Raw genomic sequence first — 72,089 nt, 5'->3', positions numbered from 1 at the left:
TGCCCTTACATAGGCAATAACCTAAACTCGCGTCAATCTGAATCCAGGTCTATATTCATCAGATCATTAAGATGTTGCTGTAGCATCATCCTAGTACTTAGTAACTCTCTCTGGACAGGTCTCCTCGAACACGAGGTAGCAAAAAGGCCATATATAGCAGGAGCACACTGTACACAAAGACAGAACAGGAAAAGGATAGCTAATATCATCCCAATGACCATCAGAATCTTCCATCCCCAGGTGGATAACAATCCCCAGAACCATCCCATTAACGACCAATCTCCTTCGTCCACATGTACAGACTCGGAAATCTTATGTAGCTTGGAAATGGCTTGGAAAACTGTCGGAGCGTTGTCTGGAATGAAAACACAGCAGCTCGATTGAATCAATTTACATACCCCTCCTCTATCTGCAAGTATGACATCTAACGCCACTCTGTTCTGAAGAGTCATAAGGCGATCCGACTGGAGCTCAGCAGTCAAGTTACCAAGGGCACCGGCAGTTTCGACTATGGTGGACTCAACCACTCTCGTCAATTGCCGTATGTTCCTGCTGTTAACCATAGGTCCCCAAAACGGCAGAAAACCCTTCAAGAAATCTCCCAATTCTTGTCCTGCGGTATCTTCCTTACTGAAGACACCTCTAACAACTCTCATCTTGTGGTAATCTGCCGCAGCTGTAAATGTAGAAGGCAACAGGAACAAGACAAAACATGTGCCCGAGAAATCAGGGGGCAACCATGTAGACGCTCTGTCATGGCAAATGAAGTAGGTACCCTTAGCTGCTAGAAACGATGGGGAAGTCTGGGACGCAAAAACATACGTCTCAGTGCAAACACTCTCTAACTGAGCTCTCGGATTCTTGCCATTACCTTGCAGACAGTAATGACCCTGATGGGGTACTATCCAAATCGGAGAGGATCTTTTCGCTCGCTGGTTCCCACTCAGACTAACTACATATCCAGTAACGTTCCATCCAATATACGCTAGCGTCTCATCTCTCGGGATAGTCTCATAAGAACCTATTCCTCTAATCATGTCGACTATTCCCTTGACCAGAGCACTATTCTTCGGATTATCCTTCAAAGAACGTAGGGGGTTAACTTCACGGGCATAAATGAACATTGTTCTGTATGCCCACACAGAACCATTGTAGCTAAATGGCAGGACCAGGTAAGGAATACCTTTATCGGTAGTATGGGGCATAAGGCCACACACCCAACAATTAGTTGTGTTCACTACTAGCTGGTGTTGGTGCAGAAGCTGAACAAAGGAATTATTAGCGAATTCCATTCTCCTAATGGACTCATGTTCGGGCAGAGGGTGAAAAGAATGCGAAGAAACAGTAGGAGGAGGCATAGGTTGCGTGGTGGGCATGAATGTCACTTGAAAAGAGAATGTCACATATCCAATTAAAAACATCATTAAACTAAACAGCATAAACAGACATACTATTAAAAACGTTTTCTACTCATTACTATACACATTTTGCTCTTGGAGCTCATTCTTTTAGCAGGTCTCTCCATCCCGAAAAACTCCATCCTCTAATCGTGCTGCTCGCGGCGGATGGGTGTTCCGTGCTAAGGAATGCACCTGTCGGTCCAGGGAACGCCCTTAGACCAACCAGAACCGTCGACCTAACGTCTTCGGCTTGCACTCCAAGGACTTGGCACCGCGACCCTACAGCTGAACCCGGATGGCGGTTCGAAAAACAAAAATCAAAATAGTTTCTCGGAGGAGAGCTAACCTTAAAAATAGCAAAGAAAGAACTTAATTTTTAATTTGCCCCGCGACTCTCGGTCGCAAATTATAACGCTCTTTGCCAGGCAATGTCTGTTCTCGGAAAAATAGCTGAGGTTCAACATTGTTCAAACGGTTCAATGGAGGCACAGCTTCTTGAAGAAGATCGTCACTTTCTTGCTCAGTGTTTGTTCCAATCAAACGGGCATCGCTGAAAGGCAGAAAACGAGGCACGGTCTCAGTCTCAGAATCAGGAAGTCCTTTTTGGACCCACCGGTCGTACGGCAGAGGCAAAGGGGCCCTCTTACAATGTACGCCGTGAATCCAGTTCTTTTTACCGTGCACTCGTACTGCAGAACGGGTAGATAACAACACCAGGTAAGGTCCTGTCCAGCGGGGCTGCTCGTTCTTGGTTCGCTGAAAATTCTTCACGAGCACCCACGCGCCAGGTTCAATGGCATGCCCTGGATCTTCAGAAGCCTGTGGCAAGGTATCATGAACCTGTTGATGCAGAACGCGCAATTTAGCCGTCAATTCGTGCAGGTAGTCAAGCAATACAGGGTGCTCTATCTCACTAAATTTTGTCGGCCGCGGCACTCCCCAAATATTTGCCGGGCGACCAAACACAACCTCATAAGGACTCAGACCCATTCGCGAATGCACAGTCATTCTTGTGGACAGAAGGGCTAACGGCAAAGCATCAGGCCATTGTAGACCAGAGCTCGCTTGAATTTTGGCCAATTTCAATTTTAACGTGCCATTGTAGCACTCAACTAGACCAGCTGACTGGGGATGATTTGCAGCGTGGAACCTCTGCCGGATTCCTAACCCATCACACACTCTCTTCATCACTTGACCCACAAATTCACTCCCATTGTCACTCCAGACCATTCTCGGCAAACCATACCTAGGGAAAAATTCCTTAATAAGGGCTTTAGCTGTAGACAAGGCAGTATTGTCCTTCAAAGGGTAGGCTTCCACCCATCTAGAAAAAGAGCAAACAACCACTAAGACATATTTCAGGTTGTTGCACCTCTCCATGTGGATGAAATCTAGCTGCAAAGCCTCAAACGGATACGTTGGAGGAGCAAAATGACCAGCTGGAGTTGGAGTTCCCTTACCAGGATTGTACATTAAACAAACCATACAGTTCTTGACCAAATTCTCTGCACACTTAGGAATTCCAGCATTTTGCCATACTGGAGCCAACAACTTACAAATCCCTTTCACACTGATATGAGCCATTCCATGTGCCATCGTAACCACTGGAAGTACATACGCATCAGGCAACAACCATTGCTGATGCTCTGACAACTCAACCCAACAACCATTCGAGTCCAATTTACCCTTGCTTTCTCTCCATTCATTCAACTCTTTCTCTGTAGCTTCAGCTTGGATGGATTTCACACTCTCAATCGTATCTTCACACATACTTCTATCTGGAACCCATCTCGCTGGACCCACAACATACATTCGACTCATCACATCTCTCGCAGTCTCTTTCGCGACTTCATCTGCAAACGCATTACCACGACCAACATCCTCCGTGACTTTCTTATGCGCACTGCATTTCACGTTTGCAACTTGCAACGGCAAAGTAAGAAATTCAAGAAGTTCATTCACCAATTGACCATGTTGGATCTTGGTCCCATGCGAAGTCAGAAACCCAAGTTCTCTCCACAGTCGTCCAAAGCTATGAGCAACACTGAACGCATACTGGCTGTCAGTGTACACAGTCACTCTTTTCCCCTTCGACAACACACACGCTCTTGTCAATGCAATCAACTCTGCCGCTTGCGCTGAGTTATGTGGGATACGTGCAGCTTCAACAACCGTATGCAAAGTCGTAACAGCATATGCCGCAGTCGTATCACCATTCGGAAGCTTGAAACAAGAACCATCAACCCATAAAGTACCATCACAGTCTGCAACAGGAGTGTCCCTAAGGTCTATCCTCCCTTTCGTTTCTTCCTCAGTCCTAAGGAAACAATCATGCTGTTCGGTATCATCTGTCTCAGTTGAAATCGGCAACAACGTGGCTGGATTCAACGTGTTGCATCTCTTTATATGCACATGACTTGCTAACAAGGTCAATTCGTAACCTGACAACCGAGCACTAGTTAAGTGCTGTGTCTTGGTACGGTTCAACAAGGTATCCACTGCATGTGGAACCATCACAGTCAGTTTATTGTCCATCACCAAACCAGCAGACTGTCGGATTGAAACAGCCGCTGCCACTGTAGCTCTCAAACAACTCGGCAACGCTCTAGCTACCGGATCCAAAGTCGACGAAAAATAAGCACATGGACGTTGCTTATCGCCAAACTGTTGAGTCAAAACTGACAATGCACATCCCTCTCTCTCGTGGACATACAATGTGAAAGGCTTACTGTAATCGGGAGTACCCAACACAGGAGCCGAACACAGCGCATCACGCAATTCTGAAAAACTCTTCTGACATTCGTCAGTCCAAGGAATAGGATTCGGAGTATCCTTAACAGTAAGAGCTATCAAAGGCTTCGCAAGCAACGAAAAATTAGGAATTCACTGTCTACAGTATGATGTAATACCCAGAAATGCACGCACTTCTCTCTGTGTCGTAGGCACACTCATTTTCGCAATCGCATGAATTCTTTCTGGGGTCAATCTTCTTCCCTCCTTCGATAAGAGGTGACCTAAGTAGATAACTTCTTGTCGACAATACTGCAACTTCGAAAGAGAAACCTTATGATGGAAATCAGACAAGTGACGTAACAACGACAGAGTAGCCTCTCTACAAATCTCTTCATTGTCAGCAGCAACTAACAGATCGTCAACATACTGAATAAGAGCAGCACCATCAGGTAAAACCAACAAATCAAGTTGCGTCTTCAAAGCTTGACTATAGATCGATGGACTCTCACAATAGCCTTGAGGAGCGCGTTTAAACCGGAAACTTCGGCCTCCTAAAGAGAAGCCAAAGATATCTCTACTCTCCACGGCAATCGGGATGCTGAAGAAAGCATTCTTCAAATCAATCACCGAAAACCACGTGGCTGTAGCCGGAATCAAAGTCAGTAAAGCGGTGATATCAGGCACAACAGGAAATTGCAGAACGACGATCTTATTCACCTCGCGAAGATCGATCACAAACCTATATACAGGAGGCTGTGAAGAATCGGTTCTTTTCAGAACAGGCAAAACCGGACTATTGCACACATTACCTCTTGTTTCCTCAATCACACCTTTCTCAATCAGATCACAGATGATCGCCAAAAGTGCTCTTTCACCATCACTTGAGATACGATACTGTGGAATGCGTGGCAATCTAGCATTCGCCTTCAACGTCACAACATATGGCGGAATCTCCAAAAGACCCACATCATTAGGACCAGTAGCCCAAAGAGAATCAGGGAGAGAAGACAATTCAGCTGGAAGTCGATCTTTAGACAAATACATCTGAGAGATCACTCTCTTTCCCAATGCAAGCTGTACTCCGGAAGGAGAACAATAAAGCGTCGCATACAATCTCTTCAACAAGTCCAATCCCAACAAGTTCTCACCACAACCTGTCGTCAAAATGAGGGGTGCTTTGAATTCACAAGGTCCAACAGAAAGAGACAAAGGACTAGAAATCGGATTACTAACCGGGGCGCCAGAAAAACCTACTGAAACATTCGTTAAGCCATACAAAGGTGCGCCAGGGAGTTTAGAGTGCATGATAGAACTCTTCGCAGCACCAGTATCCAACAGAAAAGGCTCTGACACACCTGATGCAATCACTTCAACATAAGGTCCACTCTGATCTACTGGAACTGAAACAACTCCCTCTCTTTGTCTGTGGCTGTCCTAGCAATCATTACCTTCCATATTCTCACCTTCAACGTAATAATCGTCCGCATAATACTGAGCCGTCCTACCAGACGCACCATTCTGCTGATCAAAACAATTCATCAAATTCTGTGGAGGCAAGGAACGCGCAATCTGGGACATACCACGTCCTCTACCTCGCGGAGCTTGTTGAACACCTCGACCTCTCACACCAGAAGCACCATTCGTGCGCTGTAACAAAATCGGACAACTATTCTTGAAGTGACCCTCTTCTTTGCAATACGCACACTGATTAGGGCCTACAGGAAAACGTTGTTGAGAAGACTCGAACCTTTTCGGGTTTCTCTGATATTGTTGGGGTTGCTGATAATCACGCTGGGTATTGCGAGGCGGATATGCTTGCTGCAAAAGAACCTTAGTCTTCAATTCTTTAGTCTTTTTATCCGCTTTCTCCATCTCATCCTTATTTCTATTCTCATAGTACTGGGCAGTACCAATATCTGTGCTGACGAAGAAACAGCCCAAGCACTCTCAGAATCCTTCAACCTATTGCACAACTCGGGAAGCAAATTATGCACAAACTTGTCAACGAACAACCGTTGACCACCTTCTGTACTCATGTCTTGGCCACTGTGGTCTACAAATGTCTCTTCAAATCTAGTGAAAAAGTCGGACACAGTTTCGTCTTTCTTCTGCTTGCATGCAGACAACTTGTCCCAATTGACACGCATAGCAGGCATCAAGGTCTTCATATAATCAATAATTCTACCAGGGAGGTCAGCAATCACATCCTCGGGTTTAGCACCACCTACTTGTCTTTCATCTGCAGTTCTAAGATTATTCCATGTATCACCTAATTCCTGCGCATGATCCGTATGACGAATCTTACCCCATATAGGCTGTGGAACAACATTCCCAAGCAACATATCTATATCAGCCAAATTCATAATACATGAACCCGCAGTTTGAGATAGCTCCTTATAAAACCCTGCAGGATTTTTACGTAGATCAGGCAGAGTCTGCTTTAGAGCTAGGACTTCGGCACGCTTCCATGGAACATGTACCCAAACGCGCTGGAAATGTGGCAGAACAGGTGGATTAGCATGACCAGGTCTCCAAACGGGAAGAACCTCACGCATCGGATATTGACGCGCCTTTCTCCTAACTGAAGAATCAGGCTCAAAAAATGACCTAGAAGGAGACTCACTCCTAAACGACAACAATGTCGCGACTGCTCTTTCAACATCAAAACCCACTATAGTTCCTTTCGCAAACTCGGACTGCACACGGAACAACTCAGGCGGAGTCCGTCCTACCACACTATCTTCCCATTGTGCACGAAGGAAAGAACACATCATATCAAATACATATCTTTGTTTCGGTGCTTCCCATTGATGGAAAACATCCATAACACCCTCAAGATCATAGTGCGAAGGATAGGTAACCCATTTACGCGCCAAGTGATCCAGCACTGTCTGTTCATCAGGACCAGGCAATTGACTACGCAATTGCTTACGCTCTACAACAGGAGACATACCCAATGAACCCATCAAAGGAGAAAAGAGACTAACAACCGCATCAATCATTCTCCGTCGAGCAGAAGGAGAAGGTGACAAAAGAACAGGAGACAAAGCAGAATGAGAAGGAACGGAAGTCGGAACAGCAACAGAAGGAACAGACAACACAGGTATAGGAGTAGCAGACAAAGGAGGTAGCAAAGACGGAGGCCCTTGAGAAGGCTGCGCCAAAGCAGTAGTAGCCAGTCGAAGAAGAGCTGGCTGTTGAGGAACCACTGGAGGCAAAGCAACCGGAGGTTGCGCAATTACAAGTGGCGAAGGTGCGGTAGCACTCTGAACATAAGGGGGTGGCGAACTTAATAGATGCGACATTAAAGGATCTTTCACAAGATCTTTCTTTTCTTCTTGCTGTTGAGGCGGCAAAGCTGGATAACATTTGTCTACCGCTAATTTACGTTGCCTAAGCATCTGTTCGCTTTCTTGTTCTTCCTCATTATCCCTAAACTGTATAGCAGCTTGCACCATTGACATACCTCGTTCACGCTTATTTCGTTTCGCTAACTTAATTTCCTTCTGTTTGGCTTCCTTTCGCCAAAGGCGGAAAGAGTCAAACATTGCCGGCCGGGCTTTCTTTTTGAAGAGTCTAACTTCTAAATTATCTAAAATCTCCGTGTCATAACTACCATATTGGGGCCATTTTAGGACACCCTCCTTCCTAGTATACCTAATCCATACATCATTATACGTAATGGGGCCCACGCCATGTTTTAAATAGAGCTCATAGGTCGGAGTTCCAATCGGAGGCACCGGACATGAGTCCTCCAATCGGGAATCCCTATTACAAACACAACAAAATATCTTTCCAAGTCTGCTAAGACCAGGCATCTTCGCTCACTAGTCTAGCTTCAAACTTCAAGGGAATATCAAAAAGATAGCCTCGTGAATACACGAGTCCCTCGGCTTTTGGGCCTGCAGGTACCAAATCAAAGTGATCCCGAAGGATACCAAAACAATCTAAGGACTGGGAGACGCTCCACGCATACTTAACTGAAATATCGATGACGTCGCCAGAAGACCCGTCTATCGTCTCGCTTTACAAATCATCAAAGGGCTCCAAGACAGGGCGACAGTCAGGGCAGCAGTCCTTCGCAGCCGTCGGAAAGCGGGGAACTTCGCAGCAAAGACTTTCGGACCACAACGACATACAGGGGTCGATGAAGTGGTAGGCCTCCCTCCAGAATTTTCACACGAAGCTCCTCACGATCTTCAGGCTTGGACCGGTACCGCTGAAGTCGCCCCAGAGTTGGGCGCCAACTGAAGAACCAGGATTTAAACCCAGCGGCGCAGGGGGCACGCCCAAAGTCTTCGGGTCCACCTGTCTTAGAGTACAGAGACACGGGATTTCTTGGTGACGTCAAAGATCAAATTTATTAGCTGCAGCCAGTATCAGAGATCCTAGAAGTACAACACGGTGTATGTTCTCAGGAGACTGCTCAAATTCATAGAGCGGAGCATCGTCTTTTATGCCAAAAATCACGTTCCTGGCTAGCATCAATTACTTACAAATTGACCAATCAGAGGATGACATTACAGAGGTATCACATAACGACAAACCCACATTCAGTTGTCCAGCCCATCAGAAATGACAAGGCAAAATCCAGCATTCTTGCTCGAACAGGCCGGACGGGCCCATCATAAAAGACCTCAACCCAAGTCAATAATTAGGCCATAAAGGAAGAAACAGAAACAGATGAGAAGCAAGATAGAGGGGTGTGTGCGTGTGTCGTAAACTCAGCAATGTCCTGCTCTTTGATCTCTATCTGACCAGCTGCTTAACAAGGAACTGGCTCAACAAGTTTAGCCTCGGGCAACAGGGTCAGTTGACTCAGGTCAAACAGGAGTCAACACGAACTCAAGCTAAGGTGTATGTGTCCCTAGAGACTTGTTTGGCCACAGTCATCCTGTAGTCATCAGCCTATGTGAGGGCAACCACAAAATGGCTGCTATGCACAAAATGAAACCCAAGGGTTCAGACTAGATCGTCAAATACACAGTGAATCCATCGGTGTAACATGACGAAATCACTCATGCATACCGCACTTGTCATTTGCGGTTCGCTGATACCAAAATCGTCACGATACGACAACCTTCATTGAACGGGTTCAGGATTCACAGAACCTCAGACCCTCCTTTTGCCCTTACATAGGCAATAACCTAAACTCGCGTCAATCTGAATCCAGGTCTATATTCATCAGATCATTAAGATGTTGCTGTAGCATCATCCTAGTACTTAGTAACTCTCTCTGGACAGGTCTCCTCGAACACGAGGTAGCAAAAAGGCCATATATAGCAGGAGCACACTGTACACAAAGACAGAACAGGAAAAGGATAGCTAAAATCATCCCAATGACCATCAGAATCTTCCATCCCCAGGTGGATAACAATCCCCAGAACCATCCCATTAATGACCAATCTCCTTCGTCCACATGTACAGACTCGGAAATCTTATGTAGCTTGGAAATGGCTTGGAAAACTGTCGGAGCGTTGTCTGGAATGAAAACACAGCAGCTCGATTGAATCAAAACACTCATGCATACCGCACTTGTCATTTGCGGTTCGCTGATACCAAAATCGTCACGATACGACAACCTTCATTGAACTGGTTCAGAATTCACGGAACCTCAGTGACAGCACACTGTGATGTTGCAGGGCTCGTGCCTATCATGCTAAGACAATGACCACAGGGACAAAGTTACTAAGATATGGGTTTGGGGGGCATTGGCGGTCCTGGAGTTGTTGAGATGAGTCTTCTGGCCCTCATGGGTATCCCTGTATCATGCTCATTGACTCTATGGCACCTGTGGGTGTTCTGGTTTGGCTCTTGGCTGTGTTCCCTTTCATGGCGCAGGTAGTTGTCTTGCTTAACACCAGCAGAAAGCAGGTGTAAAATCCCTGGTGCTAACGTGTCTTATCGCCGGAATTTGTTTTGCATTGCAATTAGTGTGAAAGTTGTGATGTGATTTTTTTCGTATGCAGAACAATATACGAACTGAGCAGTGTATCTCGTCAAGATCCAGCACGTGACGCACTATTCCCAATCAATATAAATACAATGAGATTTCTTAATAGATTTCGTGTGTACACTGTAAGTGCAGCCAATACCTCAGTGCAATACAATACAGGATTTTAGTATTTAGAATAAATCGCAAAGGTGCACCTCATGTCGTTTTGCACATGCGCTTTAACGGAAGTAAAGTTGAGATAAATCTAACACACTATTCAGAAGTTGGTGCAAACTGCAGATATCACTAGTATTCCAGCGATAAGTGCCCCAAAATTTAACACCATGGTGGACTCCATCAAATAACAGTAATAAGAACAAGAAAGAGTCACACAGCAGTTAAGAGAACAGCCAAAAACATTATTAATTTTTTTTCCGAACTTTATTTTTTATAACAATAAATATATAAACGATAAACTATTTTCAAACTTTATATTTTTATTAACATAAATATAAACAATAAACTAATAAACAAAATGTAACAACAATAATACAAAACAACAAAGCAGAACACTCCTGTGGGAACCACAGATGTCGACGACAGACCTGGAAAATCAAAAAGATTGTTAAAAAAACAACAACATGGTATTCTCAACAAAATACCACAAGAAACAAATCACAGATATATAAAATGTATACAGCTAACAAAATTTTATAAGTTTAACTTACAAAAACTGTAAATGTTGCCGCTTTACCGAATCTGAGGAATTTTTTTTGCAGAAGGCACCACGCCCACAACATTTTTCATCAGTTGTGAAGAAATTTTTAATTTTTTCCAAGGGGCAAACAAAGACCAATGCCACCTTCTTCATTTGCAAGATTTGCCAAAGAGTTCTGTTACGAGGGGATCCTAACAAAAAATACTCGTGCGGCACAGCAAGTATGATGAAACACCTAAGGACCCTTCATCCAAACAATCTTGCACGAGAAGAGTGCAAACAGATGAGAAACACTCCTGTTCTGTATCTGTAAAAAAGAATCACAAATAAATGTATATTAATAACTTTCAAATTTATACTATTCCATTACTGTACAAACACATTTTATATAAAAACTGACTAAGAAACTATAGCCCTGAACCACAAGTGTGACGATCGTTAAAACACTACATGCATAGTGCATACTACTTTGAAGCAGTTCATGCCCTAAAGCCTACCTCACTAAATGACTACATGCTAACTGACTAAATGATTACAGTACTATAAGGAGACACACTGGGTGAGTGACAGGGTGTTTGCTAGAAGAGTATGAATACTAACTAGAGAATTGAAGGTGTGAAAGACAACTGTGTAGGTGATTAGAGGCCTGCATCAATACTGCATAGGCATTTAAAGCAGTCCATGTGCTAAGGCCTGGCTCACTGCATGACTACTTGGGTACTGACTGAATGATTAGAGTACAGCAAGGAGAGTGCCTAGGTGAATTTATAAGTGCTAGGATTTTCGCACAGGGAATGGATTAGTACTTGGTACTGAATGAGTCACTAGAGGAGTGCAAAGGCAGTCACAAGTGCTGGACTGTATGGATACTGACTAGGAAATTGAAAGTGTGAAAGACAAGTGTCTAGGTGGTTATAAGACTGCATGCATAGTGCATAGGGGTTTGAAGCAGTCCATGTGCTAAGGCCTGGCTCAGTGTATGAATACTTAGGCACTGACTGAATGATTAGAGTACTGCAAAGATAGTATCTTGGTGAATTTATAAGTGTTTGGGTTTTAGCACAGTGAATGGATTAGTACATGGTGCTGAATGGGTCACTAGAGGACTGCAAAGAGAGTCACAGGGTATTTCCTGGAAGTGTATGGATACTGACTAGGGAATTGAAGGTGAGAAAGACAATTGTGTAGGTGGTTAGAGGACTGCATGCATAGTGGATAAGGGTTTGAAGCAGTCCATATACTAAGGCCTGGGTCACTGGATGAGTACTTGGGTACTGACTGAATGATTAGAGTACTGCAAGGAGAGTGCCTGGGTGAATTTATTAGGGTTTGGCGCAGTGAATGGATTAGTACATGATGCTGAATGGGTCAATAGAGTGCAAATGGAGTGACAGGGTGTTTGCTGGAAGTAAACGCATACTCACTGGGGAATTGAAGGTGTGAAAGACAAGTGTGTAGGTGCTTAGAGGACTGCATGCATAGTGGATAGGGGTTTGAAGAAGTCCATGTGCTAAGACCTGGCTCTGTGCATGAATACTTAGGCAGTGACTGAATCATTAGAGTACTGGAAAGAGAGTGTCTTGGTGAATTTATAAGTGTTTGGGTTTTGGCACTGTGGAAATATGGATTTTTCTGGTCAGTTATGTCCCCTATCTTGGACCCCAACGGTTCTATGTGCATGTTACAAGTACATGTATGTTTCCTCCAGTTCCAGTTATGAAGACGCAAATACATGTGCGTCCACCGTCAACATGTCCTCTGTCAGATCCGCCATGAATAGGCCGGATATTCCATTCCTAAATATGAAAGGCCACCGGCTTTATATGGTTCACTTATGCCATTTTACAGTCCAGGCAAGTAGGCCCTGATTCTGTCATCAAACTCCTCTTGCCTTCTGCCTCTGAAAGCTCCAGTCTGAGCCTGCATCTGTGACCATGAACTTTGTCTCATTCTCTGCGCGGCTCACGAAGCCTGACATCAGCCTATTCTCTGCCAAGAACTGTATTTCACCTTCGAATTATCTGCTTCCCCCTCAGCCGATGCATTCCTGCCTAGTAGTTTAAGTAAACATTCTTCCAGTTACCGAGCAAAAGGCCCGGCTTCTCTGTCCTCATGCAAGTAATTCATAGCCCTGTTACTATGGAAGATTCCTGCCCTCGCATTTAGTGTAGACACTTAGACGCTTGTACACGCACGCACAGTCAGTATAGAATAGATTCTATCCGAGAGTCCTTCTTTCGTGGATAACATAGTTCTTTAAACATAGGATGTTAGATATGATTTGGGATTAGGTTGACTTGACCCCCCAGACTTCTTGTCTCCACATGTAGAGCTAAATGTCAAGTCCCCTTCACCCCCTAGTTGCACGTCAATTACACGTCATACTGCTGCGCGCGCATCTATGCCAAGTATTATCTTATAGATCCACCTATATGTGACATCATAACCAATTATGTTTCTTTTTACTCCTTATTACACCCATTTTTTGGTTACGCAGATAAATCGTCATTTTCCTTATCAATTGTTACGCCTACTGCATTCGCTTCATTGTAATGTATGAACTATAAAAGTCATTTCATGTCAATAATGTATGTACTTCACTTCCTGAACCTCCGTGGTGATGGAACTTGGAGCAACCGATTATAATCGTTCATTGGAATAAAGCCCATTCCGAACCTCTAATACCACGGATTCTGCCTCTCATTTTACTGAGCTATTTTATTATGTTTCTGTATCAAATTAAGTCCAGGTAAAGGAATTTTATTTACCACATGAATGGCGCCCGAACAGGGACACTTTCTCATCTCACGCGCCGGCGGTGAGTTGCAGGCCCGGTCTCCTGCCACAGCTGGACGGACAATAACGCGTACCAGCAGGATTTCCTGTATCTCCCTCCGGTCAAGCGGGGGCGACTGAGGCTGCGATCAACACCCAGACGAGGCGGTGAGAAGTGCAAAGTATCCCGACCAGAGCCTAGCTGAGAGAGCAAGATCCGAGGTATACAGAGGCCCACCAGTTTCCGAAGTCCCAAGTCGAGTCCAGTTTCCGACGAGTCGAGTCGAGTCCAGTCCGGTCCAAGTCCGGTTTCCGAGGCCTTCCGTTTCCGAAGCTACCCGGTGAGTACCATTACTGGGGAGGCATTTCTGACGTGCACATAGGTTGTGCCGGTCAAGACGGGTTTGGGTACACAAATCCGGTCTGCACTGTTTTAGCAGTGTATCTGTACTGTTTAGCAGTATATCAAGTATTCCGAAGTATCTAGTTATTGTCAAAGAATTATGCTTGGTGATTAGTTATGCAGACGATCATCATTGTTGTTTCAGTTAAAGGTTTAATGTTTAATGTTTAATGTGTTTAAAAAAACGTCCTGCATATTGTGGTATGAATGGTTGTTCATTATTGTGCTTTTGTATTAAGTGTGTTCAAGATTAAGTATCGGATCAGTTGCCAATATGCCGTTCTTTTCGAAACTAAGACAGATCACTACAAGAAAAGGGGTACTCGAAGAAGCCGTTCCTATTCCTCCTAGGGATACTCCAGGGCACTTCATGTATCACAAACATGGCTTAGACGCTATATTATTTCTTGATTTATGGGTAGACTACACCAAGGGATTACCAGAAAGTCAGAGGTGGCCCGCAGCGGGAACCTGGGATGCGGAGTGCATCATGAAAGTCGAGGAAGAGTTATGGAAAAGGAAAGTCAGACAGTCACAGAAAGACGCCATTGAGTTATGGCGTAAAGAATCACATAGACGAACAGAAAAAGCACGTAGACAGGAAGAAAAGAATAAAGAGAATTCCAATAAAGTTCAAGAAAATCTATTAATTGAGGAAGGTATCCGAGTGAAATCAGAACAAGTAGACAGACAAAGAAATGCCCTTATGAATGGTATGTATCCCCTTCTGGCCGAAGGATTACCTAAGGCTACTCCAGAAATACCGAAAGACTTGCCACCCCCATTGTTCCCAATAGAGGTACATCCTAAGGGGCATCCTAGAACCGCAGAAGATGTTTTCCTTTCCTCATATTTAGATGACGCAGCTCCCGAGTATGCTAATTCCGCCCCACATAGACCGCATACCAGGGAGATCCAACGCCAAGATCCAGTACCCGTATCCCTACAGCAACAAATCGAGTCACAAGTTCCGGCAAGCACATCTGTTTCTGCATCCGCTCCTACAGCTACTTCTATAGCTGTGTCCACACCTGTAGTTGCTGTGTCACGTTCGACGAATCCTTTCACACCCGACACCCCAGATGGGGCTACGGGAGGTGCTAGTAACATTTTTTCTACGCCACCCAGAATAAATAAACTTACTTTTCAAGAGTCAGCACATTCACGTACACCCAAACTCATAAGTGCCCGTACGCTGAAGGAACTTCTTATAGATTGCAGATATGACCCTGTGCCCGGTAAAGAGGACGAAATGACCCTGGCATCATTGCGTATCAGACGAGCCGCAGTGTATTTAGGGAAGTTACCAGGAATGACTGCGCATCTAGATAAAATATATCATTTTGTCCAAACAGGGCGAGATCCAGAATGTATTAACAGAGCTATGGAATACCAGAAAGTAGAGATACAGGGGGAACTGTTACGTTTCCTCATAAATTGTGTGATCAGAAATCAAGACCGACCGGGGGTAGACCCGGAAGCAATGCAAATTCTTACCAGATGGAGCCAGAATATATCAGAAGGGAGACATGATAAGCAAAATTGTATAATAGCCATGTGCCGAAAGATCCGTAAAGAAATAGAACGCCTACACGAAGAGAGATTAGGGGTAGACGAGTTCGAACAAAGCGAGGAAGAAGGGTCAGGACTGCCCACAGGACAGTCAGACACCATAGCCTATGTAGGTAGAGGAAGATCTTGTAATAGTAATAGATGTCTTATTGACCCGATACGTCCGATATGTCCAGATAATAACAGGAATTTCCAAATACCTATAATTAATATAAGGTCTAACGAGCATTCGTTCCAAACCGCCGACAAACTACTCCGAGAACGAAGGGGTTATCATTTTCTCGATTCTATGGATGAACAAGATTTAGCCAGGGCAGCTGTCCATTGGGTGGACAGTCCCGGAAAATATAGTGATGATACAGTAGTACGCACATTTTTGAATCTCACCCCAGATGAACAGAGGTTAGTTGGGATTTATATGATTCAACAACTCATTATACTATATCGGAGTCAGCGTTCGGACCCTGGTCCCTTACCTGACATATTGACTGAATTGCTTATGAATAAATGGAGAGGTGCAGGTACTAAATTAATTAAAGAAATTCTAGAATCAAGAAAGCAGTATATTCTTTTTGTATGTTCAGACCGTGTCTCATTACCCGTCAAGGAAAGAACCACGTATTACATGGATAGACAGAATCCCTTACGAGAAGTGCACCCAATAAAAGGCGAGGACAACGAGTTTAAGCGCGTATTTGTATATACGCCCATATCAAAAATAGAATTGTTACAAATGAAGAAAGTGGTACCCAGTCATGACAAAGATCCAGCGGGTTTTCACCGAGAAATTAAAGACATGTTACTCATGGGAGAGTATACCTATCCCGACATTATGACAATATTAAAGGTATTGATGCCTGCTGGTATTTACGAGAAACTCAAGGAAAAAGAGTGGGAGGTAGGAGACCAAAAGATAGAATGGTCAGTGTTAGAAGCGGAAGAAAAGGCCCGAACTGCAGGAGCAGGACTTGGGGATAAAACTAAAGCACTACCAAGTTTACTAGTACAGGTACTGCCACGTTTATTAACTACGAAAAAGGAAGATTGGGGTACAATTTCAGCCTGTAAACAGAAGCAAGATGAAGACACTAGTGATTACTATGCCCGATTTGAAAAATGTTTTGGTATAAATAGTGGCATAAAAGCAAGTAGCGAATCATACCCACATCTGTTTGTAACAAAATTAGTAGAAAATGCTCTGCCCCAAGTAAAGAATAGAGTATTAAAATTCGAGAGTACCTGGCAAGGTAACACTCCATCACAAATGTTACAAATGTTACAGTACCATCACAATAGAATTAGAGAGGAACAAGAACATGAACACAGACGCATGAAAGACACGAAAATGAAAATGCTAGTTTCCCAGACAGTTCCAGCTGAAGGACATAAAAAGGGTATGACACATTCCGATTCAACAGGACCTGTAAAAGGGACATGCAATTATTGTAAAAAGCCAGGTCATTACGTACACGACTGTCCAGTTTTAAAACATAATATCGCCATAGGTAAAACACAAGAAAGATCACGGCCACTCAGACAAGATCAGAATGAACAAGGAGCTCTGCAGCATGCCCAGGCCATGCCAGCCGCACAACAGCCAATACAGTTTGTGCCAGCTGCACCACCGTTGCCTGTTGCTGCCACACAGACAACAACACGACAAATGTATCAGACCGCACAGTATGAATATCCTGAGTATCAGCGTTACGCATGAACTAGCCTAGAGAGGGAAGTTGACTTACCCCTTATTGAAATACCTGTAGATCAAGAAGGACCTTATGTACATAGTGAATTGTTAGGCCAAGATAGAAAATTTTTACTCGATACAGGGGCAAGTCGAACAACTATAAAACGTAGTGAAGTTCCAGGGGCACCCCTCTCAGGCTCACAGAATATTTCCCTTGGTTTTCCAGGAAAACCTATTGTTAATGAAGTATCACAGCCTCTTCCACTTACGATAGGACCTCTGACCCGAACTACAGATTTATTGCTTACTAAATCATGTCCAGAAAACTTGCTAGGAATAAAAACATTGAAAGCTCTAGGAGCCATAATATGTTGTTCTCCGGAAGGAGTAAGGTTGTTTTTACGTGATTTTAAAGGTCACTATGTGTCCAGAGACATGGATCCCCGACTGCAGACTGTACCTACACATCTATGGGCACAAGGCCCTACTGATGTTGGTTGCATGAATATTACACCATATCGAGTCACATTAAAGGCAGGAGTGGTGCTACCACGAATGCGACAATACAAGTTACCACCAGATGCTGTAGTGGCTTTACTACAAATCATTGACGAGCTCATTGCCCAAGGAGTAGTTGTGGAAACAGACTCCAATGTATGTAATTCACCGATAATTCCGATTCTTAAACGAACAGATCCAAAGGCCCCGCCAGTATATCGATTGGTTATTGATCTGCGCGAATTAAACAAGTGCATTGTGCCACAATTCCCTGTGGTCCCAGATATCTCGTCATTACTGACAGCCATTGATTCCGAAGCAACGTTCTTTACTGTAATTGACCTCAAGAATGCTTTTTTCAGCGTCCCAATAGATCCGGAGAGCCAATATTTGTTCGGATTTAGTTTAAATGGACGTAGCTTTAAATTCTCACGCGCACCTCAAGGATTTACAGAAAGCCCCAGCATCTATAGCCAAGCACTGAAACGAGAACTAGATAGTATCCACATGCCAGTTAACACTGCTCTGCTCCAATACGTCGATGATCTGCTGATCACCGCGAGAAGCGAACCGGAATGTGAAAAAGCATCACTGACAGTTTTACAATTTCTAGCCGAAAAGGGGCACAAGGTGTCCCCTTCTAAGCTGCAATTCTGTGTCCAGCGAGTTGTTTATCTTGGACACTCGCTGTCCAAGGAGGGAAGGCAGCTTACACCCGACCGCATTCAGTTAATAGCTAACATGCCAATACCCAAGACACAAAAGGAGGTGCGGGCTTTCATAGGTCTCACTTCATATTGCAGGCAGTGGATCCCTCAGTATGCATTTCTAGCAAAACCACTCATTCAGTTAACCACACAGGAGGCAGCCACATCGACTGTTCTCCCTTGGACTCAGGAACATACACAAGCTTTTGAAAGCCTAAAGAAAGCTTTATGTCAAGCACCTGTCTTAGCAACACCATGTTACAGAAAACAGTTTACACTCTTTGTTACAGAACGCGAAGGTACTGCCTTGTCAGTACTCACACAGGAACAAGCAGGAGCACACAAACCATGTGCTTATTTTTCTAGTACATTAGATCCCGTAGCTCAGGCTTTGCCTGCATGCCTGAAATCAGTGGCAGCGACAGCTTTAGCAATCAGACAAAGCGATGCCATAGTGTTAGGACATCCATTGACAGTTCAAGTACCACATGCAGTAGAGGTTCTTGTAAATAGAACGCAAACACAACACTTGACTATAGCGCGACTTACAGGGTACGAGCTTACATTGTTTCAGCCACATATAGAAATCAGACGCTGTAACACATTGAATCCTGCCACACTTTTGCCAGTAACCGGAACAGACCCACTAGCTCATGACTGTATTGAAGTTATTACTATAACGACAAAACCCAGACAAGACTTAACCGATGTCCCATTGTCAGATCCAGACCTGACATTGTATGTAGATGGTTCATGTATGAGAACAAGTACAGGAGAGTTAGTGGCCGCTTACGCAGTCACAACAGATACTGAAGTCATTGAAACTAATCGTATAAATACTTTGTCAGCTCAAGCCGCAGAGCTCATCGCTCTGACACAAGCCTGTATTCAAGCCACGAATAAAAAAGTCAACATATACACTGATTCACGTTATGCATTCGGAGTTGTACATGACTTCGGCGTGCTGTGGCGAGAGAGAGGTTATTTAACTTCCCACGGTGCCCACATTCAGCACGGACCCCTCATTCATGCCTTATTAGATGCAATACATCGACCCACTGCAATATCAATTATGAAATGTAAGGCTCATACGAAGGTTACTGATATCATTTCCCAAGGCAATGATCTAGCCGACAGAACAGCTAAACAGACTGCTCAAACCCAAACATCCGACATGACAAAGACAATAGTCCCGATGCCGACACATTGTATGACAGTTAAAGATCCTACTCTTGACGTAATTGACATACAGACACATGCTACACCAGACGAAATAAAGAAATGGACTGAATTAGGAGGGATCCAAACGGACCAAGGATGGATGATGAAGGAAAAGTCTGTGTGGTTCCTTCCTGATTCAATGGTCCAAGTTATAATTAACAGTATACATAGTCCAGCGCATCTAGGAGAAAAAGCTATGCTAGACAGCATCCAACACATTTGGTTCAATAAACATTTACGAGCAGCAGCCAAACAAAAAGTCCGTACCTGTATGATCTGTTGCCAGTTCAACCCAGGAAAAAGCGTTCCCGTAGAACAGGGTGGATTTCATCCTCCTGATCACCCTTTTGAAGTGCTCCAGATGGATTATATCCAGATGGAACGATGTCGAGGATTCAAATATGTTCTCGTAGTTGTCTGCGCTCTGTCCCGTTGGACGGAGGCATACCCGGTTTCAGATTACACTGCCCCGACTACTGCCAAACAGTTGGTTCGAGAATTCTTCCCACGATACGGTTTACCACGTGTTGTCTACTCAGATAACGGCCAGCCGTTCTCATCCGAATTAATGAAACATGTTTCACTTCTGTTAGGATATCAGTGGAAATTCCACTGTGTCCGACACCCCGAGGCAGCAGGTCTCGTAGAAAGACATAACCAGATACTGAAAATCAGATTGTCCAAAATATGCAGAGAGAAAGGTGTCGACTGGGTAGTAGCGTTACCAGTTGCACTCTTTTACATGAGAATGGTAGCACACTCTCGAACAGGGCTATCCCCGTATGAGGTGATCTTCGGCAGACCACCAAATATGTGGGGGACGCCTATACCACGCAAAATAACTGATGTTGACTGTAATATGCTGACAGATTACTTGGCTTCCTTGATGTCTGCACTACAATCTTGTCGTTCACAGGTAGCTGCAGCCTTTCCCGACAACACTGAGGTGAAACCCCATGACGTAGTTCCGGGTGATCTCGTATTTGTGAGAAATTTCGACCGAAAGACTCAGCTGGAGCCCAGGTGGAAGACACCCAAGTTGGTTCTGCTCACCACAAGGACAGCCGTGAAGATCGAGGGCCGCAAGGGCTGGATTCATTCAAGTCATATCAAGAAATTTCATGGACTATCCTCGGATATAGACATTGTGCCCTGCACTCCCTCACAGACTGATTCAAAACTTCCTTTGGTTGAAAAGACTGAAACCGAACTCTATAAAGTAAAATTGAGGCCTAGAACGTCAGACAATTTGATTGTTTAAGTCCTCTCCAAGGTGAAGCGGTTGAATTTGTCTCTGACATGTATCCTCTAGACCTGAATCATGGACAGTCGCGAAAAATGATGAAACGACAGGCGTATTGTAAATCACTGCGTAGCCATTGCATAGTGACATTAATAATCTTGTTTTCCTTAAGTCTTTTAATAATTACTGCAAGTATATTGCTGCACATATATTACCCTATTGCCAGAAATGTTTACAATGTTACTGCAGAACATTCTTTTAGTGACCTACCGCCGCATGAATTGTCTTATAGACTTGCGCTGCGCAATAACACTTTCATTAGTATGTTACATCATTCCCATCAGACTAGTAATGCCACCAATTGTTGGGTGTGTGGTCGGCTCCCTCCCTATCAGAATTATGAAGGAGTCCTGCCATTCTTTCCACACCCATTTACACATAATGGCTCCTGTGGAGCATGGTTTAGTTTAATCAATTCCATAGACTCAGACACAGCAGTTTACCAAGATCATTGGGTATGGGGAAACCTGAACCTAGTTTTACTCAAGGTCTGCTACCCTGACAAGGAGGGTCGCCCCAAAAGAACAGGAACTGATCTAGAAAATGAAGTATATGGATTAGGTAATTTTACACCTAATCTCATGATTCTAAATGTCGTATCCGAAGTTGAACTAGTCTTACCCACCATGTCAGTATTCCCAGCGAAGGGTGAATTGTGTGTAAGAAAGGTTGGTTCCATACATATGGGCCATAGTAAATGCACTACTATAGTAGAATTCAGTGATCAAGGCAAATCTTCATTTAGAGCTTATCGCCACTCCTACTTTATATGTGGTCAGACCGCATATATGCGTCTACCTCTAGATTGGGATGGTACCTGCTACATTGCATTCCTTTTGCCACCTGTTTTCCTAGCTCCTCCTGATTATTACAGAAATATTCATTTAGTACACAACAGAGAGCGGAGAGATCTCCCAATTGTCGATTACACTGAAACAGCATGGGAAAAATACACAGATTTCAATAAAGGCATCTTTCCCTATATAGGTACTGTTACTAATAGTAAACTGATACGTAGATTAACTAGAACCCTTGAAGCAGTAGTGAATGAAACTATTTCCGCCTTAGGCAATTTAACAGAAGAGCAGTCTGCTATGCGGATTGTTGTGCTTCAAAATCGTCTTGTCCTTGACGTCATCCTGGCTGATAGGGGCGGAGCTTGTAGGGTCATCGGATCAAGCTGCTGCGTATTCATACCAGAAAATTCGCCATCAGTATATAAAGCCATAACTCGCCTTCATAAGATTGTAAACCAGATACACCAGAATCCAGGCACCTGGACTTGGTCCGGTTGGTTTTGGAGTATGTTATCTACCTTTGGATGGAAGGTCCTATCTTTCCTAGGTATTGGCCTTCTCATACTATTCAGTTGCTGTCTATGTCTACAATGTGGACCAGCGATTTGTGGTCTGTGTGCCACATCGTGTATTCCACCACCAAGATTTCATTCGTCACGGAAGAAGAAAGAAGAACAAATGATGCTATATGAACAGATCAATGGATTGATGAAGATTGATATCTCTTGACGGGCAAGTAGGGGACAAGGAGGGAATGTGGAAATATGGATTTTTCTGGTCAGTTATGTCCCCTATCTTGGACCCCAACGGTTCTATGTGCATGTTACAAGTACATGTATGTTTCCTCCAGTTCCAGTTATGAAGACGCAAATACATGTGCGTCCACCGTCAACATGTCCTCTGTCAGATCCGCCATGAATAGGCCGGATATTCCATTCCTAAATATGAAAGGCCACCGGCTTTATATGGTTCACTTATGCCATTTTACAGTCCAGGCAAGTAGGCCCTGATTCTGTCATCAAACTCCTCTTGCCTTCTGCCTCTGAAAGCTCCAGTCTGAGCCTGCATCTGTGACCATGAACTTTGTCTCATTCTCTGCGCGGCTCACGAAGCCTGACATCAGCCTATTCTCTGCCAAGAACTGTATTTCACCTTCGAATTATCTGCTTCCCCCTCAGCCGATGCATTCCTGCCTAGTAGTTTAAGTAAACATTCTTCCAGTTACCGAGCAAAAGGCCCGGCTTCTCTGTCCTCATGCAAGTAATTCATAGCCCTGTTACTATGGAAGATTCCTGCCCTTGCATTTAGTGTAGACACTTAGACGCTTGTACACGCACGCACAGTCAGTATAGAATAGATTCTGTCCGAGAGTCCTTCTTTCGTGGATAACATAGTTCTTTAAACATAGGATGTTAGATATGATTTGGGATTAGGTTGACTTGACCCCCCAGACTTCTTGTCTCCACATGTAGAGCTAAATGTCAAGTCCCCTTCACCCCCTAGTTGCACGTCAATTACACGTCATACTGCTGCGCGCGCATCTATGCCAAGTATTATCTTATAGATCCACCTATATGTGACATCATAACCAATTATGTTTCTTTTTACTCCTTATTACACCCATTTTTTGGTTACGCAGATAAATCGTCATTTTCCTTATCAATTGTTACGCCTACTGCATTCGCTTCATTGTAATGTATGAACTATAAAAGTCATTTCATGTCAATAATGTATGTACTTCACTTCCTGAACCTCCGTGGTGATGGAACTTGGAGCAACCGATTATAATCGTTCATTGGAATAAAGCCCATTCCGAACCTCTAATACCACGGATTCTGCCTCTCATTTTACTGAGCTATTTTATTATGTTTCTGTATCAAATTAAGTCCAGGTAAAGGAATTTTATTTACCACAGCACAGTGAATGGATTAGTACATGCTGTTGAATGGGTCTCTAGAGGACTGCAAAAGAAGTGACAGGATATTTCCTGGAAGTGTATGGATACTGACTAGGGAATTGAAGGTGTAAAAGACAAGTGTATAGTATGTTAGAACACTACATGCATACTGCATAGACATTTGAAGCAGTCTATTTGGTACTTAGAAACTGACTAAATAATCAGACTACTTCTAGGGCAGTGCTTAGATAAAACTTTTAAATTTTCAGTTCTGCCACAGTGAACAGAATAGTACATGGTACTGCACCTTAGTGTCAAACCCTGTCTCATTTTATCAATGCATAAGCAAAGACTAGCTTCTACTGCTACTAAAACTTGACAACATGAGAGGTTTTAAATTAGTTATCTGTCAGCAAATACACGATGTTACCAAATGCCTCTCTCACAGTGGTTCTCAAATGCACACAGACTCACAGTGTGATGCTAGACAAGCACCACTATCCCTAGGAGTTTACCAAAACTCATTCACTTCAGTGGAACTGGTAAGCGAACTGCACACAATTTTCGGTCGCGTGAGTTATAGTTGCCTGCACTAACTATAACGTGGAATTTCATTGGTTTTTTACGAGTGAAATGTACAACTAACTATAACATGTGTGAAACCTATGGTTTTTTCAGTGAATTTGCAAGGTTTTTTAAATGCTAATTCCTAACTATAATGTGTGTGAAACCTATGGTTTTTTCAGTGAATTTGTACGGTTTTTTAAATGCTAAGTTATGTATTTTTTTTTAATTTTTGCGCGTCACGCACCGAGCGCCCACATTGTGCATTTCGTACCGTGCACGCCTCGCCATTTTTTTCAAAATATCAATTGTTTTTTTCTCCCTTGGGGGTCCTTAGATTTATATATTAAATGTGATTGTTACATTTTTTATTTTTTTTACCGTACGCGTACGGTAAGCTTACCGTACGCGCACCCCGCGATTTTTTAAAAAAATTATTACATTTATTTTTCATACTTTTTGGCCCTTCGTGAACCCCCTGACGAACGCTAGGGGGTCTGCAACTCTCTTCGTTGCCCCCTTTTCATGTTATCTACCTTTTTTTTTCAGTGCGACAGACAGAAAATGGCGGCCGATACTTCCTGGTTTCGACCGATTCGAATGTTTACTTTGATCTAACAACCAATCAGAAACGCGCTCGCGCACGGCACCGTACGCGTACGGTAAGCTTACCGTAAGCGCACGGAGCGCTGCCACAGATATATATATTGATTTAAATGCTATTTTCTCAGGAACTACTGAACAGATTTACACCAGACCTACAAAAGGCACTTCCTTGACCTTATGGCTACCTCTCTGCCAAATTACAAGTAATTCTGTTCAGCCGTTCGGGCTGTAGCTGTGTCTAAAGGTCCTATGGAAAAATGCATGGGGAAAACGTGTTTTGGGACCCCCCTTTTTTCTCAGCCCCCGCTTGACGAATCACCCCGAGACTTTCAGGGTAGGAGCGGAGCGTAGCGCCCCATTAGTTTTGAAAATTTCGCGAGGATTCGTCAACCGGTGCCAAAGTTATTCAAAATAGAATTTTCAGATTTCCTATGGAAACATGGTCCTAACTATAACTATCTACTGGCGACCGGCAGTAGATAATATTCACTTAAAAAACCATAGGTATCACACATGTTATAGTTAGCTGGACATTTCCCTCGTAAAAAACCAATGAAATTCCCCCGTTATAGTTAGTGCAGGCAACTATAACTCACGCGACCGCAATCCTCTGCTGATGACGTCAGATATTACATCACTGTATTTAGACACCTATTTACCCATGTCTTCTTCCATTAATCTTTAGCTATACATATATTACAAATATTTATTTTTCAGAAAGACACATATGTAATCAGTGATGTAATATCTGACGTCATCAGCAGAGAATTACGGTCGCGTGATACATAGTTGCCTGCACTAACTATAACGGGGGAATTTTATTGGTTTTTTACGAGGGAAATGTCCAGCTAACTATAACATGTGTGATACCTATGGTTTTTTAAGTGAATTTGCAAGGTTTTTTAAATGCTAATTCCTAACTATAACGTGTGTGAAACCTATGGTTTTTTAAGTGAATTTGTACGTTTTTTTAAATGCTAAGGTATTTATTTATTAATGTACTTTATTTCAGGTTTTTCACGCACGGTGCGCTTCGCGCTCCGTGCGCGCGCTGTGGGCGCACTGTGCGCTTCGCGCACCGAGCGCCCACGATGCATGGAGCGTGCCGTGCGCGCACCCCGCGCATTTTCGAAATAAAAAATAATGTTTTTTTCACCCTTGGGGGTCCTTCAGTGACCCCCTGACAAAGGCTAGGGGGTCAGGAACTGTCCACCCTGCCCCCTTTTCACGTTCTCCACCTTTGTTTTTCACTGCCTCAGACTGCGAGAGACAAAATGGCAGCCGACACTTCCTGATTTCGACCGATTCGAATGTTTACTGACATCTAACAACCAATCAGAATTGCGCTCGCGCACGTCACCGTCACGGTGCGCTCCTATAGATATGTATGTACTTTTAACTGCAATTTTCTCAGGAACTAATGAACAGATTGACTCCAGATATGCAAAAGGCACATCCCTGACCTGAGGACTACCTCTTTGCCAAATTTAAAGTAATTCTGTTCAGCCGTTTGGGCTGTACCTTGGACTAAAGGTCCCTATGGAAAATTGCATGGGAAAAACGCGTTTTGGGACCCCCCTTTTTTCTCAGCCCCCGCTTGACGAATCCCCCCGAGACTTTCAGGGTAGGAGCGGAGCGGAGCGCCCCACCTATTTTGAAAATTTCACGAGGATTCATCAATCGGCGCCAAAGTTATTGCAAATAGAACGTTGCGGATTTCCTATGGAAACACGGTCCTAACTGTAACTATCTACTGGCGACCGCCAGTAGATAATATATATATATATATATATATATATACACACACACACACACACACACACACATATATATATATATATATTAATACATATTCCGATATACATTTTGTTTGAAGCACTGAGTGAGCGAGTGAGAAACATTTGCTTTGAAAGTGTTAGATGTCTACTCATTTTACATACGTATTTTACATTTAGTTTAAAAACATTTAGGGCCGGGGGGCGCTAGAGAGGCCACTGCGGAATGGCCGCCTTCTGAGACGGCTCCGCCGGTCAGGCTCACAAAGCGGGATTCAATGTGTGTAGCGGGCTCGGAACTGCCCACAGCCAGCACAATCTAGCGTCGGAATACTCGGGCTATGTGAGGCGAGAGCAGAGAAACGTCCAGCAACATTCCAGCGTCGGTAAATTGCGCTCGACGGCGGAGAGTGGATTGCAGCTGTGGTGCGAACAAGATGGCGGCGCCCTGAGGCATCACTCGGCCCGGAGCGGGGACGACGTGGATTCGTGCAGAGGGAAGAGGATGTGCGCTGCTGCGTGCTGGCGTTCAGCTAGCTCCATGTCGGAGGAGACGGAGACTGTGCAGCGATGAAGGTGCGAGCAGGCGAGCTCTCGTGTGGTGCGTACACCACATATCGGGTGCCATCTCACATATCAGCTTAAAATGGTGGACAGCGCTGAAGGCGGTGAAACCTGCCATGAAGGTCGCGCACTGAAGGTATGACTGACGAGATCACATTAATCTGTACCTTACCCACACTCTGCCCATGTCCAGTGCTGCAGTGAAAGAGATCCATGCTGGTGAGACCAAAACCGTGTGCCGGTGTGAATGGGGGCTGCGCGATGTGTTTCATGATATATCTTCGCATGTTGCTGGGAAAGGCTGGAATGCATAACATTGACGACTATACTGGAGTGTGGGTGCTGGTGCTTTGCCTGAGTGCCACGCGGCGGTTAACTTGTGATGGCCATAGTGTCTCTATACATCTGCCGGCTGGAGAGCGAAGTTCCCTGTAATGTGGCGGCTGAAGGCGGGGTGCATGGCTACTCATATGCAGTGAACACTGAAGGGCTGACTCAGTTATGGAGTGCATACGTGATTGGTCCTCACATCAACCGTGGCACAGTCATAGCGATAGCACCTGGCGCTGGAAGACCTCGATGAAACCTAGCTTGCGCTGATCTCCTTGCTGGATGACGAAACATTACCAAGTGCTGAGACGGCTGTATGGAGACTGGGGGATTTTAGCGCTGATTTGCCCGTCCTCATCGGGGAAGTGGAAGGAACCTGGTGGACTCTGTGTCGAGCGATATTCAAGACCCATTAGCTCCCCGCTAAGTGAGACTTCACGGCGTAAACATGGGAAAGCCGGACAGGATGCAATCTAAATTATCTTTCGAAATGAAAAAGAATGCAAAGGGAGCGACAGCACCCCCAGAAGCGGAGCTCGAACTTGACCCAGAGGCAACTACTGGCATGGAGGGTGTTCTGCAGGCCATATAGCGTAGTTTGCAGGATATTAATGGTAAACTGGACACCATCACCCTACGGGTGGACAATATGGCAGCCAAGCTAGACAGGCACGGTGAGCGCCATGTGGAGGCGGAAAACTCGGATCACGGCGGTGGAGGATGAATCGCATGGCACGACACAAAAATGCACGGAAATGGAGAAGCTGCTTGAAGTTATTAAGAATAAAGCGGAAGATTTAGAAGCGAGATCCAGACGCAATAACATCAGAATCGCGGGAATTCCGGAATCCACAAACACAGGCCGTATGGAAACTTATATTGAGGAGCTGCTTCGAAGCGTGTTTGGAACGGCAAGCCTATCAGCTATTTTTGTGATTGAACGTGCGCATCGGTCTTTTTCTCCACGACCAAAGCCAGGCGCAACTCCTCGACTTATTATTGCCCGGGTACTTAACTACAGAGACCGCGATACCATTTTAAGACTGGCTCGTGAGAAGCGGCAGATTACCTACCAGGGAAACACGCTGGAATTCTACCCGGACTTCACTATGGCAGTTCAACTGGCGTGAAAAGAATTTAACCCAGCAAAAAAGAAATTGCGTGAACTACACCTTCAGTACGCTATACTCTATCCGGCGAGACTGCAGGTGACGCATGAAGGTCGCCATACACTCTTCCAGACACCGAAAGCAGCACAGGACTTTCTTAAGAAAATTGGCGCCAAACGCAGAGAGCGGAGGCAATCGGAGCAGCGTCAGGAATCTGAAATGGATGCCGACCTGGGGTGAGACGGACGTTAGATTCAGGACGCGGCGAGCTAGTAAGATCTGTACATGTCTTGTTTTAGGGGGTTGGACTGCTGCTACCCCGGGCGGCTCAGCGGCTGCAGTAACGAAGTGTGAAAGAGACAGTGGCGCACAGTAACGATTGGACTTGTCCCCTGCTGGGCCTGCACCGCCTTGGACTACTGAACTGATGGTGCACCATATGCATCTATTATGCGGGATGTGTCCTGAGGGAGGGTGCTTCTGGTGTGGGGTGATCATCTTTCTGTATCATACTGTTGCTTAGATTGGGACAGTAAGTAATGATGCTGCTACACTGTCTGTTTGGTTCATTTGGTGGACTGTCCCGGGATTTGGGTGGCGATCAGACTGGCGGCCATGCCTCGGGGATTGAGGGGACTATTGGCAAGTCATGGCATTGGCTCAGCATAATGCAACTAGGACCTACAACTGAGGCAGTCATACCCGACTGCCCGTCTCATATGGCCGCTACTGCGAGTTGACCACAACGGGTGGACAGGGGTGGATACTCTTGTGTATAAGCAGGTAGAGCAGAGTATGGGCAGTTTGATAAGCTTTCGGCTGTGAGTCGGAGGTGACCTGCATCACTCACGTATGCCTGACCACATCCATTCTAATGGATGGCGTTGTGAGCTCTCGGTGGACCCCCCACGCGGGTGCTCCCCAATCTCAGTTAAGTTATGTTTTTGTATTATGGTGGGACATGTCTTTGGCATGGTTGGGATGCTGAAGTGGGAGGTGGGTGGGTGAATTGGTGTTGGGGACTGTTATGCAGGTTAAGGTACTTAAGAAACATGGCTGACCTCCAGAACCACATTTGGATGTACAATTTTGTGATGCTGTTCTTCTATTTGAGCTATGGTGAAGGCTATGAACTGTCTAATATTATGGATATGACTTGTTGCCGATGTCTGATGTGAAGTTACGACCTAAACACTTGAACTTGTTGACCTGGAATATCAGAGGTCTTAATAACCCTAGAAAAATCAGGCAGGTCTTTGCATATTTAGACAGATATTGCCCTCCTGCAGGAAACACATCTTGCACCTACTCCGAACACTCACATAGGGCAAAGATGGGCGGAGGCAATACGATGCTCTTCGTACTCTTCGTATTCGAGAGGGGTCATCAGCCTTATTAAAAAGGGCGTGCAATTCAGAATAGATGCTACCATCACGGATGAAGCTGGGCGGTCTGTTCTAATAACAGGAACGGTACGGGATCAGAGACTTGCTTTACTCAACACATATGGTCCAAATGTTGACGATCCTGACTTCTATCACAAGATATGGCGTACACTTAGTGAACTACCAGACATCCCGTTAATCTGGGGGGGTGATTTTAATATTGCAATAAATGACAAACTTGACAGGTCGGGTATATCAGTTGAACCTCACAAAAGGGCCTTGAGTAAATTACATGATATTATGACCGACAGGCATCTTACAGATATTTGGAGAACCCGGTACCCTATGAGTATGGAGGCCACACACGTATCGGTCGCACATGGCAGCTGGTCTCGATTAGACTATTGGTTGGGTTCGGACGAGATACTACTATGGACGAAATCTATAACCCACCTCCCCAGAACATTGTCAGATCACAACCCAGTGTTCCTATCCTTGAACATACCACATTATACACCGCCTCCGTATAGCTGAAGGTTTAATGCCAAAGCCTTGCTGGATACTGCCTATACAGATACTATACACCAGGCCATCAAGGAATATTTTGACCTTAATGCACCCACTGTGGACGATCCTGGACTGCTGTGGGAAGCTTTTAAAGCTAAGATCCGAGGTGTATGCCTCAGTACTACTGCTGGCATCCTCAAAGATATCAGACAGCAACTTGTTAAGTGAGAGGACAAGCTATGTGCCCTAGAAAATGACTATGAGCGTACACATAACACAAAACTATTAGGTGACATTAGGACTGTACTGTCAGAATATCAAACATATGCAGAGGATGAGCTTATATATGTAACCAAGCGCCAAACAGCGAGACATTACGGTGAGGGTGGTAGACCTGGTAGAAGCTTGGCAGCTAAAATATGTTCCGGTCACATGCCGCACATAGTTCAGGCGGTCAAGGATGCCACGGGGGAGCTGAAGTATGACATGCAGGGTATATTAAAGGGACATCATGTGCACATATGAAGCGCTATATGCTTCGCGACATACAGCATCACCTGAAGTGATACTGGATTATCTAGCAGACATTTCAATAGCGTGGCTGTCGGATGCGCACTACCTGTCCATACCTGTTACGGTGGAGGAAGTTACAGAGGTGATTAAATCCCTGCCAAACGGGAAAGCCCCGGGCCCAGATGGGTTCACGTGTGAATTCTACAAGGCGTTTGCTGATCAGCTGGCACCTCACCTAGTTGAGATGTATGGGGACGCCCATGAAAAACAACGACTGCCACCAACGCTAAGGGAGGCCATGCTGATTGCTTTGTTAAAATCGAACAAGGACCCTGAATACTGCGTTTCGTACCGGCCATTGTCCCTAATTAATGTTGATACTAAGATACTGGCCAAGCTCCTTGCCACTCGGCTGCAACCTTTAATGACTAATTTGATATTGCCAGACCAATCGAGGTTCATCCCCTCCAGGTCCACAGCCCATAACACCAGGACACTTTTCGCACTGTCGCATTACTTACTTCCCCATACCAAAGCAGCGGCAGTACTATTGGATGCTGCCAAAGCATTTGATTCGATCGAATGGCCATACTTGCATACAATTTTACAACGAATGGGCTTCCTCCCAGTTTTCCTTCAGTGGGTGCAGCTACTCTACACGGCGCCAACGGCGCGAATAAGGGTTAACAAGTACATATCCGAACCGATCAGCATCGCAAGGGGTACAAGGCAGGGATGCCCACTATCGCCATTGCTATTTGCGATAGCGCTAGAACCACTAGCTTGTAAAATTAGACAGAAACACCATTACTCAGCGCTCCAATTCCCACAACGACCCTTGCACATTCCGTTATATGCAGACGATATGATGCTATATGTACGGGACCCTGAGAATTATCTGAATCCCTTATTGAGGAAAGATATTAAATTTGGACAACATTCAGGCCTCAAAATCAACTGGTCCAAGTCACTGATCATACCGCTAACAGACACCACTGACCCATGTGAAGGACATCTAACCTGAGCTTCAATTAGAATTCCATAGAGCATATTATCAAGCCCATTATCGCCGTTTTAGCGGCTGTTTTCTGCAACTAAAGCGGCGATAATTTTATCTCCTGTCTTGATAATATGCCCCATAGAAAGAGGAAAAGTCTTGAGAGTTTTTGTGCAGGAAACAATTCTCCGTGTAACTCAGGCACCCTACACCATGGCGCCAGTGTGCCTGCGTTGGCGCTAGGATACCTGAGCAGAAGTGCCCCATATCTTAGTAGATATGGCACATTTCTGCTCTCTCCCTTTCACGCAACTCAGCTCAGCAACTTGCGTTGCTACGCTGCGCTGCGTGAAAGGTTAGTTAATCAGGCCTTACATGTTTACATTTTTGCCATGACTGGCGCAAACATCATACATGTTGAATCTAAAAAAACTAATCATCATTCGTGGGCAACGGTACACGAGAGAATGCTTTCAAACACATGGTTATTAAGATGAATTTTAATAAGAAGAAGCCATTGTTAGCAAGTAACGGGATCGATTCACAAAGATATTTATCACCATAATTCTACAGTAGGCCAAAAATCTCTGCATTAATACAAGATATTTATCCATAAAGGTATATCAGTCAGGCATAAACAGATATACTACTAATTGTATGTAACAACTGCAAATAATTAAGCAGGTGAAAATCCCATGTAAGAGGTGGGGAGTGGGAGGCTCAAGTTGTGGATTTGTTTTGAGAGTTTCTGAACCCCCTCAAACCTATGAATTTGTGGGCTTTCACAAACTTTTTTCTGACTCTTTTTATCCTAGAAGAGGAATTACTCCAGATTTTTCTTTGAGTAAAAATCAAACCATGTACAAGTAGTCAAGGGGAACAGAAGGCCCCCTTGTGAACTTTGAGGGAGTGTATACAGATAAAGAATTCTCCACAGGAAAAAATGATTTCTATTCGGGGAAAAAGAATATTAAAAAAGGGTTCAATTGCATGTCGACTACATTTCCCCAGTGCGCAGTTAGAATCTGGCCCTCATTTACTATATTTTTACGCACGGCAGCACAGCAAGCCTTCCTGCTGTGCTGCAGTGCGTCAAAATAAAAGAGCGGGAATGTGCCGTATCTACACAATATGTTGATTCCTGTCCTTCTCTCCAGCGCTGGCGCACAAACAGCAGTCATGTACCAGTGCAGACGTCCTTGTGTCATGTTGCATGAGCACCTGCGTTGCAAGGATGATTGTTTTTGTGCAGGAAGTGACACTTTTCTGCACAAAAACAATAATTGATGGCATTTTTTATGTGTGCTGCAGAATGAAGCGCCCATACAAAGAGGCAGAAAAGAGGAGAAATACAAGTATTTCTCCTTGTTGTGTCACTACTATGCCCCCCTGGGAGGCGTAGGATTCTGACGCATTCTCAGCTTTACAAAACATTGTAAATCTGTGAATGTGTCAGGTCCCATGGATGTTGTGTGGGTATGCCCACAGCAACTCCCATAGAACCTCCTTTTCACACAGACTTTTATTTTTTTTAACACATATTTTATTGAGCTTTGCAAATCATTTATTCACATTACAAGGAACGGATGTCATTTTTGATTTTTCTCACATTTGTATGAGCACTAGTGCACTAGTGTAGTCCATATAAACGGCCCAAGGGCACCGTTTCCAGAGCAAGCACAAGCAGAAACTCCCGCAGCTGCAGAAGGCCGGTAGAATCTTTCCGGTCTCCCGAGGATGCCCTCATACGGGTTCCACAGGTACTATTGACCTATTCATCAGAGTGGACACACAGTAAACCCACTCTAAAATCACTACACAAATAGTGTTAGCTCACTTTTACTGGTCCTGACAAAAGCCCCCCAGACCCGGCTGGGCAGAATGGGGCTGAAACATGTCGACCTTATATATGGACTACACTAGTGCGCTGGATTAAGTAACACGGTCCACATACGCACACCCACTGTTTTTAGCCTTCTTCAACATTTCTCTATCAATAAATAATTGCACACTAAAGAGGATGTAGAAAGAATTTTAACTTCACTTCACACTGGGCACATATAATTAAAAAAAATTGGTCTCTGGACACTACTGCAATACCAGAGGTTCACCTCCAGGTGGAGGTCAGCATACCGAAAAATAAACCCTATGATGATGCTGTCACATTACGAATAGGTAGAGACCCAAGCTATAGCGCCTTTCCACCTACGTATGTGTATGAGGGTTTTTTATGAAAGGCATCGTTAACTGACGACCCTGGTTACGCGAGTACAAGTGATCCATTTCCCCCTTTTTGATCTTTGTACTTTGTTTGGAAGCTGAATGGATCATCGCTTCTTTCTCCCTCCCCCTTTTTGATTTAGGGCTTTGTAGAATGGGCATAAAACCCTCATCGCTGGAGCCTTGCCCCATCCTGTGTCCCTCTTCCTCCGTCTCCCTTTTATTTCTAATGCCCCAGCCCCCTTTTTCTATAATCAACTTTGTTTTAACTTCCAGCCTCCTCTCTCCTCTTTGTGCTTCAGAAATCATTCGTCTTGTGGTGAAAGGTGCTCCACCTACCTCCACCCATTTTTTGCTCTATTCCGTACAGTACTACACAAGCAGAAAAATACTGATCATGTTTGCACCAGTGTAGGGGTTCTGTAGTAGGTCCATGAGCACTTTCAGTTTTGTTTTTTCCTTTGCATGACTTATGCTATGTATGAATCTGTCAGTTCTATTAAGGTATCACTATAGGACACTTCGGACAGCTGAAAAACCTATAAATCTATCCCTGCAGGGTTACACCTTAAGGGCCTCTTCTATAAGAAAATGACGCAGTGCACAGTGACGCCGCAAATCATTTAGCTGTGCATTGCTGCGTCATTTTCAAAGCACAGTGATCCGTCATATTGACAACAAGACGCATCCCTGTGCTTTCTTCTGCGCTAGTGCATAATTGGCTGCCATGCGCCAGGGCAGGCTCCCTTACATCATTTTGCAAGGGTGCCTGCACTGCGGGGATGATTGTTTTTGTGCATGAAGAGACACCTTCCTGCATAAAAACAATAATTAATGGCATTTTCCTTTTTCTATGTGTGCTGCAGAATGCAGCCTGCATAGAAAGAGGAAAAAGGAAAAAAGGAGGAGAAATAAAAACATTTCTCCTTGTTGCACCATTCCTACACCTCCCTTGAGGATTGTAGGATTCTGCATTTCCAGTTGTATGCAGAGTAATGTGTGAGAGGGGCTGCTGGACTTGACCCTTTTTGCAGGGTCATCCCTGAACTTTTTGCCTTCCTCCTAGTCGTTTTTCTGACATGGTGTTGGTGGTTTTAGGACTCTGGGCACTTTTGCACTGCTGTACAGTGTAAAGTGCGTGTGCTCTCTGTGGCAAACATGGTAAGATTGGTCTACACCTGTTCGTCATATTTAATTTACCTGTCAGTCTCTTGTAAAGTGGTATCTCAGATACCCAGGGCCACTAAATTAAATGCTACTGGTGGGCTTGCAGCGCTGATTGCTCCACCCACCAAAGTAGCCTTTCAAACCTGTTTCAGGCCTCTGCCATTACAAGGGCCTGTGCGCGCAATGTTACCGCCGCTGTGACGTGAAACCAAAAGTGTGTGCCACGTCTGTGACCCCCTTTTACTGCATGTCAGCCATCCCTAAGGTAGGCCCTGGCTAGCCCTATGGGCAGGGTGCATTGCAGGTAAAAGGTAAGACATGGACCTTAAGTGAGTGACGTCCTGGTAGTGACAAACAGCCATTTTGGTTTTTCAGTGTTGTGAGGCTGCCTTCCCATAGGAATGCATTGGGGATTCCCTGATAAGTGTTTCAGAGGTAATTCCTGATATGAGAGGAGCAGCGTGGTCAAGTTTGGAATTTTTGGAATAGTAATTATAAATGCTGCGCAATGATGTGCGCAGATTTATTACCACTATTTTAGAAATGCCACTTTTAGAGGTTGGCATTTCTGTGAGCTATGTGTCTGCCTGCCTGATGTGTATTGCTTGTCTGGCTCTGGAGTGACAGGGGCTGGTGAGGTGTGTGGCTCCAGGGAGGGCAGGGTGAGTCAGCGCTAGGCTGAATAGGAGATCTGCATTTGGAGTAGTCCCCTGACCCTGAATAGTTCTGTGCCTGCCTAGGTGAATGCTGGCTCCACCCTCTGTGGTGTGACTGAGGACCGAGCCCCATCTGACAAAGGAGGGTGGAAGCCTGGTAAACAGAGTGCTTCTACACCCCTCAGAACCAGTTGAGGCTGGTTCCCCCAAGCCCAGTGCCAGGGCAGACAATGGGAAAATGTTGTATAAGTCCTGGGGCTGTGACCCCATGCAAGGTGTGCTTCCTTGTGCTTAGGGGATACTTGCTGCTGCTGGGCCCCAGGAGGAACCGCCACGAGGGACTGCCCATATTTACAAGGCCATGAATAGTCATGCAGGGTGACTTTACGTGACCTTGTAAATATGAGAAAGCCCATTGCGTCGCAGGTGCGTCAAAAAAAGTGATGCACTGGCAGCGCAGTGGGCATGTAAATGAGCCCCTAAGTTTGGAATAGATTTACAAATTATGGGGAACTCTAATAAATATGAGCAGTGGTCCTAGAAAGCAGTTGCAGATTTTCAGGAGCGCTCAGTAAACATTTACACATGTGTACAGTTCAAATGTGTATATTTAACATGTATCCATGAGTAAATAAAATACTTCTCTTTCTCCAATGACAAAATGTTTTTTGTTTCCTTGGACAATCCCTTTACTGCAAATTTTAGGGGTGATTTATTCCTATTCCCTAGATGGATAGGGATTTAGTATTGCCCTTGACACAAGTTAAACTACAACCATATCCAGTTTGACTTTCTCTTGATCTCACTCTTGCAGGTTCTTTTTCATCCCTGCCTTCTCGGTTTGTCACTGTTTTCGTCTGTTTCTCTTCCCCTTTCTTTCTTCACTTTTCTATCATTCTCTCACTTACTCCTGGTCAAACTCTGACGATAAAAAATAAGTTGCAGTCACCAAACTACCACCACAGGCATAAATGAAACACTTGCGGTAAACTCTTGCGATGTTAGAACATTATGAAAGCATTGAGGGATTTTTTGTGTTTTTTTATTTTTGTAACTATTTAGTGGGAATTGGGTAGCGTCATGTTCAACATATCGATTGTATCATGGTTGAATGTATTCATGTAAAATCATTATAACGTTGAAATACAGAAGATTAACATGGGTTTAATGTTATTTTCATATTTAAACAGCTGCCCCTGACGAAGGGCATAAAAATAGCCCGAAATGCATTGGGAATCAGATTTTAAGCTGTAAACATGAATTAAAGTCCCTACGTGATGTGGTAAGAGGCCTGGATTGGCACAACTGCCTCATGTGAAGGAAATGGGGCCTTTGGACAGTGTTATCGTGATTAAGAAAGTTAAGATGGATAAATTGGAAAATATGGAATAAACACGTTGAAAATGAAGAAGTTGTAAGTTGACTCTTTAAAGCTGTGCGATTGGGCTTGCAGCACAGTATAGCCGCAAACTGTTATTCTATAAATGAAACACTGTCTAACTCATAGTGTTGCTAGGTTGGCACATACGCTATAAAAAGGGAGAATTTTGGGGGAAAATGGGCCCAGCTCACTTCTGCGCAGAAAATGTTACTGATATGGCCCCAGGCTCCCCCCTGAAAGCCATGGAATACTGTAAAAATAAATATGAGCAATATTTCTACCCCCATCTCATTGGCTCCACCCACTCCACACCCATGGGCGTCCGCATAAATTTTTTCAGGGGTGACGGGCATAATTAGAAGCAATTGAAGATCGCGCTGCCGGTTTTTTACCGGCAGCACATTCTTGACATTTTTATGAAGGGCAAGGGAAAATACAGGATCCCACAGGCGACGGCCATCCAGGAGCAGCCCGTGCAGGAAAGAGCGACGGGGCGGTGGGGCAGGGAACTCGACAGACGACGAGGAAAAAATCAACAAATATTACATTTTCCCTCGTCGTCATCTGTCGAGTCCCCCTCCCGCCCACCACTTTTACCTGCACAGGCCGATCCTGCAGCCATGTCCACACCAGGGCTTTAAGTGAGCTGGGTCTCGCCTGTGCTGAGCACCGGTAGTTTTTTAAAAGGGGGCCTCGAAACGGGTCTCTAGAGGACTCTGTTTTATTTACTGGCACAGGTGGTACGTTTTTTCCGGACTGCAGTGACAGCAGGCACGTCGATGTGCGCGTGCTCACACTGCCCACTTCTCACTAGTGGAGAAGTTACAGCATCATGGTCATTCCAGGTGAGCGTTGTAGGGGAAGGGAAATCCTTTAAAGAGTCATTTTCTCTCTGGATTTACCTTCTCTTTTTGAAACTCAGGAGCAGCAACATTGTCGTGGTGTCACCAGGGCTTTAAGTGGGAGCTTTTTCAATATTATATGCAAGCCATAGTTGCTGCGTATTTATCTTATGCAACTGACAACCATTGATTGACAAAGCCAATAGTCCTGACTTGTTGTAGGTATGATGTTACTTGTTGTCTCATATATCTGGATGCAATGAAAGAAGCAGCAAAATCCCAGTCGCACGGCACACTATCCTAAGCACAGATGTTTAGCTGAATTGTTTTAAGCCACGCCCTTAATTACATTGGCCACACCCCTCTGAGAGACCCCCAGTTTTTTCATCCCACTTAGCCCTTAATTACATTGGCCACGCACCTCTGAGAAACCCCCAGTTTTTTCATCCCACTTGGCCCTTAATTACATTGGCCACGCCCCTCTGAGAGACCCCCAGTTTTTTCATCCTACTTAAAGCCCTGTCCACACCCCTTATCTGTTTAGTCCCTTTTAACAGAACAAGCGGATTGGGGCCTTCCTAACCGTGGTGATATTAAGGCTCCTTACATGAGCCGCCACACAGAGCCCCAGAAGACGCCGCATTGTAGGAGGACTCCTGACAAGAGGAAGAGCTGAGATAACAGCCATGCGCCCCTCTTATGAACATCAAGAGATGAGACGCGACTGAAACAAGCTGTTCCTGTCTACAGTCTGAACAGGCCCTCTGGCTCTGTCCTTTGAGAAAGGACAGCCACCAACTGCACTCCAAAACAGAGGAGCTCTGTTTAAAATTCACCAAGTCATGTCTAAGCAGAACCCTGGCGAGCTCGTGATTTGCATTGTCACTGTGGAACTTAAAACAGCAGAACGGTGTAATAGCTTACAAAGTATGCTCTCTGTGTAGTTTTGGGGGGAAAAAAAAGACATTTCTTAAAAAAGGAAGTGAAATGCAGTGCTACAGAGAGCTGGCTATCTGTCTCTTAAGTGACACAGACTAAAATTCATGAATTGTGAAAGGTGGATACTCCCTTTAAGACTTCTCTTTATCCTCGGGGAAGAAGTAGCTAGATCATGGGTACTCACAAAAAGTGCCCTAAAGGGCCAAAAATGATGTTTAGCGGTTTGACGAGGACTGCATAAATGTTGCACAATAGACTTTCACCAGAAAAAGAAACCATCGATGCAAGTTAGAACTGAAAACATAAAAGTGTGTGTGCACTTGTCTGCATCCTATCTAAAGCAAAATAGGATTTAGGAATACTTTCCTTCAAGAACATTTTAAGACAATTGTAAGGTACATGAAGCATTCTGTAGGCAAAGCCAGCGCTTTGCATTTTCCAATTACTTTAAAGGGAGTTTCAACAAGCAGTGGCAAAGGCAATAGATAATACTTTTTTTTAGCCACGTTATGCTAAAAGTTGAAAAAAGATGCTATCATGTGGTCAACGCTGGCCACGTCATTGTTTTTTTAAAAACTTTTAACCACAATTACAGCAGCCTTGCTGCTTATTGATCCTATATGGAAAGTGGAGCTGTGTGAGAGTCTCAGTGTTGGAACAGAAAATGAGTGGAACATCACACAAGAGTTGCATCGGCAGAGCTGTGTGAGAGTCTCAGCACTAGAACAGAAGATGTGTTGCACATCACACATGAGGAGCCCTGGCAGAGCTGTGTTATAGTCTCAGTGCTGGAACAGATGATGTGCTGCACATCACACATGAGGTGCACTGGCAGAGCTGTGTTATAGTCTCAGTGCTGGAACAGAAGATGTGTTGCACATCACACATGAGGAGCCCTGGCAGAGCTGAGTTATAGTCTCAGTGCTGGAACAGAAGATGTGCTGCACATCACACATGAGGAACACTGGCAAAGCTGAGTTATAGTCTCAGTGCTGGAACAGAAGATGTGCTGCACATCACATAGGAGGAGCCCTGACAGAGCTGTGTTATAGTCTCAGTGCTGGAACAGATGATGTGCTGCACATCACACATGAGGAGCCCTGACAGAGCTGTGTTATAGTCTCAGTGCTGGAACAGAAGATGTGTTGCACATCACACATGAGGAGCCCTGGCAGAGCTGAGTTATAGTCTCAGTGCTGGAACAGAAGATGTGTTGCACATCACACATGAGGAGCCCTGGCAGAGCTGAGTTATAGTCTCAGTGCTGGAACAGATGATGTGCTGCACATCACACATGAGGAGCCCTGACAGAGCTGTGTTATAGTCTCAGTGCTGGAACAGAAGATGTGCTGCACATCACACATGAGGAACACTGGCAGAGCTGTGTTATAGTCTCAGTGCTGGAACACATGATGCGCTGCACATCACACATGAGGTGCATTGTTGGAGTTGTGTGTGAGTTTCAGAGCTGGAACAGAAGATGTGCTGCACATCACTCACGAGGAGCACTGGCAGAGCTGTGTTATAGTCTCAGTGCTGGAACAGAAGATGTGCTGCACATCACACATGAGGAGCCCTGGCAAAGCTGAGTTATAGTCTCAGTGCTGGAACAGAAGATGTGCTGCACATCACACATGAGGAACACTGGCAGAGCTGTGTAATAGCTTACAAAGTATGCTCTCTGTGTAGTTTTTGGGGGAAAAAAGACATTTCTTAAAAAAGGAAGTGAAATGCAGTGCTACAGAGAGCTGGCTATCTGTCTCTTAAGTGACACAGACTAAAATTCATGAATTGTGAAAGGTGGATACTCCCTTTAAGACTTCTCTTTATCCTCGGGAAGAAGTAGCTAGATCATGGGTACTCACAAAAAGTGCCCTAAAGGGCCAAAAATGATGTTTAGCGGTTTGACGAGGACTGCATAAATGTTGCACAATAGACTTTCACCAGAAAAAGAAACCATCGATGCAAGTTAGAACTGAAAACATAAAAGTGTGTGTGCACTTGTCTGCATCCTATCTAAAGCAAAATAGGATTTAGGAATACTTTCCTTCAAGAACATTTTAAGACAATTGTAAGGTACATGAAGCATTCTGTAGGCAAAGCCTGCGCTTTGCATTTTCCAATTACTTTAAAGGGAGTTTCAACAAGCAGTGGCAAAGGCAATAGATAATACTTTTTTTTAGCCACGTTATGCTAAAAGTTGAAAAAAGATGCTATCATGTGGTCAACGCTGGCCACGTCATTGTTTTTTTAAAAACTTTTAACCACAATTACAGCGGCCTTGCTGCTTATTGATCCTATATGGAAAGTGGAGCTGTGTGAGAGTCTCAGTGTTGGAACAGAAAATGAGTGGAACATCACACAAGAGTTGCATCGGCAGAGCTGTGTGAGAGTCTCAGCACTAGAACAGAAGATGTGTTGCACATCACACATGAGGAGCCCTGGCAGAGCTGTGTTATAGTCTCAGTGCTGGAACAGAAGATGTGCTGCACATCACACATGAGGAACACTGGCAGAGCTGTGTTATAGTCTCAGTGCTGGAACAGAAGATGTGCTGCACATCACACAGGAGGAGCCCTGACAGAGCTGTGTTATAGTCTCAGTGCTGGAACAGATGATGTGCTGCACATCACACATGAGGAGCCCTGACAGAGCTGTGTTATAGTCTCAGTGCTGGAACAGAAGATGTGTTGCACATCACACATGAGGAGCCCTGGCAGAGCTGAGTTATAGTCTCAGTGCTGGAACAGAAGATGTGTTGCACATCACACATGAGGAGCCCTGGCAGAGCTGAGTTATAGTCTCAGTGCTGGAACAGATGATGTGCTGCACATCACACATGAGGAGCCCTGACAGAGCTGTGTTATAGTCTCAGTGCTGGAACAGAAGATGTGCTGCACATCACACATGAGGAACACTGGCAGAGCTGTGTTATAGTCTCAGTGCTGGAACACATGATGCGCTGCACATCACACATGAGGTGCATTGTTGGAGTTGTGTGTGAGTTTCAGAGCTGGAACAGAAGATGTGCTGCACATCACACACGAGGAGCACTGGCAGAGCTGTGTTATAGTCTCAGTGCTGGAACAGAAGATGTGCTGCACATCACACATGAGGAGCCCTGGCAAAGCTGAGTTATAGTCTCAGTGCTGGAACAGAAGATGTGCTGCACATCACACATGAGGAACACTGGCAGAGCTGTGTTATAGTCTCAGTGCTGGAACAGAAGATGTGCTGCACATCACACAGGAGGAGCCCTGACAGAGCTGTGTTATAGTCTCAGTGCTGGAACAGATGATGTGCTGCACATCACACATGAGGAGCCCTGACAGAGCTGTGTTATAGTCTCAGTGCTGGAACAGAAGATGTGTTGCACATCACACATGAGGAGCCCTGGCAGAGCTGAGTTATAGTCTCAGTGCTGGAACAGAAGATGTGTTGCACATCACACATGAGGAGCCCTGGCAGAGCTGAGTTATAGTCTCAGTGCTGGAACAGATGATGTGCTGCACATCACACATGAGGAGCCCTGACAGAGCTGTGTTATAGTCTCAGTGCTGGAACAGAAGATGTGCTGCACATCACACATGAGGAACACGGCAGAGCTGTGTTATAGTCTCAGTGCTGGAACACATGATGCGCTGCACATCACACATGAGGTGCATTGTTGGAGTTGTGTGTGAGTTTCAGAGCTGGAACAGAAGATGTGCTGCACATCACACACGAGGAGCACTGGCAGAGCTGTGTTATAGTCTCAGTGCTGGAACAGAAGATGTGCTGCACATCACACATGAGGAACACTGGCAGAGCTGTGTTATAGTCTCAGTGCTGGAACAGAAGATGTGCTGCACATCACACATGAGGAGCCCTGGCAAAGCTGAGTTATAGTCTCAGTGGTGGAACAGAAGATGTGCTGCACATCACACAGGAGGAGCCCTGACAGAGCTGTGTTATAGTCTCAGTGCTGGAACAGATGATGTGCTGCACATCACACATGAGGAGCCCTGACAGAGCTGTGTTATAGTCTCAGTGCTGGAACAGAAGATGTGTTGCACATCACACATGAGGAGCCCTGGCAGAGCTGAGTTATAGTCTCAGTGCTGGAACAGAAGATGTGTTGCACATCACACATGAGGAGCCCTGGCAGAGCTGAGTTATAGTCTCAGTGCTGGAACAGATGATGTGCTGCACATCACACATGAGGAGCCCTGACAGAGCTGTGTTATAGTCTCAGTGCTGGAACAGAAGATGTGTTGCACATCACACATGAGGAGCCCTGGCAGAGCTGAGTTATAGTCTCAGTGCTGGAACACATGATGCGCTGCACATCACACATGAGGGGCATTGTTGGAGTTGTGTGTGAGTTTCAGAGCTGGAACAGAAGATGTGCTGCACATCACACACGAGGAGCACTGGCAGAGCTGTGTTATAGTCTCAGTGCTGGAACAGAAGATGTGCTGCACATCACACATGAGGAACACTGGCAGAGCTGTGTTATAGTCTCAGTGCTGGAACAGAAGATGTGCTGCACATCACACATGAGGAGCACTGGCAGAGCTGTTTTATAGTCTCAGTGCTGGAACAGAAGATGTGCTGCACATCACACATGAGGAGCACTGGCAGAGCTGTGTTATAGTCTCAGTGCTGGAACACATGATGCGCTGCACATCACACATGAGGTGCATTGTTGGAGTTGTGTGTGAGTTTCAGAGCTGGAACAGAAGATGTGCTGCACATCACACACGAGGAGCGCTGGCAGAGCTGTGTTATAGTCTCAGTGCTGGAACAGATGATGTGCTGCACATCACACATGAGGAGCACTGGCAGAGCTGTGTTATAGTCTCAGTGCTGGAACAGAAGATGTGCTGCACATCACACATGAGGAGCACTGGCAGAGCTGTGTTATAGTCTCAGTGCTGGAACACATGATGCGCTGCACATCACACATGAGGTGCATTGTTGGAGTTGTGTGTGAGTTTCAGAGCTGGAACAGAAGATGTGCTGCACATCACACACGAGGAGCACTGGCAGAGCTGTGTTATAGTCTCAGTGCTGGAACAGATGATGTGCTGCACATCACACACGAGGAGCACTGGCAGAGCTGTGTTATAGTCTCAGTGCTGGAACAGAAGATGTGCTGCACATCACACACGAGCACTGGCAGAGCTGTGTTATAGTCTCAGCGCTGGAACAGATGATGCGCTGCACATCACACACGAGGTGCATTGTTGGAGTTGTGTGTGAGTTTCAGAGCTGGAACAGAAGATGTCTGCACATCGCACTTGAGGTCCAGCAATTTATCAGCTAGACAACAATTTATCAGGTAGACAAAGGTGGAAGACGGAGGGTGTGTTAACAGTGCAGCATGCAGGTTGTAAAACGGCATCTATGTGTATGTTAAATGAGGCCTCGCATGCTCAAACATTCTCACCATAATCACATTTGTTAATGTCCAACAATCTAATTATCTATTTAAGTGCGTGTTTTATTAAAGACTGGCTTGTACTCCACACCTCTGTCGGTAAGCGTATTGATTAAGGATAACCGTGGTCCTCTTCCTGTGAAGAGGATGGATGGCATCAAAAAAAATGATAAAATCCTTGGTTGTCGCATAGGCAAGACCTTTTAGATTTGCCAATGCCTTTTTTTCCCTGTGTGTTGAATCCAAAGGAGTGAAACCGAAATCCTCCCCAAGTTGCCAGCGACCAATAACGAGATGTGCAAAATGAAACCAGCTGTTGCTGACAAATAAAAGCAAGAGAAAGGAGAGGGGGAGCTGCTGCTGACCAAAGAAACCAAAATAAAGGAGACTGGCGAGCAAGCATACCATTGGTAAGCAATGGGTGGGTTCTAAGCCTATTTTTAGATTTTATTTAAAGAACAAAAGACTAGCAAAAGACAGAGCATGCGATTGTCTCGAGTGAGAGCTAAAAAGAGTATATCTAACAAATAAAGGGAGGTAGAAGGGTTTTTTGAAGGCCAAAACCTTTGCTCAACGTACACAGAAAGCAATCAAAAAAGGTGCCTTGCCACTATAGTTTGAGAGATCTGAAAATCTCATATGTTTCTTATATTTGTGCTGTTCCTCCCTGATCTTAGTGGGTGTAAAGGATGAGGTAGGAACCCACACCTGAAAAAGTAATATCTGGAATTTAAATATTTAAGCAACAGTGGATTCCTCAGGGAATGTCAATTCATTTACTTACTAGCTGTTGAGACAGAAAGGCCCCTGCACAGTCTGATCAGCATGAATCCCTGCCCCGAATTCACCATAGCAAGTTATGTAGGTTTTTGTCTTTGTTACCTCAACACACACATCGATCATGCTTATGTACTGATGGCTTCCCGTAACATTGAATGGGACCAAGAGCTGGGCTCTCTGGTCTAGAGGCGCCTACCAGGTGTGCCTTGTTTTATTGAACGTCAGCTCACCAGACTGTAAAGGACTGATAGTGGTGGCAGCAACTGATTATTGTGGGAGAACAGGTGTTTTAACCTGTCAACTGCCAGTCAGAGTCATCGACTGGCCTCTCCTGTGTTTTTAAATTGGTCGGCCAGCCCCCAGCAAGTAGGTACTTTGTTCTATCCATGTGGTAAATGTAGGACTTAAGTGTGAGCAACCCATGTGTGTACAGAAGGCTGTGTGTGGAGTGAGTCTGTTACATGTCGTTGTGGCTGCACAGAATTCCAGTTCGATTTCTTGAACCCAGGTAGTAAACAATATGGAGGTTACAGAGAACTGATGGATGAAATATGTGGAAAATTATGCTCAGGCTATGAGACAGATGGCAGTCCCAGTGAATCAACTGATAAATACTACTGATGATTTAGCACAGGATTATTGCAAAGGATGGTGCGTTCCATGTCTCACCAGGTTGGAGAAGTTGCAACAACAACACAGCAAGAGCAGGAACATGATCTGTGTCCTAGAGAGTGGGTTCTAGTGAAAAAACATGCAAGGAAGACTTCTCTAGAACCTCGATGGTATGGTCCCTATCAAATAATACTGGTGACAACAGCAGCGGTTAAGTGTGGGGGTTTGCTTAATTGGACCCACACAAGCCACACAAGAAGAGTCCCAAGTCCGCTTGAAAGTGAAGAACTTGCTGCAGAAAAAAGTCATGAACAAAGAAATGTTCCAGAGCAAGTTGAAAATCAAGTAGAGTAGGCACAAGTTACTGGGACTAATGAGAATAACACAGCCATTGTCAACACTGAGAACAGAGTAATCCAAGAAAAAGGGATTCCTCAGAGGAAGGTACAACGACAAATGTGGAAAATGAAAATGGAAAAAGAATAGACAGGAGACAAATGGCCAAAAGGAGTAAAAAAGCTGAAATACACTGTTAATAAAAGATTTCCAGAAATAGTGTTTGAAGTGTCTAGTCAATCTGAACAAAGTGAACAGGTAGAAGAAGAAAATTAAGTGCAGAGAACAAAAAGAATAAAAACACAGAAAAAGAAGTAGACAACACCAGAGTGGACATATGTGGTTGCTGCCCCTACTGTCCTTGCGCCAAATAATGACTAGGAAAAATAATTTCAAAAATTCTGTGCAAAAAGAAACAATTCAATTGAGCCACCTTAAATGAACTACTATGTTAAAAGGGGTGCTCAAAAAGAGAGAGAAGATTTATGAAAATAAATGTTTCCTGAAAGATTCTGAAGCAGGAGAAGCAAAGAAGAGCTCAAGGCACAAGGCTCAGGCCTAAGAAGTGTGAGGAACACAGATTCAAACAAGTCTATTAAAATTAATTTTATTAATTTTTTATTAATTTTTCTTATTTTTCCTTAGTTATTTTCCTGATTTTTGTAGAAATGATTAAAACTGAGACTGGTAAGCCGAATCAAGGAATGTTTAGGCGAAGATGTCTTAATGTTTGTCTTGCATGTTTTACGTTAACAATGTTACTATGGTTGGTATTTACATTTATAGTACCACATTTTATGTTTATTAATGTAGTTAACGTTACTAATTATAATGGGCATGTAACTTTGGACATTAAAAGAGATCTGAAAGAAGATCCGGAGACTAATATTAAGGAATTAACAGGGAATGTTTTACATTTGGATAAGTCACTTAACGATTTCTCACTAAATGTATTTACTAAACTTTTTTATGAGTATGTTGACACTATGGATGCAAGCGATTGTTATGTGTGCATGCAATTACCTACGTCTGTGTCGGAAGAAATGTCTTATTACCACGTCCCTTCAACATATGGTATTTCATGTTGTGTACTAACCAGCCTGTTTAATGGCAAAGAGTCCTTTCAGTATTACTATTCAAATTTAGATTTAGTATTTTTGGAAATTCCTATTAGAAAGGATATGAATGTAGTGTAGAGTGCTAAGAATGCTGAATATTGAGGGGATTTCTTTCATCCCACTAAACCAATAGATACTATGTATGCACATCGTAACAATTTAACTTGTAGATTGCATTAAGAAGAGATTGAATTTATAAATTTGGTGGAAGATAGGAGACAGAGTTTTAAAGAAAAGGCTGCTAGAGAAAAGTCTCATATACCTCCTTGGGCTTTTGGAGAAGGAAATTGCAAAAAGGATGAGACATATGCTACAATGACCCTGGATTGGCATCATAGGGGAAAGCTTTGCATACTAAGGCAAAAGGCAGAGTATGACAATTATCTCATTGGTTCTAGTGAATATGATTATACCTTCCTGATTACAGGAGGTTGGGATTTAAAATGTTGTTCTGTAGGAATAGTTTTCCGAAAGATTTATCATGTTGGTGATAAACATGGAACCAATGAAAAGAAGAATGGATTAAGACGTAACAAAAGGAGAATTAGTGCTGCGGAAATTATTTGGGATGTATTTGGAGCATTGATACCTTCAGTGGGGGTGATTCTAAATTAACAGAAAATTTGAAAATTGACTACAGTAGTTGATAGTTTTTCAACGGATACTGCTGGTGGGTTCTTAATGATTGATACTGCAATGGTTGTGATAAGAACCATAGTTTTACAAAATAGACTTGCCTTAGATGTATTATTGACAAAAGAAGGCAGAGTCTGAAATATGTTTGAAAATTCAACCTTGTTGCTCATATATTCCTGATTATAGTAAAGATTTGGAGGGATGTATCAGTAACATTACTTTCTTACATGATGATTTGTCAAAACTGAAGGTTGATGGTGCTTGGGAGAAGCTTGGTAAGAGTATTCCTACCATAGGTAACTGGTTTTCTACTTTTTCTAACAGCTTGTTAAGGAGGATAATAACACCAATAGTTGCTGTTGCTATAGGCATACTAATGATAATCATGCTCTATAAACGTCGCAAAAGTAAGGCTCAAATGGAGGAACTTAGGGTAAGAAAAAGGAAAAGAGAGGAAATTGAAATGGAAGATCGAAGGGGTATGTATTATGATGCCTGGAAGGATATAGAAGGTGTTAGACTAAAACAGATGTGAATGGCAAAAACTGCATGCAGAATATTTGATATCAGATAGTAATCTGATATGGGTTGTTATGATGGTTTGGGATACCATCAGATGGGGGATTGATGGAGCATGATTTTTGCAAATAAATCTACTCAGGAAATCCACCCATGAGTGTGTTTTACTAACATGAGTGAAAAACCAAAATTACTAAACGTGCGAATTTTAGAGGTACAACAGATAAATGCACAAAATTTGCATGTTTTTGAAAGTCAGATAAATACAAGTAGTGGAGTTAACATTAAAGCAAAATGAAACTTAATCAAAGAATGACAGAGAAATTACCATCTTGTCTGTCTAATTGAAATGTTTTTATGTTTCCTGAACTGCAGGAATAAGCAACTGCAAACACGAGAAAAAGCTTTTTATTCTTCATTAAAGTTATGTAGGCCTTAGAAAATGATCTTTCTGTCTCCTCTTTCCTTTGCTAGAAAATGTAAGCCTCAGCAATGTATTTGTTAGGGGATGCGCTAACGTGCTCCTTTTCCAATGTAGAATGTAGAAAACAGTAGTATTCTTTCCTGTCTAGGCAAGATTTGTAGAAAGTCAGGAATTAAACAGTTGTAAGAAGTATAAAGAATTGAAACTGTAGTTTTTCCTCTTCCTCTCTAGGAAGTTGTATAACTTTAGACAAAGACTGTTTAGAGAAAATTGTAAAGTCATCGTCAGGAGATGTTACCTCCCCATAGTACTGACCAATAGAAAGGCTTGAAGAGGGTTAGAATAGAAACATTTTAGAAGAAACAAAGTCGCAACACTTCTATAAAGATGCTGGTGGGAAAATGATCGTTGGCTTGCTCACAGACTGGTGACCTGCCCTGCATTCGTGGTGTACTGTATGCTGTGCTGATTCCTGAAAATACTCTTGCTGGTGTACTTGACTGAGGAAACTTTCCTAGAGACTTTGCACATCATCGGCTGATGGTGCTGCTCATGCTGTATCCTAACGGCTGTGGGGTTAGCTTTTCAAACTAAATGTACGCTGAGCATTAGTTTTCCTCATCTCGGTGAATAAACTGTATTTACTGAATGTTTTCTTTCTCTTCCTCTCCCTCCTCTATACCTAATTTGTTCAATACATTAGAATCATTCATCTTGTAACGTTTGTGGTGATTTAATCTGTAACTAAGAACTAAATGATGATTTACAGTTTGTACGTGTGATTGACCATTCATATTTCTTAAAATAACAAAGAGAACATAGTGACAAAATAGTGTTGGTCTTTATTACAGGTGTTATGGTTTATTTCTGATAAATATATGATGTATATTGTTATATAGCTGTTTCTTCATAACATGTCCTCATGAGGGAATAGTTCTCCAACTTTCATTCCATAGTTCCTTTTAGCTCTACCAAAGATCCGTCGGAGGACCTTTGATATTATTATAAGGAAAACACTGACTTATGGGCCTGTCATTAGAGTTACATTTCCACTAGTATTGTAAAGGTTGTGGTGGGTCATATGGTAATAATAAACCCCCACCGCTTCCGCAGCAAGTACCCACTTGCCCCAGTAAGTGGGTACTTTGTTCTATCCATGTGGTAAATGAAGGACTTAAGTGTGAGCAACCCATGTATGTACAGAAGACTGTGTGTGGAGTGAGTCTGTTACATGTGGTTGCGGCTGCACAGAAATCCATTTAGATTTCTTGAACCCAAGTAGTAAAGTAGGTTGTAGAGAACCCAAGGGTTAAATGCTACAGGGGTGCACTTTGTGCTCCGCTTTGGGTTCAATGGGAGCGTAAAATACCAGGACACCGGAAGTAAAAGGTTGTGGTGATTACAATCTGAGCCCAGTAACTGCTGTCAGTCCTCGTACTCTTGAAAACATGACTGCCACAGGACCTGGACAGACAACTGCCTGACTAGAACAGCAATATATGGAATTATAGATAAGTTACAGCGAGGGGATGCTTTACCAAGGGCTTCTGAGTGACATCAAATAGTTGAGAGCGACGTTGTTCGAGTTGTCTATGATGTCATTCAGAACCTTGTGGTGAAAAACATCCCCGTTATTCACTGTTATCCTTCTATAATGTTGTTTGCCCCCCGAAAATCATCTGTCCTTGCTCTTAACTGCATACTGAGGTGCAGAGGCGTAATGGGTGAGCCATACTTAACATGGCCTCTCCTTCATGCCCAAAAGGTCAAAATAAATATAACTGGCCTTTCCCTCTTCATCCCCACCCAAAGTTGTACTTTTTCCCTCCTTCAACATTTCCTAGAGTGGGGAACACCTTTTGTTTTCCATTGCTGCAGGACATAGCCTAAGTTAAGAACCTGGTATTCTTTTGGCGCTCAGTAAGAGTCACACATGACAGCTTTGTAATATGGTACGAAGTGAGGGTTTCTGCTATGAATCAGCAACAAAATTGAGAAGCAAAACTAAATGACTCTCTCCCTGTTTGTCCCACCTTAGTTTTTCAACATCTAAAGTTAATTAACTAGCAATAAACTATTTAGGGGCAGCATTAACACAAAGCTAAAATGCAAATCAGCCTGGCTCTTTATTGCCTGGTGATTTTAATATTCCAGGTGAGTATTTCACGGAAAGCGAGGCACTCGTTTGTGAGGGAAAGCAATCTGTTCAAAGTACAGACTATCCCAAGCAAATGAAAAAAATCAAACAGAATAATGCTTCATTCTATGTCGGCTCATTTTTACCAGTTAACACTGTCATTGGTATTTTGTTGTATTGTGCTTTTTTGTTATTTGTGTTGATACGTTGTTTATGTTGTTGTGTTACTGTGTATTGTGTTGTGCTATGTGGTTTGTTCTGTTTTGTCATGTTTATAAATGGCATTGTTTTGGTAGTGCATTTTTGAATTGTAGTCATGCTGTGTTGCTCCTGTGATATTATGGACTGTGGCACTGTGTTGTGGTGTGCTATTGTGCTGTGTTGTGTTTGTCATTGTGTTGTTACTCACGTGTGTATACTGTGATACTATTTTTTTGCAGAACTGATATGTTGCGCAGTGTGTTTGAGTGCTATTATATTGTTTGAATTGTAGTGATGTGGTGTGCTATTTTGCTAAGTTTTGTGTTGTGTTTTTGCAATGATGTGTATGCCATTTGTCTTGTTGTATGTTGTTAGATTGCTTGCTGTTGTTACACTGCTGTGCTACATTAATGCATTTCTGTCCTGTCTTGTTCTGGTTTTATGTTGTTTTGCTATTGATGTTGCTGCTGTTGTTTGGTCTATGTTAGTATTTGATACCATTACTCCCATATTCCCAAAACGTGGTCTTTGCCTAAAGGCAAATAGTTCAGAAATATTGACAGTCATTTCAACAAGGATGCCTCAATCAGGGAGCAGGGAAACTCCGAACAGTTTCACATGTACTCGCACATTAGTGTTACGGTTAGCTACTATGATCACAAAAAATGTATTTTATGAAAAACAATAAAAAACCCTTACAAATGGTTAAAATCCAAATAATAAAAATCCTCTAGTATACCCCAGTAATGGTCACCTGTGCAATTGTGGAGCTTCCCAGTGACTCTGGCAGGAGATAACACAAATGACGTCATAAATGACATCCCATATGGCATCGTCAATGATACTATATACATGCCACGCTACTGTACTTTTTCAGCTATGTAGGTTAGCAGTGGAAATACACCCTGGACTCTGTTTTCAATATGTGTGAGGACATCTGTTCACTGCCAGGGTATTGTTTCCTTGCCTACATGCCTAACCTCTCTGAGGACATCAAGCTGCAGGGCAGCCTTTAATGTCTAATCCTACTGTACGCGACATCTGTTCATTGCAATTGCAGCGTTGTTGTCTCTTTTTAATTTCACTGGGAACATTTAATTGCAAATAGAGGTCCTGTGCCCTTTAGTCTTCACGCAATCCTTTTGTGGACAGCAATTCATTGGAACTGCAGCTTTCCCCTGCTATGTGACCTGAAAGGATATTTAGGGGCATATGTACTAAAAAAGTGACAGAGTTTGGCGTTAGCCTTCCTGGCTTCATGCCACATTCCAAAACTTCTGAAACGCAGGGCTGCACCATATTTACAACAGTATGGTGCAGCCCTGCGTTCCCCTCTGCGATGGCACTACATTTAGAAGCCTTGCGCCAACGCAGACACAAGTGCAAGGGTGTCTGCGTTGAGGGGAAGATTGTTTATATGCAGGAAGGTGTCCCTCATGCATATAAACAATCTTTAAATGGCGTTTGTAACTTCTATGAGTGCTGTTTAATGCAGCACATATAGAAATTGCAAAACGCTATTTTTTTTAAATGATTGTTTATGTACAGGAAGGGACACCTTCCTGCACATAATCAATAAATGGCGTTTTGCTGTTCCTATGTGTGCTGCACAACGCAGCACACATGGAAACAGTAAAAAACTAGGCGAAATTAAACATTTCTCCTCGTTTCGCCTGCTTAAGACCAGGTTTTCCCTAGTCTTAATTTTGGCGCTGCCTCCTATTTATGCCACCCTTGTAAACAGGGGGCAGCATCAAAATCAATGGGTCCTGCGAGGGAACGCCCACTGCAACACCCATTGGCCACCCCTTTCACGTTAAGTGCAGCGTGAAAGGGCACCCCTATCGCCACAACAATGTCCTGAAAGGTGACGTTGTGGTGGTGATAGGAGCTTGTAAATATGCCCCTTAGTTGCTAATTCTGGTACTGTAGCCTTTTATCTCTAAGCAACCAATAGAAGACATTTGTGCCACACCGTTGCAGCTTTTCCTCTACACACATTACTTAGTGAACAGCAAGGTCATCGTGCATGAAAAATAGCAAGTTACAAATTGGTGGCAAACTCGTTTGAAACCACCCAAAAAGGCACCTTTGATGCACAAAGGCTCCAAAAAAGGTGAGTTGTTAAAACTGCACTGTGTAGCATCAAAATAAGACATTTGCAAAAATGTAACTCATTGCTGTGATTCCCAAAGTTCTAATAAGTAATAGTGATTCGCAATTCTTATGCACAAAAGAGTCGCAATTTGCAAATAGTTGAAAAACAGCCAAATTGCATGTGCAAATTGCAGTCAACTGGAAGCAGGTGGATGTAATAAAAGCACACCTAACATCCACCCTGACTGCTCACTATGAGATGGTTATGAGGACGTGTGCAGAGGGAACCTTACACTGGATAATGAGAAGACAGGTATGGATTTTTAGACAGAGAGGTGCCGTTTTTGGTCAGATCTTTAAGGACGTGTGCGCCAGATACAGGCTAAGCAAGACATAATTAATGTGTCATACACTAGTGAGGCAGACTGAACACTCCCAAGTCATCCCTGTACATGTTCAGGTTTTGTGCTTGCTGCTTCTCCTAGCTTTGGAGAGTTATCAAGGCACCACTGCAGTAGCAAGAGGAATATCAAAAAGTGTCCTTTTAGGAGTATGTAGACATTTTCTGGATGCACTGTCGACCAGGATCAATAAACATACCACTTTTCCAAGTAATCCAGGTAATTTCATATCGCCGCCTTGTAGATATGCCCCTATGTTTCTTATTTTTTTAGACTTAACACCAGTTGTCCTGGTCAAGCCCACCTGCCTTCTTAAACTCCCCTGTACATCACCACTCCTAGTGCACGTACCACTGCTTACACTTCGCCCATCTTTACTCTCAAGAATTGATAGGGCACCCCATGTTCCTGTTTTAGAGGTTTATAATTATTCTAAAACACAAGTGACCGACCTAGAACAAACTTGCCAGAAATTGGGTTGTTGGTTGAAGGGGGTGTAAGCCCTTCTCAAGTACCAGCTACAATCCTTGTCAAAGTGAACCACAAAAAGTCAATAAATTAAACTGTTTTAACCCTCTGGTAATTTGGCACAAAAAGCAGTCAGGCTTAACTTAGATGCAATGTGTAAAGTATTTATGCAGCAATAAAGTGAAAACACAAGAAAAATCCCACACTAAGTTAGAAAATAGAGTACATTTTAATATATTTTTAGATACCAAAGTGTAAGTGTATAATAGTGGCTAAAAAATCAAAACGCCATATGGACATCTAGCCGCGCGAGACCGGGACAGAGTTGAATGTTATGACCGACTACGATGGAGTACGAGTCGGATGCACAAAGTGGATTGGGCCCTGCCTCCGCTTACCTTTGGACTTTGAAGAAATTTTGAAGAAAAATGTCTGAGAAAGTAAGGGCCTCATTTATGAGAAGTGACGCAACGCTGCGTGAAAGCAGCGATGCGTCAATTCTCAGTGCGCCCTCCATGCGACACCAATGATGCGTCATATTTATAATATGACGCATCATGTCGCAAGGAAGGACAGATACGTCAGTATAACTGACGTATCTGTCAGCGCAAAAAGTGACACATTGCTGGAGTTGTGTCGGAAGCCTGACGCAACTCCAGCAATGTTCCTTTCACATGGGGCAAGCCCCATGTGAAAGGGCCTGCATCACCCTTATGCCTGCCATGAGGCAGGCGTAAGGTTATGACGCATTGGCGTCCTAGAAGTGGCGCAGCGAAATCTCATAGATTTCAATGCGCCACTCCTACGACCCTTTCTTGCGGGGGTACGCCCACCCTGCATACATTATACCTGGCGCCGGTATAATGTTGCGCAGGGGTTTACGAAGTGACGCACCGGCGGCGCAAAAGTGACGCAATGAGCCCCTAAGAGTTTAGCGGGGCAAGGCAATGTCGTCGCAGAGCTGTTGGACAAAGTCGCAGTGAAGATTTCAACTTTCGGACATAGGGGTAGATTTATTAACACTTTGAGCTGCCTTTGCTTCAGATAAATGATGCAAACCAGTTCAAAATGCTTCTTTTGTTATTTACTTTCCAGCGCAAAGTTTGTTTTGTGCTGGAAAGTTGCCCAAAATTAAGGCAAAGCACTGGTTTGCGTTACTTAGCACCAAAGGAATTTTCCATGGGTGGTACTTAGGCATTCCAAAACAACCACCTATGGTTTTTGATGCAAAACCCTAACAACTAAAAATCTGAAGCATGGTTTTAGAAAAAATATTACCATTTGAAATCAGGCGTTAAAAGGAGAAATGTTTTAATTTCTCCTTTTTTCTTACTTTGCATGTGTGGTGCACTGTACAGCACACCTACAAACTAGGAAAACTTTTTAATATAGTCTAAGGATAGTATTTTGTATTTCAAGGGTAGCCTTCCAGTACAAAACCTATGCTAGACTTCCACACACACCCTTACACAATGGCACAAAGGTGTGAACTAGGCGTTGGGCAGCAAAATTATGTGCCAGTGCTAGAGAGAGGGGAGGGAGAGCCATATCTTTGTAGATATGGCACTCTCTCCTTCTCACACAACGCAGCACAGCAAATTTTGACTGATTCATTGCGTTGTGAGAGAATTTGGTAAATCTGGACCTTAGTCTCTTTTTTGGAAGCCGAAAATCTCCAGCAGGACGAAGCTGCAGGCTGTAGCTGATGAAGGTTTCACGAGGTCGGATACCCCTTCTGCAAGTTTCCGCTCAACAGGATTTGCTGCTGTAGAAAAGAATGTAGCTGGAGCTGCTGCAAGGTCAGGCTGACCGGTGATGCACCTTGGGCATATCAGCGTGCAGGCAGGTCCCAGTCTCCTGTCAGTTCTCAGAGTATTTGGTTGCACATTTTTTAAGTCCTCAATTTTGGATTTCGGCTATCTGGGCACCTTTAGCATCACTTTCAGGGGTCCTGGTCTGGAAGACCTCCTCTCAGAGGGTCCAGGGGAGGGTTCAGGATGGTTGGAGCCTTTGGCATTCTGCAGCACACACAGAAAGGGGAATGCCTGTTAGGATTGTTTCTGCACAAAAGTAATCCTCCGTGCAAAGGAGGCAACCTTGCACCATGGGGCAACAGTGCCTACGTTGGCGCTAGCCTATCGAATTGGCGCCAGCACAGAGAGAAGGCACAGGAATGTACCGTATTGCATAAATACAGTGCAATTCTGCAATTTCACTTTGGTGTTGGGCAGCACAGCAAAGTGACTTGCAGTGCTCCCCTACGCCAACATCTCGTAAATGAGGGCCTTAGGGGCATATCAACAAGGGCCTTATCTCCGCTTTTTTGGCTTTAAAAGCCAAAAAAGCGGAGATAAAACTATCGCCCTATTTACAAGTGGGTGCTAACATGCATTAGAGCATGTTAGCACCCGTTTTCCTGACGCCTCGCTTTGCATCTCTAATGAGATGCAAAGTGGGCATCACTGGGCAGTACTGCATGTCAATTATTGCTGATGTGCAAATCACGATATTTACAAGGAGGCCCACGCATTTTAGCAGACGTTAGTTTTTGGCGAAAACCGCGGTTTTCGCCAAAAACTATCTTCTGGTAAAATGCTGATTTACGTATACTTAACACTGGGGGTGGATTATGCTGATACAACCACAGGGTCGTATCACCAAGGATATCGCCATTTTCCATGGAACATCGCTGGAAAACCAGCGATGTTCAGCGATGTTCCATGGAACACACCGCTATCGCTGGAATAATTATCGCCATTGCGCTATGCGTTGTTAATACAGCGCTAGCATGGCGATAATTTCCAGCGATAGCTGTCGAAAAACTTTCACACTAAGCGCGGCCAGCGATAATTATCGCTGCCGCTTGATAATATGCCCCTTAGTTGGTGAAAGTGGAGCAGTATCCTTTAATCTCCATGCTTTCTCTACTAGGTCACAAGTCCATTGCAGTTTCTGCCACAGAAGAGGGAAGAGGAACAAGGCATGCTAATGGCTTTAACTCTATGCCAGATTGAGGTGGCTGCTCCTGATGACTATGGCCCTCGTGCTCTTGAGACAGGAAGCCAGACACAAGGCAAAAAAAAGGAGCTGAGCCATTCCTCTTCTTTTTAAGTAACTCCGGCAAGAATATAGACAATTCTATTCACTTTGGAAGCGTCTTGGGGCAATCTAAATTCCTGGTCATGCAAGTGTACCCACTCAAAATAGTAAAGTGTTTTTCAGTGTAGATTTATTCTTATCTACAATCCTAGCAGTTTCGACAGTCAATGTTATAAGGCGCAGAAGCCCATATTGCATCAAGCAAGCAAGCCCAGGGATTGAGCCCGACTCTCAAAGCAGGGTCTGGGAGCAGTGGGGATTCACACCCGAGTAATTTATTTCACAGCACAAAACCTTTGGCCAGACTGTCTAAAGGTTTCTAACGTTTTTATTTGTTTTTATCGTCTGTTGGGGTCGAAAAGTGCTTTTATCTGTCTTACAACCCTTCTATTTCCTGGTCACTCGTTTCTTCCATTTGTGCAAAATTAATATGGCACGAATGCAATATAATTTAGCTGATTTTGTCAGACATTATGCAGAATTATTTCTCCTTCGGCCACCTCTTTTACCTGTCAATGGGGTTTAAGTGGCGCAGGGACAGGGGGTTCTACCGCGACTCTAGACCCACCACGACAGGATGTTTTTCGGTTTCAGCCGATCGCCATCTTGAGAGGATTCCTGGAGGTAGTCATGGGTGGTGTCCTGTAGCCCTGGAGAGGTGACATATCCTGCCCCGCCACACTACTTAAACGCAGCTTCAGCGGTTCATCAAGCAAACACAATGCTTGAACGGCAAAGACATTTTGGACAGATTGTCTAAATGTTTTTAAACCTTTTTAGTTGGAGTCGAATTGTGTTTTTATCTGTTTGGCAACCATTCTATTTTTCTTGATCACTCATCTCTACCCTATTCACACTTTATGCTGCATTAATAGGGCAAATATGTAACATATTTATTATTTGTCTCTTTTAGTCACCTCTCTTACCTGGTAGTGGAGGTTTAGTAGCTCCGGTACAATGGCTTCTACCACGACTGTATTCTTTTGATGACAGGATTTTGCTTTTTTTGCTTTTTCTATTTTGGATGATCGTCATCTTGGGAGGGTTCTTGTCGACGACATTATAGGTGGTTCGTTATAGCAGTGGAGAGATCATGTTTCTTGCCCCTCCTTGCTACTTAAATACAGCTTCAGCGCATCTGCTTAACTAGAGCCCGTAGTGTGCCAAAGGTGTGCTAAAGGCAAGCCCATCTGCACTCATCGGTGCCCTGGAAGTGACCAACGCGTGCCACGCTGCCTTTAGGCAGCCACCACAATGTTGGCCAAGTGGGGTGTTCCATTCCACCAAAGGTGAATCCTACTAGAATCAAGTATACTAGGTTAGAACTGTTGTCTCTTTGTAGGACCAACCTTCCATCATCTCCTTTGTTTTGGAGTCAATAGCTGGTTTTCGCTGGAAGTGCCATATTGAAATCAGCCTTGCCTGGCACTGCCTGGTCCCAGGCAGCCTCAGACCCTGACTTAGCTTTGGCTACTCCCAGTCATTAAAAATGTCTACACCTGCCCGTCAAGATTGAAAAGGGGGAAGATTATTGTTTATTTTTGGATTTTACATTTCAGTATCTTCTCTTAAATGATACAATTTTTTCTTTGCTAAATGTTGGTCACAAATTCAAGATCTCATTAACATGCACTTGTTTAGTACTTAAGTTTATCTCACCCCTTAACCTCCCACCCAAGTTATTAATTGTTTATTGCATGATTTGAGGACATTTTAATATTTGGGCTGAACAATATTATGCGCAAGACTGCGTAATCAATTTCTTGGATTTGTGTTCAGCAATAGGGTTTGTCCAACATGTGAGTGGTTTCTCCCGTGAACGAAGATCTACCATTGATTTAAAATGTGCTCCTACCAACCACATCATTAACTTTTTGGCCTCGACACCACTGCCATAGATGGATGATTTCAACATCCTGTTTACTTGGTCCGTCCCGCTCCCTTTCCATAATAAGTTGATATTCCCTCACAGTCCTGCAGCTATTGGAGCCTGACCCAAACTCAACTCTCAGGATTTAGAGAACTGTTTGTAAACAAAGTTGCCATACCAGTGTAGTAGGTAGTAAAAACAACTAATTCTTGGATTTCTGATTGATTAGACATAATGTTGAGTGTGCGATTTGTTAAAGGTCTGCATTGAAAGATTTCGGCTTCTTGGTTCTCTTAAGACCTACCTGATTTAAAACACTGTTGTAAACAGGGTGAAAAGCCTGGAGCAGAGACTTTTCTCCGGTCACTTCTATGAAAAGTCTGGGTTTTATGTTTGACTATCATCTTTCCTTGCTCTCCAGCTTAACCATCGTGACTCTACCTCTTTTTATTCTATATCCTCCTGATGTATAAAATGCACTCTTTCCTTCCTTGTTCAGATCATCAGACAATGGTTCAGGTGCTCATTCAGTCTTGACTTGACTACTGCTACTCGCTATGTCTTGGTCTTCCTGATTAGTTTTGTGCGGGGTTACAGAGCATCCAGTATGGCAGTCCGGGACATTCTCCATCTCCCACCCATGTGTCTTATTCTTCTCATCAGGTGTCCCCACATTGGCTCCCTATTCCATCTTATGATAACTTTAAGGCCCTTTTTTTAGTCCATCAAGCCTTCCATCAGCTTGGTCATTTATATCTTCAACAAAAGTTTTGTTTCTATACCATATTACACTGTCTAGGGTCCTCTTCTTAGAGACTACATGCTCTTCCCAGAATATTTAGAGTGCGGTCAGGAGACCACTTTTTTCTATACTTGACAAAAAACCTGCAAAACCCTACCTATGTATCCTCGTTAGACTGACAACCATGTTGCGTTTCGGAAAGCTCTGAAATCTCAGGGGCATATTTACAAGACCCTTGCGCCGATGGTGCATCACATTTTTTGACGCACCGGTGGCGCAGTGTGGTGCTCCATATTTACAAGACGATGTAAAGCCACCCTGCATGAATTTAGTGCCCTTGTAAATATGGGCCATTTTCACGCAGCACTTTGCATGAAAGGTGCGTGCCATGACTTTTGCCAGTGCTTAATTTGTATAATATTAAGTGCCAGGGCTCTGACCAGAAGGCCACTGCAGCTTGGACCACCAATGGCCCGTGGCATTGCTGCAAAAACAACTACTAACCAACTTTCACACATGTAAATGCGACTGTTCAGATTATTCTAGATACCCAAAGCTAAAGGAATGGCTGGGAAGGCAGGTATTAGCAATTTTAATGTATGTTGTACTCCTAAACAACCGTTGTTCTGCTCATCTCTAAATTAGATGAGCAACGCCACCATGTGGTAGGCGGTTCTAAGTATGTTTTTGAAAATTAGGCGCCGGTGGGGGGCACCGGAAACCAATTAAGTGCCAGTGCTGAGAACCGGATGGCACAGGCTCAAATTAAGCACTGGGTGTTGCTGTGGGTGTTTCTATGCTACACCCATGGATTCTGCCGTATTCCCAGATTTACAACATTTCGTAAACCTGTTAATGCGCCAGAATCCTACACCTCCCCTGGGGAGGCATAAGGTGGCACATTCTGCAGCACACATAGAAAGAGGAAAGCACCTCATGTAACTGTTTTTGTGCAGAAAGGTGTCCTTTCCTGCACGAAAACAATCTTTCCTAAAACGCACACTCCCTTACACCATGGCACAAGGAAGCCTACTTTGGAGCATGGTAACCAATTGTGCGCCAGCGCAAGGGAATGCACAGGGATGCAACATATTGTTGTAAATATGATGCATCCTTGTGCTTTGAAAGTGACACAGCATGGTATAGCCAAATGGCTTGCGGTGCAGCGCTGTGTCACTTTCTTTTAAATAAGGCCCTCATTTTTCCCTACAGACTTACTTACATAAACTCCCTTTGATCATTTGACTGTTTGATATATTGTTCTTCCCCAGCAGTGCCAGTATACCTTTATTGGGTGAAAGTTGCACTTTATAAATTCAACATGACATACCATAACATACCATAACAAAAAACATAGAACATAAAACTTAGCATAAAACAAAACATTATTAAGCCCTTAGCAAAGTGTCAATACCTGTGGCCAGGGCCTGTAAATTAATTGCCATTAGTGGGCCTGCAGCACTGATTGTGCCACCCATTTAAGTAGCACTCTAAACACGTCTCAGGCCAGCCACTGCAGCCTGCAGGTGCAGTTTTAAACTGTCATTTTGACCTAGAAAAAAATCTACCTTTTGTACAGCCCTAAAGTAGGCCCTGGATGGCCCAGGGGGCAGGGTGCAATGTTTTTAATAGTAAGGCATATACTCTTAAGTCGTACATGTCCTGGTAGTGAAAAACTCTTACATTCATTTTTCACTACTGCAAGGCCTACCTCTTCCATAGGACAACATTGGAGTTACCTTGTTACATTTAATAAGCTGTCATTTCCAAATAAGAGCAGGTAACCAGTTCATGTTTGGTGTCTTTGGAATTGTAATGAAAAATCCTAACTTATGGTGAAGTCGGATTTTAAATTACAATTTTGAAAATGCCACGTTTAGGAAGTTGAAATGTTCCTGCCTTAGCCATATAGTGCCTGCAGCCTGACTCTGGGTCACATGACTGGGTGTAGTTGGGCTTTGTGTATTCCTCCTAGACAGCCATACAGAATAGACAGCTTTGGTGTGCCTGGATAGTCCATCACTGGCAGGATGAGGCTATGTTCATTCTCCGCACAAAGGGTGCCGAACCCCCTGTAGTTAGTCTGGAGCCAGGACAGGGAAGGCAGGATGCCCGGGGACTTCAAAAGAAAACCTCTAAAAACGTCTTCCTACTTCAAAGGCACAACTGGGTATAAAAATTGGACCCCAGACACCGACTCTTCAGTACACTTCTGGACTTGTGGATACTCTGACAGAAAAGAGGACTGCTGTGCTGCTAAATGGGTTGACACTCTGATGGCCTGCTGCTCTGCGGGACTGCTGCCCTGCTTTGCTGACCTGATGCTTGGGTAGGAATGATTGGGCCTACATCTGTTGAACTCAGGATCAACAGAGTGACTCCAAGGCATAGTTGGCTGTCCTCCTGACTTGCGCCTCAGGGACAGAAGGGTCCAAAAACCTCGATCCCAGCACCTGGATTCTGCCATCTGTGAGTCTACCCTGCCAAGTTGTGCCACCCCAGTCCTGGACCCTTGGAAGAGGCCTAAGGTGCTCTACCAGCCTCTGTGGATCCGGTGGAACAAACACATCACCTCTACTGCTCAGGGCAGCCCAAGCAGACCCTATGCATTGCCACCACTGTGTGGGTCTTCTCTGTCGCAAAGACCAGCATTGCATTGCAGACTGTCACCCCATCGTAAACCTATTCTGCGCAATGCATCGTCAGCGCAGTCCCCCATATCCCTCGTCAAAGTCAGCCTTGACAACGACAACGGACTCCAGATTGCAGCCTCACACTTCCTCGAAACCAACACATTGCCCTGACTGTGCAAAGCATCCTCGAGGTCCAACTTTGCATCGCAAGCCTCATCGACAGGATCCTTGATGATGACACAGGACCTCACATCATAGCCTAACCGCATCTCGGAAACAATGCATCGCTTCAGCTGTGCAAAACCTCTTCGAAGAAGACCGTTGCAACGCTCAGAAAACCAGGATTTAAGGTGCATTGTTCACCGGGCCTTACTGGGTCCCTGTAGCCGGCCCGCGCTCCATCGCGGTGATCCTAAACTTGTGACTTTGTCCCCAACCGGAGCGACCAGATATCCACAGTTGGTGCTTTGTGCTTTTTGGCGTTATTTTTACAAAAATCTTTAAAATTAGATCTTTCCATTTCTGCTGATTGTATTTCTGATGTTTTGATCTTGTCAGTAAACACATAAACATCTGGAGCTACCAATGTCACTCAAAAGCATGCAGTAAAAAACATTTTGTGGTGCAGGCTGTGGTCCGACTTTGCACCAGGTCAGAGCAGGTGTTAATTTCCTGCTGCTAACACGGCTTATCGCATGTTTTGTGATCTTATCGCCTATCTGGCTGGTCGCTGTGAATGTTGCGGTGTGGTGTTTTCGTGGCTATTTGCTTGGGAATGCCTACTCTGCATCTCCTTAGCGATAGTCATCTGTGGCGATATTTTTTGCGGCTGCTATCGTGGGTAAACTGGTGTTATGAGCTGTTAACACAAGCTTACCCATGATAAGTCCCTGATGGGACTTAGACACCCACATATGGCATCTAGTTTGTCTGCCATGCGGTCGAAGCCCACCCGCACCTGTTCAGCCAGATTCTCCTGACACCCCAACACACGGCATTGAAAAGCCATGTGTTCTTCGTGGGGGTCCTGGGGGGCAGCCATGGTGGGGGTGCTGCCTGCTGCTTGTTCTGTGCAGGGGGTGGGTTCTCCTCGTAGCAGCTGGGCTGCCCAGCTCCTGGAAGTGGGCTGCATAGGCTCTCCAAGAGCAGTTGGAAGGCGTCAGAGTCGAAGCTGTGGTGGTCCTCTTCGTCATCAGAGAAGAGAGGGTTGGGCTTCTCTGCAGGAGGTGTTGATTCTTCCTCTGCAGTGTGAAGGGGAGATGCAGTTTAACAATGTGTCCACATGTATGTTGTCACATTGTACATGTTTTCATACAGACAGCATGACTGGGTACATTGTGGCTGTTTGGGAGGAGCTGCCTATTTGATGGGGAACAGTGGACATTTTGACAACATACATAAGTGTGTGTGTACTTGTGCATTATCAACTCAAATTTCCCTCCAATGCCAAATGTGATTGGCCAGTGTCTGCACCCAAGCAGCATCAGTTGTGTCCTGTGTTCTGTTGTTGGTGTTTTGCTGTTTGTACAACATTGTTGTCAGTGTTGGTGTGCTCTGCATATTATGTGTGTGTGCTGCATTTTGGGGTAGTCGCCCCTGCAGCTCAGATTTTGCTGGCCCTTATCCCTTTCATGTGGTGTGCCTTTGACTTCTGTGCTTGTACAGTGCTGACATGTTGCATACTTGGGTACATTGGTCTCTTGGTGGGAGTTGGGGGTCTGGGGCATGGTTTGTCCGCAGCTGTGCTCTGCTTTATTGTGTATGTGTGCCATTGTGCCCATCTCCCCCATCCCCCCAGGCCCTGGTCCTTACTCACCCTGTTGCTGTTGTGTCCGGTACTGTTGAGCAGAGTCTGGGCCCCCAACTCCTGCCACCGTCTCCCCACTGATGACTGTGGACATCATTTCCTCCATCTCGTCCAGCTCCTCTTGTGGTGCTGGACTGCCACATCCAGTCTGCATTGCTGCCTTCCGGTTGTTGGCGAGTTTCAGGTTGGTTTTTTGCATGACATCATTCCAGAGCCTCTTGACCTCGTCCGTTGTCTTCTTCAGCACTCCGACTGCATTCACCTTGTCCACGATGGTCTGCCATAGTCCATTTTCTGTTGCCAATGACACAGTGGAGGTGACGAACAGTTGTTGATGGTGTTCTAGCACCTCCGTTATCAGAATCCTGTTTTCCTGTGGACTGAACCTTTTCTTCCTACTCTTCTTATCCTTGCCCCTCCCTGACCCTGAGGTCCCAGGCTGGTCCTCCGGGGGGCTTGTGGGGTTCTGGTTCTCCTCCGTACTTGCTCCGGCAACATCCATTGTGCTTCGCTGTTCTTTGGTATTTGTTTGTCTGTTTTTTTTCTACTTTTATGGTGATTGTTCCTGCCCGACGCGTGTGAACTGCAGGCCTGTAGCTGGTTTTCGCAGATTTTTGTATTGCGATTGGCCTCATCGCAGCTTTTTGTGCGTTCGTGTTTTGCATTTTTGTGGCATGGTGTTGATTTTAACGCGGTCAGTTGACGCGTTATCTGGAGACTATCGCATGGTACTGCCGTTTTGTGAATACTTGGTTAACACGGCGTAATCTTCCCGCAATAGACTGCGATGTTGAGAACTGCGTTAAGTAACTTTTGCGATGTTTCTCACACGTTCTTGAGAATATGCCCCATTGTGTCTGAATTAAGCCTGACTGCTCTGTGCCAAGCTACCAGGGGATTGGGCACAGGTTAATTTAGTGTTAGCTTTTGCCTCACCCTGACAACAAGGATTGTGGTTGCGCTTTGACCAGGGCTCACATCCCAGTCAACCAACAACCCAATTTCTCACATTTATGACAAAATATCATGGGCTCAACAAAAAGACAAGAAAGCATGTACTATGAAACAAAATGTGGGAGTTGTACTGTGCTGGAAATCTTCTGTTGAGGAAGGTTCAGTCAAAGCCATCCTATATTTGTGTAAGATGAAGGTAATTGAGGCAGCACATACAGACCAGAACAATGGAGTCACCAAAAATGCCTGAGATATAAAAGTTATAAAACTGTCTTATTTTAAAACTCCTGCTCCTTGTCTTTGGTACCCTATTAAGTCTTCAACATTAGAACTTGGACCTGAGTAAGACGTAATCCAGTTGTGTCCAGTCCTGTTGCAGGCTAGCAAATATATGTTATAAATAAAATACAGCACGTCAAGAAGCTCTTCAGTCCAACATACGGTCAACGCACAAATAGCAAGCAGCACAGCAAATAAATAAAAAATTAATTGACATTTTATCTGACCAGATCTCTCACTAGAAAATTGTCAGTTAGAGCCTAATGCTAAAATATATGAAATTTAGTACAGTATATATATGTTTTTTCTCAATACCAGTCTTTGGAACCTATTCATGTAACAGAAATGCATTATTTTCAGGAAAAACATTATTCACTGATCAGGTAGTGGAGTCTTCTCCCGGAGGAAGTGCAAGACGTCCTTCCAGAGAAGATATCATTCATGAATACAATGCTGAGTTTATTATTCTCCAAAAATTCTGCCCTGAAAATGAGGTTACATTTTGCAGAAATATGCTAATATACTACCCAAATTAAAACAATTTCTGGGCCTCCTAGAGCTATGAAACTTGGCAAGTGTAATTGAGGATAATGGACTCTTCAGGTCAATAAGAAACATAAGTCAAAAGAATGTGCAGTTCCTAAGGGGAGAAGGGGAGTGAACAGGTCTCTTCTGGATTGCCCTCACACACCCCGAAGGATGTCATGCTTCGTCATTGGGCTGTGCGCTGCAATGCCCAACAGGCACCCATGAAGGAGTTCTTTGCCGGAGACCTTTTAAGAGACAGCAATTTGGTGTGTGAGGGTATGTGGTCAAGGTAGTGAAGTGAGTGTGAGTAGTGGATTACAATAGGTTTAGTACTGCCCTATATGGAACACATTTTATTTTTGGGGTGTACTAACCTAACTAAAAATACGTGAGCCCTGCCTGGAATCAATGATCCTACAGGGTCTAGTTAGTGTGAATGGTCGACATGTTTCTCGCCTTCTGCCCCTAACGGGTCAATCTGCAATTCTTCAGGACCGGTGTCTAAAAGGAGTGAGGTTCTCCTAAACTCTAACACTACCGCAAGGCATGGGTGCTGATTACCGTATTTTTCACCAGCGTTGCTGGGATGATCCAGGATTGAAGACCTGGATAGGTGAGACCCCTGGTAAAGAGGTCGGAAACTGACAGGATAGCCAAAAGAGCACCTTATTGCTCGATTATAAGGGTGGCACGCAACTAGCGCACAACTAGCGGAGGTCCTACCCCTGCTCTGACTCCTACATGGGAATCAGAGCAGGGGTAGGACCTCTGCTAGTTGCGCGCCACCCTTCTAATCGAGCAACGAGGTGCTCTTTCGGCTATCCCGTAAGTTTCCGACCTCATTACCAGTTTCAGTTGTTAGTAAGCAAGCCTGCTGGGCAGGCGAAATGCGTCTAACATCGCCCGACAATAAAAAAAATGTTGTCGTATGGACACGGCGTCGACTTTCCTGTGGTGGGACGTGTGATGAATTTGATCGGACCGTGCCTGAGAGGTCCGCTAATGTCGACGCGCTCTCTGTTCTGGAGGTGGTGGATTCTCTTAGGCAAACGTGGAGTGAGTATATATATATATATAAAACATAGGTTACAGGGACGTTATAGTTAGGTTAGTTGGACATTTCACTCGTACAAAACCACAGAAATGTGGCCGTTATAGTTAGTAGAGCTAACTATAACTCACGCCCCCGTAATGCACTGCTGATGACGTCACATATTACATCACTCATGACATGGTCAGTGACATCACTGATGACATCACTGATGACATCTCAAATGACATCACTGATTTATTTTTATTTTTTTGTTGGAATGACTTTACAATTCCAAAAGTTTAGACTTTAGCCTGTTGCTTTTTTAGGTTTTCCAAAAACACCAAAGAAATTTACTAAATAGTTTTACAAAACACAAAAAAAATTTAAAACAAAAAAGAAGAAAAAAAAGAGTTCTTTTTAGAACTACCTTATCTGGTTTAAAAAGAGAAATAATGTCTGGATGATTGCTGGAGTATATGTGTAGAGCATGATTGATTCAAGGAGTGCATGGGTAGTGCCTGGTTATTGTATGAGTGCATGAGTACTGCCTCCATGATTGCACAAGTGTATTTGTAATCCCTGAGTTATTACATGAGTGGATCGATAATGCCTGGGTGATTGCATTAGTATACAAGTAGTGGATGAGGGATTGGAAGAGTGTGAATGAGCAGTGTCTAAGTGGTTAGAGTACTGCATGGGTAGTGCACATGTGATTGTAGCTGTGCATGTATTACTGCCTTGGTCATTGCATGAGTACATGGGTACTGCCTGGTTGATTAGAGTACTGCAAAGAGAGTGCATGGTGAATTTATAAGTGCTTGGGTATTGGCGGAGTGATTGGATTAGTACATGGTACTGGCTGGGTAACTGGAGGAGTGCACGGGAGTGACAGTGTGATTGCTGGAGTGCATAGTTAGTACCTGGGAAAATGAAGGTGTGAATGAGCAGTGTGCAGGTGGTTAGAGGACTGCATGGGTAGTGCACATGTGATTGTAGCACTGCATGTGTTAGCGTCTGTGTCATTGCATGAGTACATGGGTAGTGACTGGATGATTAGAGTACTGCAAGGAGAGTGTATGGTAAATTTATAAATGCTTGGGTATAGGCGGAGTGATTGGATTAGTACATGGTACTGGCTGGGTGACTGGAGGAGTGTACGGGGAGTAAAAGAGTGATTGCTGGACTGCATGGGTACTACCTGGGTAATTGAAGGTGTGAATGAGCAGTGTCTAGGCGGTTACAGGATAGTAATGGAAGTACACAGGTGAATGTAGTACTACATGAATAGTGCTTAGGTTACTTAATCTTACCCTTTTATAGCAGATATGAAAGTAATTGAAACAATTTTTTCAGTTCTTTTTTTATAATCTAAATTTCTAAAAGTTTCAAACTTTAGAATTTATAACATATAATATTATAATTTTAAGAACACAACATAATTTTACCATTATTTAACATATTCAGTTTGCCTTTTTTGCTGTTCTGAGAATCTATTAAATTTCACCATAGACAGTGATTTCAATATTGCTCATCATGTGACAGCGGGCAAAAAAATACAATCAACAAGATTGTTAAAAAACAAACAAATCTGTGTTCAAAATATTTACAACAAACTTAACTATGTGTTCACAGTTCCTACAATAAACATCCTCAATAACATTGCATTTAATACAAATATCAAATATATGAAATGCTTCTTTCTAAGACAATTTTCTAAATATAATATCAAAGAACACAAACGATAATTGAATCAGCAATTCTTGATATCTCTCCTATAGTCTAAATGATGTTCTTGAAATCATTTGCAGTGAGAATATCCAAAATAACACTTCTTAATTCATATTGATATCTTCCCACTAGGCCGAATGATATTCCTGAAACCTTTGTATTTAAAATATCCAAAATAATCTCATTAATTCATATTGACATCTTCCCAATAGGCCGAATGATGTTCTCAGAGCTTTGGCATTAAAAATATTAGGTATGAATTTGGGAATTCATTAGGCAACCGATATTTGAAAAGCAAAAGGGCATCATTACAATGTGTCCATCCTTTATTGCACTTTAAATAGACAGTGTAGTGTCCAGATGTCAGATAAGGTCCATCGTGGAAAATAATTGCTACTGCTTTGAAAGTTCTTCCTGATATTTATAGTTGACTTGCTGCAAATTTTTTAATTAAAGTTTCCAATTTTCTTCCATCTTGTCTGCAAATTTGTATCATTAAAATGACATATTGTCCAAATCGTTCTATAAATAATGTTGATAACATTTCAGATTTGCACTGACTAAATTCCATATTTTGATTTGCTTGTTTTACTAATTTGTTAAAAGACACTGTTTTTCAATCTGGTATTTTCAAATATATGAATCGTTCAGTGTCTATTTCAGTGGTAGAAGTAAATGTACAATCTACACACTCATGTTCCCATATGTAACGAAGTCCAAACAGATTTTCAATTTGTATTCCTTCATCTTCCAATACTGCAAGCATAAACATAAGAAACTCCTGAGCATCTCGCTGTACATTCTGTGTTAATTGTGAAGAACCAGAACATATATCCAGAAGATTCCGAATGCGAGAAACACTTTGTATTTTAGTTTTATCAGAATGCAACAAGGAACTAAACCTTTTTTCACGATTCTCTATAATTTGTTGTTGGAGATTTTCTAGAAAAAATACGACATTCACAACTACATTAGCATAGCAGTTGATACCGGAACTGTTTTCTAACTGATATCCTAAAATCTCTTCAACAGTGTCCTTTTTCTTTTTGTTTGGAATCTCAACATTCTATTGATTTTTTTTCTTCTTTCCAACCTCACTACAGAGTTTCTCATAAATTTGTTTACGAGCATACAGTTGGAAGCATACAGTCTTCTTAACCGATTATACTCTCTTACACAATCTGCATCTGCACTAATCTTTCTCTCATCAAAATCAATCAAATACAATCCAGATAAAGTTCTAACTCAGGAAAATGCAACATATGCCATTCCCTCTTTAAACACGGTACTTCCAATGTTTACCAAAGCACTGTCTACACTTAAACCTTGCGACTTATGAATGGTCACCGCATACGCTAAAGAAAGAGGAAGCTCTTTTCTACGAACACACAAGTCTTTAACAAGCAAAAAACTAACAGAACAACGTCCAATCTGTTTTACCACTTCAATCTGATCAAATTTAATCTTCAAAAATTCAATTCCATTTCTATTTTGATAATTAACAAAATCAACAACTTTTCCCATTGCTCCATTTACTAAACCTTTTTCCACATCCAAATTACGCTGTAAAATTACCCAACAGTTTTCACATACATATAAATTATTTTCTAAACCAGCAGTCTTAGATATAGATTTTTCCAATGAATCCAATTTTTTAAAAAAAATTCTGTCAAAATAATAGTAATTCCTTCGTGCTCTATTTGATCAATGGCTTCCATTTTTTTTATTTGTTGTTTTTCCAGCTTTAAAAGTTCTTCATTGAATGTAGAACACTCTCACAGTGTTGGCATTAGACAGATTATTGATTTATTTTCTCCAATTTTTTTGTATATTATTTCCGGAGCAACATTTTCATTTGGAAACAAGTTTGTAAGTAGTCGACTTTGCAAAGCTTCTTTACCATGTTCTGTCAATACACCAATTCTTATATCTTGTAGAATGCTTCCATAATCTTCATCACTTGCCTGTTGCATATTTTTAATAAGTTCTTTGTATTCAAAATATGACCAAATATTCACGTTTCCAATACTTCCCAAAGACTTTCTGGTGTTTTCATGCACAAGTGTTTTAAATACTGGTTGCCCTTTTACAGGAGTATGTTGGAGTAGATTGCCAAAAACTATCACATGTTTTCCTCCAAATAAGACATCATATTCTGTTTTTAAAATTTGCTGCATTCTTAAATGCACAAAGGCAAGAATTAAATTTGAGACCATGCTCACCTCATCAATAATCAGAGGTATCAATTTCTTAGTACTCTTGAAACTTCCAAACAAGCTTCTCCAGAAAGCTTGTGATATTCCAAGTTGTTTTCATATTCAACAGGTAGCATTAGTAAGCAATGTAATGTAATTCCTTTAATGTTGTGTGCTGCTAACCCAGTTGGAGCGGTTACAATACAAGATTAATGTGATTCAGTGGTTTTCTGTAAATAAGTGGTCAAAACTTTAATTAAGAAACTTTTTCCTGTACCAGCTTGACCACTGATATACATTTGAATAGGTTTAAAAGATGTGCATGTGCATTCTTGAAGAAAACCATGGTCGATCTGTTGTGTCACTTGCTGATATATTTCTTTCTGTTCAATATTTAGTTGTTCTTCCAAGTTTCCTAAGTCCATATTATCATGTTGAGCTTGATGCATTGCTGTTTCCACTTCACTCATGGCGATTGCTGCTTCATTTTCAAGAATTGGTTGTCCTAGTGGATCTTGACTCAGTGGAACAGAACTTTGACTATCTCGAGAACTGTCTCTAGCAATCTCAACTGTAATACTAGCTTCCTGTTCAATTTCTTCATTCAACATTTGGAGATAATCAATGCTATCTTTACAAAGCATTAAAAGAATCTTCATAGCACTGAAAATCTCCAAGTAATTCCATTTCAGTACGCCAAGGCTTGAAGAGTTGCAGAAGTGCTAAATAGTAAAATTCCCTTTTATCATATGTATAGCAACTCAGTTTCCTGTGATTAATCAGATTTCCTTTACTATGTTTCACCAAATATCCTTCTGAACCAATCACTGCATATTTTTCTTCATTTATGTTGTCTGTAATATTTCTCA

The sequence above is a fragment of the Triturus cristatus genome, chromosome 8, assembly GCF_964204655.1.
Source record: "Triturus cristatus chromosome 8, aTriCri1.1, whole genome shotgun sequence".
Lineage (NCBI taxonomy): Eukaryota > Metazoa > Chordata > Amphibia > Caudata > Salamandridae > Triturus > Triturus cristatus.
This window is presented reverse-complemented; position numbering follows the sequence as displayed.